Here is a 72,089-nt window from a genome sequence, read left to right on the forward strand (position 1 = left end):
TATGAGGTTAAGCCATTCTATCCAAAAACACAGAATATCTTTCCACTTGCTTAAGTTTTCTGTTTTTTGTTTTTGTGGTCGTTGTTATTTTTTTTCCAAAGAGCCGTCCGTCTCTCCCTCTCCGACCACTGATGTGGGTGGTGTTGAGTCTAATCTGATTGAGGAGAAAGAGTTGGCACATGACCCAGGCTCTGTCAATCAGAGTAACAGTGTTGGATTAAGGAATGGATGTATGTGCCAATCTGGAGCAAAGAGCATCAGCTTGAGAACTGTTTCTGGATCTATTAGGAAAGAAAGATATTCTTTCTGCTGGTGTTGCTACAGTAATAGAATATAAGCCTTCAGTTGTCTGGAAAGAGCCTAAAAATAAAGCCAACACCAAGAAAAAAACCAAGTCAAGTCATGGGTGAGTCAGGTTCCTGACAACAATCATTGCATACCAGGACCCAGCTTTGCCTGATCATATATACACTGGAGTCAATGCATTTATTTCTTCGTTTAAGCCAGTTCAAGTTGAATTGTTATTACTTACAACTGAAAGAGGCAACATGACAAGTATGTTTTATTGTTTTGGAATTCCATGTTGAGCATGATCCCACTGTGATAGAATCATTTCTGTCTTCTACCTGTCTTCACTCTCATCTCACTTTATCCAGATCAAAGTCTTGAGATATGGGACAGACTTAGTGGGAAATGTCCAATCCCTTTGCTCCCTATGGAGAGCTCAGATGAGCAGTCCACACGTATCACTTTCTCTGGAAACTCTTTTGCCTCTGTAGCTGGACAAGAGGGTCTTTGCCACGGGGCATGCAATTAATTTTACAGTAAGGATTTCAACTGAGGAGGAAATAGCCTTTCCGGATCTGTCCCTTTCCACCCACTAGACATCGTTCCATATGTATAAGACTCCAGATAACAGTGGTTCTAACATCTCCCTTTTTTTCTGAACATAAAGATCAGCCTCCTAGTTATTGCTTTACAATGCAGAGATACACTTTAGAACTGATTAAACACATACCAAGGACAGAAGGCATGAACCTGGAGCTACTGTTTTTAAGCAGTTTAAATATGTGCAACCAAAAGCTACAAGATATCTTTAATATATATGTCCTCGGTTCGCATATTCTGCGGCTTATTGCTTGAACCACAAAGCACAAAGAGCCCAGTAATACAACAAACCCTGCAAATGTGCAGTACACCATTTCCCAGCAGGGGCCTCTGCGTCTCCCAGCATGTGGCTCTGCCTCTCAATGATGTAAAAAGCCTGTCACAGACTGCATTTCCAGCTGAGGCTGCAGCCTTCTTACATACCGGAGAAGCAGTTTCTAGACTGTTATTTTCTCACGTGGATTTCAGAAATGGTTAATATGAATTTGGCTCAACCTAGCCATCTGAAATTTTTGAAGAAATGACATTTATATCCCAAGAAATATAAATTTAAGTGTATTTGAGGGTTTTGCTTTAAATAATATGTTACATATTCCAGCTACATTATGTCTCTTGGCAATTAATAGCCTTGTTTCTCTTCATTCATTGTAGAATGACGTTGTACTTATAGAACATATGCTGTCTAAAAAATGTATCAGACTCTATAAAGCTGTAAATCATTACTTACTTCTGTCCGTTCTTCCCATCTTTAATTATTAAGGATTCATTATGTACTACTTGATTTCTTGGATTCTGCACCAGAATTCATTCTTTATTCTGTTCTTCCTCCTTCATTTCCCTCCCTTTTTCATTCTGTCCCTCTTGTCCTTCCTTTTATTTTGCAAGGTCCTCCACTAGGCCCTGGATTAATTTTCTCTATGTATGTACATATGTATTTTGTGACTAGAATTGAATTAATCTATTGCAGGTGCGTCAACTTGACCCTAAGGTTTGTGTACAGAGGGATTCAGGATGTCTTCCCATATATGAAGGACTGGTGGGGCAGCAAGCCAGGACTCTATCTGCAGCAGGGAAAAAAAAAAAAGAATTTCATCACAAAAGAAAAAAAATTCATTCTAAGAAAGAAAGTCAAGTTGTACATTTTAGTTGTCGGGTGGAGAGCAGTGAGTCCTGAACAAAAGGGCTACCAAAAGAATGAAAAATGCTAGAACGGCCGTTTGCGAAGCCAGAAGAATGCAGAGTGGCTGTCATTGAAGACATCAGTCTCAACAGCATCAGAAGACAGCACCCTCAGTGCTCAGAGGCACACTCTCACAGCCCTGGCTGCCCTCTGCCCAGACTTAGGGACAGACCCAGCCGCCCCACGACTACCTTCTAGCAGGAAAGTACTTAGGTCAGTGGAGCCACCAAGAAAAACTGACCAGCACTGGTGGACGTCAACAGGCACTCCCAGAGGCATTGCCAATTGGGGCTCCAGCAGCAACAGGAACTATTATCATATCCAGAGACTAGAGGGAAATATCTCCCATTACTCATGAGAAGCTGCAAATGAATAGATTGTGCCTGGCTTATGTTGTTAGCCCAGCATCCAGCACAGTACTCAACACATAGTAGGTATACATTAAATATTTGTGGCATGAATGAATGAACAAATGAATGAACTAAAAAATACCTACATCACTAGATATACCTTGTCAACTACGGTAATAAACTCCAAAGCTGGGCTTTAAAGATGTCTGAAGGGAATATTTGTGAACGCTTAAAACTCCAAGCAAGGTGACTGAGAGCAGCTCTGTCTCAAGGAGGCAGAACTGGCATTGATTGTAAGTAGAATCCTAATCAAGTGTATCCAGCTCAAGTTTGGGAGAAAAAAAATGCATGAATAGAAGATAATCAGCCACAGACGCAGGAGAAAAACAGGATTCCCCAGAGGAAGAAAATGTTGACAAGTAATTATGCAAGAGTTGCCTAGAGGAAAAGAAATTTCGATTAAACCCTAAAATTTTAAATTTCTTGGCAACACCATCCCTAGAGTACCTTCAGCCTGTCCTAGTTGGGGGATACTTCTTCATTCAAATCACTCCTGATGTCTGGATTTCTTACTCACCAAATTTCTGCCAATCCAGGCATTCTCATTTCTTGACAGTTGTACTGCTCTCCAAAATTTGACAAATTGGTTTATAGGAGACAAGCCTCTGAGAGCTTGGTTAATGCCAGGCCACCCAAAGGGATGGCCTTTTCTCAGTGTGCTGCTGACAAAATGAAATTTGTGAGCTCCAGAGCTGAGGACTAGCTATGCCCTAAGGGCGGGGGCACTCCCAGGATGAATGCCGCAAGCTATGAAAGTGGCTGCTGGCTAGCTAGCCTTCCAGAATAGACCTCTCTGCTTTTCCCTGTGCCTTTGCCAACATCACCTGTCCCCCCAGAGAGCCAGAGGAGGAAAATAGTGAATTTCAGTTGGCCACCAGTGGTTTGTAATGAACACAAAAAAACACCCTAGAGTCCCCCAGAAATGTGTGAAGAATTTTTAAAACCCTGGATTTATCTGCAAAGCAAATACAAGCAAGGACCAGAGAAAATCCATTTTGTGTCTGTCACTGTGACTCTATGTCTCTGGGAAACTGTTTATACCATGTTTATCGCAAATCTAATAACATTCAAAGTCACTTACTGTTTGTTTCTGTACATTCCACCCAGTCACCAGTTTCCTCCAAATTACCGAGTTTATCTTGTTCATTGGTTATCTTGGTGCCTCGAAAGGATTTCACATTGTGGTTTCCCAGCCCTTTTCCCTAATTAGGCACAAGGGTGTGACGATACAATGCCTCGCTCCTGTCTCTCCGGTGGCTCCTTCGCTGCTTCCGATTTCTCCTCCTGGTGCTAACTGGAGTTTCAGTCTCTAGACCTCGCATCTGTGCCTTTTCTCCCAGCAAGTCCTGACGCACTCGGACTACACCAATCACACTCAACCAGGACGGCCGTACTGAGCAGCTCCTGTATGACATGCTACCAACTCTAATGCATCCCCGATTGGTGTCCTGAACTTTTAGATCCATGTCCATCATGGAACTACTGAACATTTGTGTGCAGCTGGCCTCCCATCGCCTCCAACAAAGCACAGTAAAACATTAGTACTTTCTATTGCAAGTAACAGGATACGCAAATAAAAATAGCCTACACTCTGATGGAAATTATCAACTCAAGCCCAGATATAGAGTGAATTTCAGGATTCTGGCTGCTTTTCTCTCTCCCTCAGCTCTGCCCTCTTCCACGGGGTGTGCTAATCCTCAGGCAGGCTTTTTTATGATCATAAAATAGTTGCAGCAGTTCCAGAATTCAAATACACAAGTCAGATTACAGAAGAAGAGAGCCTCTCTTCCATAGCCATGGAACAGAAGTTAAAGGCTTTATTCTGACTGATTAATGAGAGTCATCACCGACCTCTGTATGGTCACCGGGGCCTGAGAAATGCCATGAGCTGTTGGTTTAGGGCACAATTACAGGCTCATTTCTGAATCAGTTACTGTGGTGAGGAGATGTGATTATCATGATTAGCTGAGGCCACACAGAGCCTTTCTTTGGCGCCAGAGGTGTGCTCAATCCTACCAAAAGCATGGCTACCACATAGAAGAAGAAGGGTAAAATGAATGCTGGGAAGACAACCAGTTGGAACTCAAAGAAAAGGAAGAAGTTTGTATGGCCAAGTTTCCCAGACACCTAAGTGTTCATTTCTTATATATTTTAACTAGTTTGAATGATATAGTTCAAAAGTGTATTCTTTATATCTCTGACTTTTAACAGAAGTATACCAAATGTAATTTAACCATTTAAAGATCATTTGAGGTCATCAAGATGTGAATTTATTATTATACCAATTACAATCCAATGACTGACCCCAGGAGTTATTGAGCTGTGCCCATTGAATGACTCCAAAGAGCTATGTACTTTAAAAAATTGTATTTACTTTTTATGACTTTTTTTCCTCCTCCCTTTCTCTAAATTGCTACTTCTAATCTACAGTGTAATGGGGAACAAGATAATGAAGCCTTTAAAATTGCATATAAATTAGAAGTAAAAATGAAATTGCCCAGGAAGAAATATGCCAAAGTGTAAACTGTGGTTGCCTCTGAGTGAGGTAGGGGCATTAACACTTTTTTTGTCTTTTTTTTTGCTTTCTCATTATTTTTTTTCTACAGTGATTATGGGTAACTTTTGTGATCTCACACACACACACACACACACACACACAAATGAACAAAGTAAATGGGATTTGAGTAGTGCCTTCCTTCAAGTTTCCCAAGTGGAAGTGTCCCAGGTACTAATTCTTGCAGTCTGTGACAACTTTCCTAGCAGACTGGAGGCCTTGTTGAATTCTTGGTTGCCTGGCATGTTCTGAGTTAGGGAGGATACACACCAGAGGAGAAGAGTTCCTGGGAAAGTCAGAATGTTCCAGGGAGAAAGTCAGTTGCCCACCTACCATGAGGCCTTCCCAGGCAGCTTTGACCTGCAAAGTCACCACTAGGCAGAGACTGCAGCTTTGCCGATAGGAAAACCTAGTCTTGTCTGTGCCCCGGGGTTGGACAGATGGTGAGGATGATGACTCAACACTGTGGAAACTCAGAAGTGACAATCTAATAACAGACAATGTAAAGGGATCTGCTACTCACAAGGAATTCTCCTTCTGGCATAGAAACCAAATTAAAATTAGAAGGTTGATTTCGTGAGCATAAAATTAGAACAAACCATGAAGTGGCATAAGGTTAAAATAGACTGGTGATCCATGCATCAATACATGGGGCCATGTCAGCCAATCACACCAAGCCTAAGGCCTCATGCCAGTAAATAGTGCTTTGGGGGAACTGCCAAGCTGTGTCTGCATGACTTACTATTTAAAATATTTCATTACCAAACAACCCTTCTTGTAATGAGCTGTTTTTTCCTTAGATATGTTAATACAATCTCAGGCTATAGTAAAGGTTAAAGTCACTTTTCATGCTTCTCTTTATGAGTAAAGCTCTGGGAGAGCAGTTTTCAAGTGCCAGGGCCACCTCATGGTTACCTCCCAGTCTACATGCATTCAACTTCCAAGAGAGATGAAAGCCAGATAGAAAAAGGCTCAAATAAATATAAAACTAAACTCATTACCTTCCTCACAGCTCCTCTACCAAGCCAAACCAGCTTCCCAAACTAACTTACCTTTTTTTCCTTAATTCTATGCACCTCGTTGACTTTTCTCTCTCTGTTGGTGCCCATAATCTCCAGGAGGCCAAGTCTTATTTACTCCTCCTCCTCCATGTCTCTCCCATCCATCATTTTCTTTCCACTCCCGTTACCCTACTTCTTTATTTCAACCTGAATTATTGTAATAGACCAATAATGGATTTTTTTGACTTCTGTCTCTTCCCTTCTACTCTCATCTGCTTATTGTTGTCCTATTAATCTTCTAGGAACTTTCTCATTCAAATCATTTGAGGGCTCTCCATTACACACAGAATTAATTGTAAATGCCTTTGGTCAGAGCTCAAAACTTTCCCAAATTTGGCCTTTATGTTATGTTTTAACTTTCCCTTCTGTGACCCCTCAACATGGACGCTCTGTTTCAGCCTTTGTATACTCATCATGGATAAATTAAAAAATAGAATACAAATAATGCTTATGCTTTGTAATGCAAACCTATAGTAAAGAAGTCTTAGAAATTAATGCCAACAGATATGGTATGCAGATTTTCATTTTAACAGCTCATTTAGCTTTTTAAAAAGCTTCCTGCATCTACTTTCAAAGACACATACATGCATTCACAGAACCTACAGGCATCCACAGCTTCAATCATGGTTTAGAAGGAAACCTGAGCCTGTCCAGTGCAGGTCTTAATCCAATGACATCAGACAGGTGTCACATAACTTGTATTGACTTGAGCCTGTCATCATTCAGAAATATCCTGGAATGTAAATGTCTCTGACACTTAACTTGATGGAAACCCTGTTTATTCCTCATACAGAGTGAGACTTTGAGGAACATAATATAATTGGGCAACTTTGGCCACCTTTCAGAAAGGACCTCACACAATGTAACTTTGTTAGCATAAGAGATTAGGAAACAGGGCTGAGACTAAATACAGGGGCTTGAAGATCAGGTGCAGGTATTAAAATAAACAACTCTTAAGCAGAAGCTAATTAAAGGGGCTGATACCCACAGGCAAGAACTGGCTTGTCAGCTTTCTCTGCTACCTTACATGAACTTTGGATAATTATAAGATCATTTACATTGCAGTTTTAAAATTTCTCTGCCCTTGAAATTGCCAGGACAGTTCCGAGACAACCATACAAATTATGAAAATGGGAGAGAACTCAATTCTAGGAATTACTACCCAAATTCTTAATAAAAGCCAACCCTTGGGCTTGAATATTCCTCCCCTCAATTAATAAGAGTTCAAAAGATCTAAAACTACTTCCTTCCAGTGCAGCTGCTCTCTTTTGAGCCTGCCCGCTCTCCTCCCTGAGATTGCACTTTCATTTTCAATAAAAAGCTGTTGCTTGCCTGGCTTACATGGTGTGTCCTGAAATTCTTTTCCCAACCAACACCAAGAATTCGGAAAAACCTCCACTTGGAGGCCAGTAACAATTTGAGCAATGAAGGGAATATATTGACTCGTGTAACTCAAAATTCCAGACATGGTTGCTTCCAAGTGTTCAAACATGGTCATTGGGACATTCCTCTGTATCTCACCTCTTCATTTCTCCATGCTTCATTCCCCAGTACATTCTTTCTATACAGGAACAAAGATGGTCACCGAAAAAGGCTGGTGTCACTTTCCCAATCAATCAATAAACATCCTAGGGTGGGTTTTCATTGGCCCAGCTCAAATCCCATGCTCCTTACTGAGCCAATCACTGTGCCAGTAATCAAGGATGTTTTGGTTACCCAAGACTGTCTCATGTACTCCTGCTGCCTTCTGAGGCCAGAGGATGGGGTCAACCCCACTGAACTACATGGATGAGAATTGGGGAAGAGTGGTTCTCCAAAGGAAAATCAAGGTCCTGTTGCCAGAAGAAGAAGGGAGAATAGATATAAAACAAACTATGGATAGCTTCTTGCATTCACAGACATGCCTATTATCTCTTACTGTAATATCCTCATTAATGAGTCCCACAACTTTATATTCCAAAGTTTAAGATGAATTTTGGAGATATGCATCAACAGTTTTAATATACATACACTTAAGCCAGCAATTCTACTTTTAGAAATAAAATCATAACAGCTATGCTATTAAGTGCTTTACTCTGTGGTCAACACTTGCCTAAGCAATTTGCATATAGTATTTCATTTAATACAATGCAACCCTTGGATGCAAGTGATAGTGTCTCCATATTTGGGTTCAAGAAATTGAGCTTAGAGAGGTTAAGTGATTTACACAAGGTTGCATAGCTAATAAATGAGAGCCAGAGCCCAAATTCAGCCTTCAAAGTCTTAACCACTATTAGTTACTTCTCTCCAAAGTCTCCGTGGTAATACAGTCTTTGGGACTTATTCTAAGAAAAAAATACTACGAGTGAGAAAAGATGTATGTCCCAGGATGTTATTTATAAGTATTTGTCCACAAAATTCAAGTGTGAAATAAAGTATGAATAAATTATGACAACCTACATATGTCCCTGCATTATCAGTAAGTACATACTAAGTTCCTACTTTATAAAATGATAAAAGATTAATGACTTTTTCTGGAAGGCTGTGAAATTACAAGTTTGTTCAAACCAGCTGCCTAAGATACAAAAGCATCCACAATCAAGGTTAATCAAATACAATAGGGCCTTGTGCATCGTTTCTAATCTATCAGGATGTCAGTTTATCATTTAGGAAAAAATTGAATACTTAATCTGTATAACCACTCAAAATAAATCTTTATATGTATTTGCTGTCTACTATCAGGCCAAAGGAGCGGTTAGGCTAAATTATTCAACCTCGATGCTCAACACTAGAACATTTCATCAAATGGGAAAGTGAATGGCCTGAGAACCCAGAGAGATGATGATTTTAACCATTAGACATAACATGAGAAGCTTCTTTGGGGTCAGAAACCCACACTCTGCCATTGTCCCCAACTCAGGGCAAGAGAGACAGCAGGACAGCGGCAGGCCTAAAGCTAATTAGACATCTGGACACACAGCCCCACCAGCCCAGGCCTCTGACATGCTGCCTTGACTGGGTAGAGAGAAAGGGCCACTAAAAGTGTTTATGTCACTAATTCATTATTGTCATTTTTTTAAAAATAACAATATTAATGTAAACAGGTCAAGTTCTTACTGAACCTCAGATTTTGTTCTTTTTTTCTTTTTAACCTCTTGTAATACATAGAAAGATTGGTTAGTTTATAATCAGGCTCTATTTCATTATGCCTCCATTTCTCATTACCTCCAGGAATGTATCCTCAGCAAATACAGCCTTAAAACCCACTCCTGGAAAGCTCACGAAGGAGAAGCTCATTGCACAATCGTAATGATTTAGTCCAGTTCACTTTTAATTTGCATAATCTCCCTTCCTTTCCCCCTTCATAACAGTTTTTGATATTTTTTTCTCCAAATGACATGGGTTGGTTGGGAGAAAAAATTAAGCAAGCATCAAAGTTCTGGTTTCTGTGTTCTCAGCTATTACATTAATCTTCAAGATATTCTCTCCTGTTTATTAAAAATCAGTGACTCATCCAAATTTACACATAAATCCATATCGAAGTTAATTAGAATCTCAGTAGTCTAATGTTTGTCTCTTCGTTTATTAATTCCTGGAAGCTTGAAGCAAGGCTCTGTGTGTGATTGTGGAAGAAAGAAAAAGAGAAGCCAGGAGACATGACCTGCCGGTGATTAACCAGCAGTGTTTGCATGGCAGTTTTCAAAATTGTGCCGAAGTCCCCTTGGTGCAAGGAAGTACCAAAGCTCGAAGCAGCCCAGCTGATGGTCAAGTTGGCCTCCTCTGGAGGTGAGATTATCCCTCACCCTACCTGAAGCAGGTAGGATGGAGAATAGAGCCCAGCTTGCTGACTTCTTTTTCCGTCCTTCCTCCATAATCAGGAAAAGTAGCCAAATTATTCTTATAATTGACTTTCTCTCCTTTCTTCCTAAAAAGGTTTCCAAAAAAATATCATTTTTGCAAAACTTCTACGGGAAGCAGAAAAAAAAAGAAAAAAAAAAAAACCTTAGGAAGTAATGTGGATGCAAGGTGGAAATTATCATGCAGCAAGACATTTTTACATTTGGTTTTCCAAAGTGTACCTGGACACAAATGTAAACTAAGTACATGAGGAGGACAGGCGATTGGGTCTAATACACTTAGTAGTGAAAAACTGACACGAACAGCTCCAGCACCAAGGATTTTATTGCATATTGATTTTGCTTTAGGAGATTTGTGTGGAAATCGCATAAAACAAACTTAGAAAACTAGTTTTCTTTCCCAAATTGCTATTGAAAAGTGTTGGAGAATTTTCTAATGAATTTTCTTATTTTAAAACATTAGTTGTGGCCGGATGCGGTGGCTCACGCCTGTAATCCCAGCAGCACTCTGGGAGGCAGAGGCGGACAGATGGCTTGAGGTCAGGAATTTGAGACCAGCCTGAGCAAGAGCAAGACCCCGTCTCTACTAAAAAAATAGAAAGAAATTAGCTGGATAACTAAAAATATGTAGAAAAAATTAGCTGGACATGGTGGTGCATGCCTGTAGTCCCAGCTACTCGGGAGGCTGAGGCAGGAGGATTGCTTAAGCCCAGGAGTTTGAGGTTGCTGTGAGCTAGGCTGACACCACAGCACTCTAGCCCGGGCAACAGAGTGAGACTCTGTCTCAAAAAAAAAAAAAAAAAAAAAAAAAAAAATATTAGTTGCACTGGTAAGATTCTAAAATTAAAATAAAAAAAAAAAATGCTACAGGAAAGCCAAGAAACTCATGTTTACACCAAACAACAAGAGGCTTAAGTTACTCACCAAAAAGACTATTTAGAGTTTTAGAGCATAATAAATTTATTTTACATTAATACATTTGAAATTACCTTTATGAAGTTGCATAATTCCATGCTATGTGTAAGGAGATCATCTGAAGCCCCAGAAAAATTTAAACCAAAAACGTTAATACAGAGTTTAACCCACAGTGAAGAGCTGATTCAGGTACTCCAGCTCCCTGCAAAGTATTCCCCCACCCAAGAGTTCTGGGAGCCCCTCACAATCTAGGGGCCTCATTTCTCCTCTGCAGGTACACCCCAGTCCCCCTATGAACCCCTGAGATTAGCAGCGGCCCTGCTGTCCCCACAGACTCAGCAGTGAACATTCACCAGAGGGCAGCCCGCTGAATCCTCACATGGGTCCGGGAGTGCAGGTGGGTGAAGAATGTCTCCCTCACCTTTGGCCAGGGCAGTGTTTGAGCCTGAGCTAGAGGAATCTCAGAGCGACCTTGTACTCTACAGTGTCACATAGTTGAGTCCATCAGCCTTTTCCCTAACTCTCTGAAGCTCTCTCTTCCCCTGGGATCCAGCCAGCATGCAGGGCCAGGGATAGATTCTGGAACAGTTGTTGCATTGTACTCAATGACTCCTCTAGCCCTGTTAACTAAGGCTTTGTTCTGGGTCAATTCCCACACACCCAGATCCTTTCCTCCCAGGACATTTCTCACCCTTTCCCACCACCTTCTCTCCTCCTCAAGTCGCATGCATCGGGCAGTCTCACCAGCTGCCCTGCAAGGCCACATGCTTGAGCCCCAGCAATGGGCCCAGCTTGCCTTTTCTTCCCAGAAGGCTCCACTGCTTCCAATGGACAACAAACACAGACAAGCTTGAAACCCCAGAAGTGCTGACAATCCCAAAGAAGGATCCAGAAAAAGAACAAGGAAGGTAACAGTCAGCTTCAAGAGCACTGTCATTCCTACTGAGAAGTGGCCACAAGGTGACTTTGGATCAATCGCTTCACGGCCTTTTGGCTAAGATCAAGCGGAGATGACTTTGGATCAATGGGTGTGTCACACCATTTCACAGCATGGCTACAACGTGGGGGTGGGGGTGTGCACAGGTGGCTCAAATGTGATAAACAACTTATAACTTTCACATTGTCACATAAGATCAGATAAAACCAGACTTATGCTTCACAACTTACGTAGCCAAGTTCACGTCCTTGTGACAGCTCTGTCACATTTCTACTCCTTCCCTTCACTGTTTAGTCCCTTTGAGACACTAACAGGGGTTATTTTCCCACATCCCTTGGCCCGTCCTTCCCCAGATGTTACACTGAAGATTCATATTCACTTTTCAACGCTTTCCTCACCCTGATTTTAAGGATCTGCTTTTGTTGAAAGAAAATGATCAGCACTGAGTTTTGGCACACCCTCTGTGCAACACTGATTCACCACATTCAGATGAGGCGCTTGTTTTGATTCAATGTGTGTAATATAAATCATACAGAAGAGCCAAGTGTTTTTGCAGGGGTAGGGTCTAAAGTCAGCATATAAAATAAAACCATGTACTGCCTAAATTCATTGAAAATTCCCTTAAACTAATTTGGAATGCATAGCTTTGTTATACAGCCATATGCAATAAAATCTATCCCTTAGAAATGATTCCTTCCCCTTAATATAATGGAGACATGAAAAATACAATTTTCAAAATTTTATTTTCCTAAGAAATGAAAGTGAGAAGTTGGTATTCTTCATTGAGTTCCGGATAAAGCAGTTAAATTGAATTAAAAAATTCAACTGAATTAAAAAAAAGAAAAAAGACATGTTTTTAAGGACTAGAATCCCACAACGCAGCAAGATGTGCCACTCTGAGAACCACCTAAGAACTAAGAAAAGCACCAGTCATGGAGTCATGGTGGATGCACTATTGAAATGAATATTTTTGTCTTTTCTCTCTCACTTCTATCTTGTTTTTATTGGAATTTTTGTTGGCTTGTTTGTCTGCATATCCCGTAAATTCAGTGCGTATGAAATGCACATATACCAGGGAAAACACATACCAGGTTGATTCCTTAGCAATGTTCACTTACTCAAATATTTAATCTGAATATGAAGTTAGGCTCCTTCTCACCAGGGGATAGAGCCCTTCTGTTGCCCCTGCCGCCGCACAGCCAGCTGTGCATACACACACGCACATCTGCATGCTCGTGGTATGTACACAGTCGCACCCACACCCACACATGACCACCACCTCCCTCCAAGACCTTCAGTCAACGTTCAGCCAACTGCCTCCCACTAGCTGTTAAGCTCCTTGGTGTCTGTGACCTCCCACCTCACCCCTCCCATATGGCAAGCTGTCTCTCCGACTTCCTTCTGCCCCTGTGGGTGCCCACCCGGAGACCACAGTGCACCTGCGCACTGAGCTCCTCGGGGCTCCATTCAGGGCCCCGCTGTGCACCCCCCGCCCTCCTCGTTGACAGCATTTTACAGTTGCCACCTTCCTGTCCCCAGCGCTGCTGGCAGAGCCTCTACTGACGCTGTATGTGCTGAGAAAGCTGATCATACCACTGTCTCCTTCCCTGGGAACATGAAGAACAGAGGGGAAAACACGGCAATCTCAGGTACTAGTCAGCTCTCTGTCCTCCAAGGTCTGTCCTCCAAGGTCTGAATTCCGAGTGTATAGAGAGCCTCAATCATACCACCCCACAGGGGCAGGAGCCTCACCGGCAGCAGTGCTTGCTTTGGGTTGCTTCATCGGGAGAAATCATTAACATGAAATAACAACAAACACATACACACCACTTAGACTATTCTAGGGACTGTTTTAAGTGCTTGGCACACATTAACGTATTTAAGGCAATCCTTTGCCAGCCCCTTGCAATGTCAAAAGCATGCTTGTAACTATCCTGGCCTCCTAGCCCCAGCCCTAAACTTTCCAGTAGAAAGGAAATCCCTTTTCTCCCAAATCAGCTGAAGTGACAGTTCCATCTTCCTGGTCAAGGCACATTCGGATTGCAAGAGGTCCACACCTGACTTCTCCCAAATTCTGAGCAGCCCTAGATTCTTAGATCATGGTATAAAGCTTTAGCTTCCTTGGGAAAGATAATGTGTCAATTCAAATTTTTAAACTTTTTTATAATGAAAATGAATAGAAGAGAGAAGAATATAATGAACCCTTTTGTATCTGCCTCCCATCTTCAACGATTATCATCTTATGAATAGCCGTATTTCATCTATACCCCTACTCACAGGATTATTTTGAAGCAAATCACAGACATCCTATTATTTCATCTATAAATACTTTAGTATGCGTGCCAGTTATTAATTTATTACTCCTCAGCTCCAAATCAATCCACCCTTCTTAGCTCAGATGCGTGACACTGGAGCTTGACCCTGGAAACATTTCTTTTGCCAGCTGGCAAGATGTTCAGCTTTGTCAGTAGAGGGCACCGGAGGGACTTTGTAGGAGAAAGAGACTTTTCCTGGTTCCACTGTGTCGGTCCCTGCTTGTTCTTGCAGTGCAAAGCAGCAAGGGCTCATGAGACACGCAGTGGCACATGCCTCCTGGCGAGTTTCAGCAGCACCCAAGCTGGTGGCTTCCCAGCGAGCTCTGCTGGTGACTCTGCCAGCCTCCCCGTGAGTCTCACAGGTGCCTCCCTGGTGAAGAGCTGCCGGCACCCACCCAAGCGGCCTCCCCCTGCCTGTTCTGGCCACCTCAGTGAGCTTCTCCGCCACCTAGTGGGGCACAAATACAACCTCTCCAAGGAGACCTGGGTCTCACCCCTGAGGTGGCAGGAAGGACTGCCCTAGATGTGTCCCTTCCTTGAATGTTCTGTCTCAGTACTAGAGGTAGTGGCTGCTGCTATAGCTCCTATTCCTCTATTTAGAGTTCACTTCACCCCTTAGTAGTTAATCGCCTGTTACTAATTAATAATTCTTCATATTAAACCTTCCCTGTTCAAAATACCATGTGGTTTCTGTCTCCTAACTGGATCCTAACTGACACGGCAGGTTTTAATTGAGCATTTGATATGATTTCATTTCCTCTCCTTTCTTAGCATATCAGTTATACTTCTTTTTTTTTTACTTTTTTTTTAGTGGTTGCCGGAGAGTCTGCAATATACATTTACAACCTAATCCAAGTCCATTTTTAAATAACATTATACCACTTCATGGGTAGCACAAGTACCTTCAATAACAAAATAATCCTAATTCTCCCCTCCCATCCCTGTATCATGCTGTCATTCATTTCACTTATACATAAGCGCACACACACGCACGCGCACACACACACACACATATATACTCACACATACCTCAAAGATATCGTGGGTTCGGTTCCAGACCACCACAATAAAGTGAATATCACAAAGAAACCAAATTTTTTGGTTTCTCAGTGCTTGCAAAAGTTATGTTTACACTATACTGTAGTCTACTGAGTGTGCAATAGTATATATAAAAACAATGTACATACCTTAATTAAAATAACACATTATTGCTGAAAAATGCTGACAATCATCTGAGCCTTCAGCCAGTTGTAATCTTTTTGCTGTTGGAAGGTCTTGCCTTGATGTTGTTGGCTTCTGACTGATCAGGGTGTGTTTGCTAAAGGTTGGGGTCACTGGAAATTTCTTAAAATAAGACGACAATGAAATTTCCCACATTAACTCTTCCTTTCATGAAAGATTTCTCTGTAGCATGCCATGCTGTTTGACAGCATTTTACTCACAGACTTCTTTCAAAATTAAAGTCAATCCTCTCAACCTTGCTGCTGCTTTATCAACTAAACTTATTGAATATTCTAAATCCTTTGTTATCTTTACAACAACGTTTACGGCATCTTCACCTGGAGTGGATTCCATCTCAAGAAACCACTCTATTTGTTATTCTATAAGAAGCAACTCCTCAACCATTCAAGTTTTATCAAATAAGCAATTCAGTCACATCTTCAGGCCACTTCTAATTCTAGTTCTCTTGCTATTCCTACCACATTTGCAATTACTTCCTCCCCGAAGTCTTGAACCCCTCAAAGTCATCCATGAGGGTTGGAGTCAACTTCTTCCAAACTCTTAATATTCTGACCTTCTCTCACGTATCATGAATGTTCTTAATTGCATCTAAAATGGTAAATCTTTTTCAGAAGGTTTTCAACTTACCTTGCCAAGAACCATCAGAGGAATCACTATCTATGGCAGATGCAGCCTTACAAAATGTATTTCTTAAATACTAAGTAAGACTTGACAGTTGAAATTACTCCTCAGTCTATGGGCTGCAGAATGGATGTTGCATCATCAGGCATGAAAACAAAATTAATCAAACAAAATGTACATTTCCATCACAGCTCTTGGGTGACCAGGTGCATTGTCAATGAGCTGCACTATTTTGAGAAGAATTTTTTTTCTAAGTAGTAGATCTCAAATGTAGGCTTAAAATATTCAGTAAACCATTCTGTGAACAGATGTGCTGTCATCCAGGCTTTGTTTTTCCATTTATAGAGCACAGGCAGAGTACATTAGCATAAGTCTTAAGGGCCCTAGGATTTTCAGAATGGTAAAATAAGTGTTGGCTTCAACTTAAAGTCACCAGTGGCATTATCCACTAACAAGAGAATCAGCCTGTTCTCTGAAGTTTTGAAGCCAGGCATTGTCTTCTCTTTAGCTATAAAAATCCTAAATGGCATCCTCTTCCAATAGAAGGCTCTTTAGTCTACAGTGAAAATCTGTTGTTTCATGTAGCCACCTTCATCAATGATCTCTGCTGGATCTTCTGAATAACTTGAGCAGCTTCTACATCAGCATTTACTGCTTCACCTTGCACTTTTATGTTATAGAAATGGCTTCTTTCCTTAAACCTCACGAACCAAACTCTGCTAGTTTACAACTTTCCTTCTGTAGTTTCCTCACCGCTCTCGGCCTTCAAAGAATTGAAGAGAGTTAGGGCCTTTTTCTGGATTAGGCATTGGTTTAAGGGAATGTTATGGCTGGTTTGATATTCTATTCAGACTGCTAAAACTCTCTCCATATCAACAATAGGGCTGTTTTACTTTCTTATCTTTCTTGTCTTTGTGGAATAGCACTTTTAACTTCCTTCAAGAACTTCTTCTCTGTACTCACAACTTGGCTAACTGTTTGGTGCAAGATCTAGCTTTTGGCCTATCTCAGCTTGTGATATTTCTTCCTCACTAAGCACTAATAATTAATCATTTCTAGCTTTTGATTTAATGTAAGAGTCATGTAATTCTTCCTTTCACTTAGGAAGACACATAGAGGACATTATAGGGTTATTAACTGGCCTAATTTCAACACTGTTGTGCCTCAGTGAATAGGGAGGGCTGAGGAAAGGGAGAGAGATGGGGGAATGGCTGGTTGGTGGAGCAGTGGGAAAACACATGACATTTACAAATGCAATAATAATGAAAAAGTTTGAAATATTACAAGAATTACCAAAATGTGACACAGAGACATGAAGTAAGCACATGCTGTTGGGAAAATGGTGCAGCATTTCAGTCACTTCACTAACAAAGGGTTGCCACAAACTTTCAATTTGTAAAAAACACAATATCTGTAAAGCATAATAAAGTGAAGTCCAATAAAACAATGTATGCCTATATATATATATTTGATTATGTATGATACACATACATAATCAAATACATATCATACATAATCATATATATCATACATAATGAAATACATTGTTACTATTATTTTGAACAAATTTCCCTGTTAGATCAAAAATTAAAAAATAAAAGTTTTTATTTTACCTTCACTTTTCCTACTTTGATGCTTTTCCTTTCTTTATGTAAATCCAATTTTCTGACATATCATTTTTTTTCTCTCTAGCAAACTTCTTTTGCCATTTCTTATAAGGTAGGTCTACTGGCAACAAATTTCCTAAGTTTTGTTCATTTAAGAAAGCATTTCTCTTTCACTTTTGAAGGATAATTTTGCAGAGTACAGAATTCTAGGTTGGTGAGTTTTTCTCTCAACACTTTAAATATTTCACTCCATTATCTTCTTGCATGCATGGTTGCTTAGATGTTGGATATAATTTTTATCTCATTTCCTCTATAGATGAGATTGTTTTTTCCTCTAGCTTCTAGTAGTATTTTTTTCCTTATCTTTGATTTTCTGTAGTTTGAATATGACATTCCCAGGTATAGTTTTTTTCTGACATTTATCCTGCTTTGTGCTCTCTGAGCTTCCTGGATGTGTGGTTTGGTGTTTGACACTAATTTGGGAAAATTTTCAGTCATTTTTGTTTCAAATATTTATTCTGTTTCTTTCTCTCTTTCTTCTTCTTCTTGTATTCCCATTACATATTTATATTACACCTCTTGCAGTTGTCCCAAAGATTTTAGATATTGTGTTCTGGTTTTATTTTTTTTCAGTCTTTTTTCTCTTTGATTATTAGTTTTGGTGGTTTCTATTGACATATCTTCAAGCTCAGAGATTCTTTCCTCATCCATGTCCAATCTACTAATAAGTCTTTCTAAGGCAGCCTTTATTTCTGTTACAGTGTTTTTGATCTCAGCATTTCTTTTTGGTTTCTTCTTAGAATTTTCATCTCTTCACTTACATCGCTCATCTGTTCTTTCATACTGTCTACTTTATCCATTGACATCCTTACCACATTAATCATAGTTGTTTTAAATTCCTGGTCTGATAAATTCAACATCCCTGTCATATCTGATTCTGATTCTGATGTTTATTCTGTCTCTTCAAACTGTGCTTTTTGCCTTTTAGTATGCCTTGTAATTTTTTACTGATAGCCAGAAATGATGCCCTGGGTGAAAGAAATTGCTGTAAACAGGCCTTTAGTGATGTAGTGGTGAGGTGTTGGGAGTAGAGGCAGCATTTTATAGTCCTGTGATTGTTTAGGTCCTTTTGAGAGCTTTTGCTTCTGTACTATGAACTTTACAAGTGTTCCTTAGTTCCTCCCACCCCGCTTAAGTCAGGCAATATGACTAGAAAGGGCTGAAGTTGGGTATTTTTTTCCCCTAGGTCATTTGGGCTCTGATAAAAACCCAGTAGGTTAGGCTCTGGTTAAATAGGAAGACTTCATCAGGAAGAACAGAATACTCCAGTGAATTTTGAAGTGGCTACTTTTCCCTTCCCTCCGCTGGAAGCAGGAAGAGGATTTTTCTTTGATATTCACTGTGAGAACCTGATAGAGCTCCAGGAGATAAACCCAAATAAATGTCGTGGCCCTCCCAAAGGCTGGGTTTTCCTGGAGTTTTAATGTTTCAGACTTGTGGACTCTGAGCCTTCAGCAGGTCGTTAATTACAGTTCAGGTTTTCTTACCCTGGCACTGTTTCCACAGAGGTTTCTGCTCCTGAGTTTCTGCTCTGGTGAGTTTTCATTCTTTGTATTTGCCTAACTCTCCAATTTGGGGGGCAGCAGTTTGCCCTGTGACTTCATTCCTCTTACAGATATAAGAAGAGTTGTTGACTTTTCAGTTTGTTCAGCTTTTTACTTGTTAGGATGGAGTGGCTACTTCCAGAACTGGAAACTGGAACAGGATACAAAAGGTAACCCCCCAAAATAAGTACTCTCTTAACATAGCCGACAAGCCATGTCACACCTTAATAAAATGACTAATTTTTTAATATTATCAGTATCTAATAATCACAGTTCACATCTTCCCAAAAGTCTAATGAATACTTTTATCAATTGGATTTTTTCCAATCAAAATTTAAATAAGGTCCACTTAATTGATGTTTGTCCGAGTGCATTTTCCACAACTGTCCCCCTTTAATTTCCTTGCAACTTATTTGTTGAACAATCATGGCTGTTGGTCTTGCAGAGTTTCACACGTTGAGTCCCATGGTATTATTTAACTTGCTCTCTGTACCCTGTACTTCTTGTAAATAGGTAGTTAGATCTAGAGACCTGAATAGAATCAGCCTCAAGTTTTTAAAAAGAATATTAGTGTTCCTACTTCCTATTGCTTCATATCAGGAAGTGCATAATGTCTGGTTGTCTAGCATTTTGTTATTGATTAGGGAGGTCCTGAATTATCAATTAGATCCATTTATTAGGAATTTCTCACCAACTTTTCCAAAATGACTTCAAAGAAATTAGTGATCGTTTCTTAGATTCATTATTTCATTAGAAGTAGCAAAATGATGATACTATAATGCTTTCATTTCTCTTAATTTATTAGCTGGAATTTCTTATAAAGAAGAACATTTCTAAATCAACTATTAGATTACCCTGAGGAATGGTTTTTATAGGAAAGGTAGTATAAATGTGCTATTATTCTTTTTATTTATCTGTTTTCAAAACAATGAGTTCCCTAACATTCTATGAAGTTTTTTGTGTGTGTTTGAGTATAATTTTAAATTCATACATTTCAACATGAGTTTCAATTTATATTGCAATTATTACTTGATATACAAAATTTTCTATCTTTGGCAAGAAAGAATCCCTTCAAATTAGCTGTTAAGGTTGGGCACAGTGGCTCACACCTGTAATCCTAGCACTTTGGGAGGCTAAGGTGGGAGGATCACTTGAGGCCAAGAGTCTGAGACCAGCATGAGCAAGAGTAAGACCCCAACTCTACAAAAAATAGGGAAAAAATTAGCCAGGCATGATGGGGGGCACGTGTAGTCCCAGCTATTCAGGAGGCTGAGGCAGCAGGATCCCTTGAGCCCAGGAGTTTGAGGTTGCTGTGAGCTATGATGACGCCACTGTACTCTATCCCAGGAGACAGCACAAGACCCTATCTCAAAAAAAAGCAACAAAAACAAAAACAAATTAGCTCTTAAGTCCTTTTGAAATAATGCCATTATTCTTTAATAGCTTCTTTTCTTTCAGGCCCAGCAAGATGTTTTCAGCTCATCTCCTAAATTCCTTGCCATTTCACCTAGAAGCCCTTATTTCCTTTAGTGGGAAATTGCATTTAGAGACTATAATCTTAGTTCTAAGGGTGCTCATTACTAATCTTCAAATAATAGGGCTAGAAAATGTGCTTTTTTAAAGGAAATACATTATTATTTCATAATTATATTTCCAACTCAAAATCTGTAATTATAATTATGTTATAATTTTAACCTAGCACTTTTGATTGTATATTTGTATATCTTCTCTTGATTTCTAATGTTATTAACAAAATTGTGTATTTTATTTATTCTGCAAAATATATATAATAGATTCAGAATGACATTATTATTAAAAATATTAATATTTCTTCTTCATTTTTACCTTAAGGTATGCCCACTAAGGATATAGACAATAACTGTGTTTTAAAAATACTTGAAATAATTCTTCTCAGTGTGTGTAAGACTCCGATACAATTAGTTTCATTTATTTTGTTTTGTGTTTGCTTTGGATATATAGTCATAACACACATGGTAACGTTTCGGTCAACAATGGACCACAACGATCCACATACACATTTGTGGTTCCGTGAGATTATAATGGAGCTGAAAATGTCCTATCACCTAGTGATGTCATAGTTGTAGTGACATTGTAGCTGTTCTAAGGTCATAGCACAATGTATTACTCATGCAAATCTATGATTAAAAAAATAAGCAATCCACCATGGGTATATTTCTAAAAAGAGTGACACTTCCTCAAGGGGAGCCTCAGGCAGGTCCTTCAGGGGGTATTTCAGAAGAAGGCATTGTTATCATAGGAGATGACAGCTCCATGGAGGTTATTGCCCATGAAGACCTTCCAGTGCGCCAAGAGGTGGAGGTGGAAGACAGTGATATTGACGATCCTGACCCTGTGCAGGCCTAGGCTAATGTGGTGTTTGTGTTAGTTTAAAAAAAAAAAAAAAGTTTTAAAAGTAAAATAAATAAATAAATTTTAAAATAGAAAAAGCTTATAGAATAAGAATATAAAGAAAATATTTTTGTACAGCTGTACAATGTGTTTGTGTTTTATCCTAAGTGTTATTACAATATTACAAAAAAGTCAAAAAGTTTAAAAAATTTAAAGTTTATAAAGTAAAAAAGTTCAATAAGCTATCAGGTTATTATTGAAGAACAATATTGTTTATAAATTTAGTGTAGACTAAGTGGACAGTGCTTATAAAGTCTACACTAGTGTACAGTAGTATCCTAGGCCTTCACGTTTACTCCCCACTCACTCACTGACTCACCCAGAGCAACTTCCAGTCCTCCAAGCTCCACTTATGGTAAGTGTTCCATACAGATGTACCATTTTTTATCTTTTATACTGTATTTTTATTGTACATTTCTATGTTTAGACATGTTTAGAAACACAAATAGTTACCATTGTGTTACAGTTGCCTACAGTATTCAGTACGGTAACATGCTGTGCAGGTTTGCAGCCTGGGAGCAACAGGCTGTGCCATACAACACAGGTGTGCGGTAGACTCGCGATTTGTGTACGTACACTGTGACATTGTCACAGGGGTGAAACTACCTAGTGACATCATGTCTCAGAAAGTGTCCTGGTCATTCAGTGATGTATGACTACGCAAATATTTTTTATCTTGATTGTATGTGCGCATATAATATTTACATAGTTCTAAAGTTCTATCTGCAAAACAAGAATATATTTAGAGAAGTCTAGTTTCCATCGGCATCCCCTCCCTTTCCCTATAAGAAATCACTAGTTTCTTGTTAATTCCTCCATTTTTAAAGTAAAAGCAAAATACATGTTTATATTCTCTCTTTATTAAGTAAAAGATAGCATACTATATGTACTATTCTGTACCTTGTTTTTTTCATTTAACAATATAGGCTGAAGATTACTTCATGAGGTGTGTAAAGAGACTTTTCCACCCCTGTTGGAGCTGCTTAGTATTCTTCTGGGTGACTGCACTGTAGTTTATTCAACCATTCCTGAACTGGTGGACATCTGAGTTGTTTCCAGTCTTTAGCCATTATAGGCAACGCTTCAGTGAACATGTCTTTTCATATTTTCGCCTTTGTATCTTTAATTTTGTATCAGTTAGCTTTTGCTATGTATAGCACACTACCTCAGAACTTAGTGGCATAAAGCAACAATCATTTATTAGTTCAAGATTCTGTAGGTCAGCAATTGTGGCAGGGCACAGCCCTGTCCTTCTGCTGTTCTCACTCATGCGGCTGAAGTCAGCTGGCATCTCAGCTGGAGCTGGAGAGTTCAAGAGAGATCATTCACATGTCCGGTGGTTGGCAGGCTGTCAGCCAAGGTTTCTCAAGTGGCCTCTCATCCTCCAGTAGGCTGGCTGGTACTTGTTCATATGCTCTCAGGGCAGGCTCGGGGCCCCAAGCACATCAAGAGAGAGCAAGTCCCAATGAATGCACAAGCACTTTTCAATCTTTTGCAGGCATCAATTTTGCTACTGTCCCATGGACAAGCCCAGTGTCAGCAAAGAAGAGGAGGACGACTCAAAGACATGCACAGAGGGAGGGGTGTGCTACCAGCCATTCACAAATCCTGTATCATAGAGAGTCCTAAAAGCGGGATTGTTGGGTCAGAGGCCAAATTCAAATGTCAGATTGCTAAATCCCTCTCCATAGTTTTGTATTCCCTTTAACTATGAATGAAAATTCTGTTCCTTGATACTGTCACCAAGACAGTATGTTTTTACATTTCATATTTTTTCCAATCTAAAAGTGAAGAATAGTATCTTAGTGATATTTTAACTTTATCTCTCATTATGAGTGAGGGTGAACATATTCTGATATGCTTAAAGGGTATTTGAATTTTTTTTTTCTGTGAACCGTCCATAACACTTGTCCATTTTTCCATTAAGTGGTTGGTCTTCTCTAGCTTTATAAGCTCTTTATATGTTAGAAATATTAGTCCTTTGTCAGTGATATTACGCATATTTTCTAGTTTATCATTTTATTTTTATAAACATGTAAATGTAGTCAAATTAATCAATCTTTCCTTTAATCCTTCTGGATTTTGAGCCATTGTTAGAAAATTTTTCCCCACTTTTAAATAACATAATTTACTCATTGTTTGTTTGTTTGTTTACTATTTAAGGGTTAGGAAGAGTATCCAGTTATCCCAATAGCCAACAGTACATATTTTCCCTATTGACTTGAGATGCCAGTTTTATTGTAAACTGAATTTCTTTAACTGGGTCTGTATTAAGTTGACATTTAAAATATGACTAATCTCAGGTAAAAATGTGAATTATTCAAATTCTGTATTTTTGTTCTTCATCTTCGCCTCTGCCTACACTCTCTTTTAAAACCAACTCCAATCCTCACTCCTCTATGGAGCACTAGGCAGTGTATTAGCAGTTAAAAGCACAGGCTGTAGGCTGGGTGTGGTGGCTCACGCCTATAATCCCAGCACTTTGGGAGGCTGAGATGGGAGGATTGCTTGAGGCCAGGAGTTCGAGACCAGCCTGGGCAACATAGCAAGACCTCCCTATGCCCTACCCCTGCCCCATCTCTACAAAAAAATTAAAAAATTAGCCAGGCTTGGTGGCATATGCCTGCAGTCCCAGCTACTCAGGAGGATGAGACATGAGGATCCCTTGAGCCCAGGAATTTGAGATTACTGTGAGCTTTGATTGTGCCACTGAACTCTAGCCTGGGCAACAAAGTGAGACCCTGTCTCTAAAAATCAAAAAGTTTAGGATTTGGTATGTGGGACTTTGTCACCTACTAGTTGTAGGATCTCTGGCAAATTACTCAATCCTTGTGAGGATAACAAAACCTCCTTCGTATGGTCATTTTATAGAGCAAATGAGGTTATGTAGATAACTCACTAGCATAGTACTAGGAATATAGTTAGTGCCCGATAAAGTACAGGTAGCCCATTAAAGAAGTACAAGGAGAGGATCTTTAAACAAATGATGAAAAGGAAAAATCTGATTTGTATGTGACTGCCAAATGTGGAGCTCAATGCAGAAATGCCCTCTGTTGGCAATGGTAACATGTCATGTGTGTGTACACGTGTGCGTGTGCACTTGCTTTGGGAAAGAACACACAACTATTAATTATTTTAGTCTGTTTCATTCAGGGATGCTTCCCTGTAGACTAAGAGAGTGGTGGGGTCTTTGCTTGACAAGTAACTTATACATTCTGGGCATGACAATTCTGAAGCGCAACCTGTGAGAAGGACGAAATCCTAAATAGCAAAAGGCACTTCAGGTCAGCTCGTGCTTTAAGAAAATGAGAGCCTGAGAATTCACATCTGCCGAAGAGCCAAGAACCTGACCTCCAAACACTGAAGTTCCAGTATGCCCCTCTACCCCTGGCACTCCATCCCAAACAGAGGGCTTCAGATCACGGCCTGCCCCTGGCTCCCCCATCTTGCTTAGAGCTGCTCAGGGCAGAGGAGTGATGTGCCCTGTCCAGGTAGCCAAGTCCCTCCAGCCACAGTCCTGGGAGGGCACATTCTGCTCAGCTGGTCTTCATTTCAGCAGTTTTTGCCCCAGAAATCTAGGATGCCAGGTGTAAATCTTGAGAAAACAAAAAGGGAAGGCTGGAGCTAAGCTGAAGCAAAAGGACAGAATAAAAGATACATCTGGAATTACATTTCTGAGATTTGGTTGTATTCCAGCATAATTGGAGTTGGAGTTACAAAACTCTATACAAAACTCTAGAGATGACCTTGGCACATATGAAAGCTTCCCTTTAGTTAAGCTAAGAATGCTTTTTAAAATAGCAGAAGAGGTGATGGCTGCTGGGGCCATGGAAAGGGGGATTAGTTTGGGAAGGCACATGAGGGATGTTTCTAGAGTGATGGCAATGTTCTGTACCTTAATAGGTGACGTAGGCTTAGTTATGCATTTGTTAAAACTCACAAATGTACACCTATGATTTGTACATTTCTTTGTAAATTTTACAATAAAAACTGCAAAATATTGAATTCTAATGAATAGGGATGTTGAAATATTAAGGGAAAATTGTACTCATGTCTGCAGTTTACTTGAAATGTATTTAAAATGGATTAATGATTAAATGGAATGGATAGATTGATATGTGATTAAGTAGAGTCAAATGTTAATGGCAAAATCTAGGTGGTGAGTAAACAGGGGTTTACACTAAAATTCTTTCAACATCTCTGTATGTTTGAAAATTTTCATAAAATGTTGGAAAAAGTTACCCAACGCTTCAGTTATTAGAAGTCAACAAATTACTCGGCACTTCTGGGTATACAGCAATCCTAAGGCTGTCACTAGAAACAGAGAATTCCTCCCATTGTGATAGTGCCCTCTGCCAGCGCTTAGGCCACTGACGTCCTCTCTCGCAGAAACCTTGGCCCAAAAGCCCTCCCTTTTCTCTGCACTTTCATCATCAGGCCCCCGCCCTCTGGGCAGAGGTGAACAGAAAAACAGCACAGGGAACTCAGCTAGCCCCGCAGATCTTTGAAGACTCAACCCTACATGCTGCCCTGGCAAAATGTCAGCATAAGTCCTTTTCTGTGCCCAGAGAAGACTGTAAAAACTTGAGTTTGTTGAAAAAAAAAAAAAAAAGGTAAATTGTAATAATTCATATAAATTGTTTAATTTTAAATTATAGAAGATTGTTTTCTAATAGTGACATTGGAGAAATGACCAGTATTTGTCTTATTTCCACTGTGGATGGAGAAAAGGCTTGATGTTTGTTGAGTCTTAGATATGGAGCAGGTATTTTACACACATTAGCTCAGAGTCCTAACACTGCCAGCAGGTAACCCCATTAGCTTTGTTTTATAATGAGGCTCATGGCCACGAAGCCAGTAAAGAGCAGATCCAGGACTCAAACCAAGATCTTAGCTCAACACCATGCTCTTTTCACCAAAGCTCATGTAACTGCAAGAACAGCAGCAGTCACTTGCTCAGGACTTTATAAAATACCACTGAGTAGAGGAATGAAAGTTTTAAGTGCAGCATCATGTTCTACTTCAATTGTTCTCACCAAAACACCAGCCATCAAAAGGCATTTTTAACACTTCTCACCAGTAATATTGACAAATATGAGAACACAAACCTTGGCAACCTTTCCCATATTTTCTATAGCTTTAGGGGCAGTTCGGGACTTAATCTGCTTAAACTGAAATTTACTTTTGATGTCAGAGTGTTGCTTGTTCATAAACTAAACAAATGACCCAATTACTCCTTAATGATTTTCCATATCATGCTTAAAACACCAGGCAAAAATTGTTATTCAATACGATCATAGAATTTTTTCACCATGTCTCACTAAGCCAAATTCCTAAATTACAGAAACTATGCCGTAATCACCCAGTAGATGGCACTAGCTGCGCCGACTACCCAGTTTTATTCATTGAAGTAGTCCAGCAACTGAGGTCAGAGGTTTGCCTCCCACTAGGGCTACAAATATTTGAAACTGAAGATTAGCCCCACATGGCAATCGAGTTATGTCTTATTACTTGTGGAAAATACTGTAGCTGCCTCTCAGTGCAGAACAGGATTGAAATCTGAGTGGAAGCTGAAGGGTGAGTCCTATAGGCATTTTCAGGAGTTTATCAATCCTCCAACCCTACTACTTTTCAATGAGACCAGCCTTCCTCCACATTGTAAAGTAGGGGATCGAGGGACAGGCGTGAGGTAGAAGATGCTGTAAACATGTATTTGCTGAGATAAGCAATGATAAAATGAATTTCAAATTTTTTAAACAAAAACTTATGGCACTAAAGTTTACGTTTATCTAGACAGTGACCCTCCCCATAGAGCTGATCTTAGCATTGATGTCATTTGAATAATTCTCTTTGAAACTAATCCAAAATTTGCAGCACCCTCACCCAGAAGCCATAGTGAACCTGTTATTCTGCTCAGGACTATGTGGTTTACCCATCCATTCTGCCCTTTGGAGATACATCCTTCCAAAGATAATTCTTTTTTCCATTTTATAATCCAAAATTTTAGCATATTTTAGTCTCACAAAGGCAGAAGAAACCGAGAATACATATGTAATTTCAAAAGTTATCTCATTTTTAAACGGAGAGCTCAAGGGACGAAGACAAGATGTTCAGGGTGTTTAAAGTGCAGGTCTCCCAAATCTACACTGATAAATTCTCCTAGTGGAGCAGAGGCACAATCTGTAGGTCTGACAAGTTCCTGGGGAGTCTCACATATATAGGTTGCTTACAAACCACTGTTTGAGAATTCTATCAATGTATTTAATATATTGATCAATAGATTATCCTATGCACAGAAGCATAAATTTTGATGGGATATAAAATTTACTTGAATTTCTCCATTTAGAAATGGAAAAAAAAAAAAAACAGGTTTCTAAAAACATGTCAGTAGCCCTTCAGTAGAAGTTATGTGAGACAATAGATACCGTGTGATGGTGTGAACAGGGGTACGTCAATGAACCGAGACCTGGGCTCTAGTATAGGTCAACATTGATCATCCAAACCTTGGTTGGCATTTCTCAAAGCTTGGGGAGCCACAGTAAAATTGTGGGTTGTCTACCACGACCTTTCAAAAGGCCCAAATGAAATGTCTACTAGTCAAACTTGTTAAAATGTCCATTCCCTTTACATCAAGTCGGTTATCTCACAGTAGTAAAAAAAAGCTCTTGGATATGTTAGCATAGAAAAAGTGCTAAATGACTTGTCCACTGGACTGATTTCCTTCAGTTTGTTCTGTGTGTTGAGAAACATCAACAGACCCTTGTAGTTCAGAGATCTGGAGTGATCTGTTTATAGTATTTGAACCCAAATTCTGGTGGTTCCCAATAAAGCAAACTTGGAGGCACTTGAAGGGAATTTAAATATACCTGGAAAGTAAAATGTTTTTCTAGCTTCTCCCTCGGGGCATCCCACCACCGCATTCACGACAGTGCTATTTTCCAAAGGTCACAATTAGATTTCCTCAGTATACCTAAACTGTTAATCATTACAAATACTTTGTGAAATGTGGGGCTGTTTAATTACTCAAACATTTAATCATTGGCTGGAACCTCAGCACACAGGCTTTCACCATGGTAGAGTCAGGTTTGCCTATTCTAGAGAACTGTGACCATCTTTTTCCACAAAAAATGTCCAGACTCTCATCAGATCAGGGATAAAACAAACAAAAAGTAAATCAAAAAAAAACAAAAAACAAAAAACCTAGTAGCTATAGGGCAACTAATCTCAAGAACAAGATTAGAAGTTAAGAACAGACTCCTCTGGGGGTGTATTCCATGTTGACACTGCCAGGCACCCTTTTCAGTTGTCGTCTCTAGAACCCTTTCAAATACATTAAAGGAGCTCAAAAATCACAGGCAGCCTAAAGTGCCTTGCAACAAACCATTATGTTAATGACACCAGAAAAGGGAAGTCATTTCAGTAACTAAGCTGGAATGTTAGATCTGTATAAAATGTAAGCTAACAACTGCCATTGTATCTTTAGACAGATGTAAAACTTATACCGTCTGAGAAAACATTTTAGGGCCAGTTAACTACCTTCCTATACTTTAAAAAAAGTTCTCATACTTTATAATTTTTTACTAACCTCACATCTGTTTGTTTTCAGCATCATTCCTTTGGCATTACTCAACCCAGCAAATTAAACATTTAAAATGTTAAATGATAAAAATATAAGCAACAAATACAAAGTGCTACACATATTTGGGGTAGTCTCAAGTTAAACTATCCTCCAATTTAAACCAAAATTACTAAGATTATTATAGGGACAAAGCAAAAAGAGTTGGTACACTACAGAGAAAGCTAGATGTTGAACTGCCTATGGGAAAGCATGCTGGAGCCCTCACTGCTAAATATCATCACCTGGCCTTGTGGATTTTATCTTTCAGTTTTTGTATCGTAGCAACTCTCCCCAGAACCCACCCACACAGGAGGGACAAGCTGGTCTCATCAGACTTCGATCTACTTCAGAACTGTTTTGATGAAACAATATGGGGGACCCAATCCTGGTAGAGTGTTTCTGTACTAAATGGTTTTTGTTTTCAGTAGGTGTTGTTTAAACTTATTTCAAAGTTGATAGCTGAAAGCACCAAGGAGGAGGAAGGTAGGTAACTTTCTTCCTCTTCTTGATGAGTGAAGTCCAAGCAGACTGGTAAGGCAAATATTCATTATGGATTGTGACTCACTTTGCTTTGGTTTTGGAGGCTTCCCTTAAGAAAAAAGAAATTTGTTAATAAATGATAAAAAAAAAAAAAACACAGAAAAGGTTAAATTATCAAGGCAAGTGTCAATCACAAAAGTAAAAGCTTAGGTCTTTCTCTATTTTAATCTCAACATGGTGAAGGGTGACAATACTTTCACACCTAATGCTGCATTTTTTTTCCTGCATGAGGTATATGATTAGACAACAAACATTTGACTGCTTATTATGTGCCAGAAGTCATTCCAATTACTTACATAGAAATCTTAAAAACAGCTCTAGGGAGAAGTACTATTACTTACTTGTTTTCATAGTTGTAGAACATAAGGCTTAGAGAGGTTTCAAGTGTCAATAACTTGCCCAACATCACAAGTGAGGAGTATTAAGGCCAGGACCAGAAGGCCAGCATTCCATACCTGAGAGTATTTTAATTTTCTAAAACTCCAAAATTCCTTCTTTTAAAATCTTCTTTATGCTATAGTCTCCCACAAATAATTTAAAGTATTGTTGCTCCTTAGATTTAAAAATCATATACTATTAATAATTTGCTGCATTTTTTTTAAGTTCTGAACATCTACAATCTGATGAAATATACTCTATCCCAACTCTTAGACAACTTCTTTAGAGATATTTTGAAATGTGAAAATCTTAACAAAATATTAGTCACAAAGCCAAATTAATAATAATCACTAATATATGAATAAAGGAAAAACTTTTTTCTATAATATATATACAAACCTCAGTTACAAAAGTACTATGGACCATAAGTAAACTCCTTTATTTAATGTTTTGTCTACCCCTTAACACTATCTACACAGTGCCTAATACATAGCATGTACTGAATTATTTGTGAAACATACTAGATTAGAGCAAACAATCTGGCACAACGTTTTTTATTCAAATGCTATGGAGATTTCAGAAAACAAAGTCTACTTAAATTATTTTGTGATTTGAAGTGGGGAAAAAAACTAAGTGATAAGCGCAGAGCTAAGCAGCCGCCAGGCTGACGTCCCACTACAACTGTAGTGAGACACACGGGCTCTCCATCTCAATCATTGAAAGACAGCAAATTTAAGTAGGTGGGTTAACATTAATGCAAGTTTTATTCAAGAGATAATATTTAAGAAGAGTTGAATTCTAACAAAGGAAAAATTTACCAGTTATCCACCCTACAGTAAAAAGTGGAAATAGGTATCATTTATGACAAATAATTCGACCTTTACACTTCTGAATAAAGCTGTAATTGCTTCTTTGAGAGAGCCATTTCTTAACTTTTGCTAATAAGGCTACGTGAATTGTGTTCAGAAACTTTGACCACACACATATACACACCCCTCAAATAAAGTAAGTACCTAGGATTTTTCACTCCAGGCTGAGTACCTGTAAGTACCTAGGACCTATATATAACTTAAGACTTCATATTACTACATGAATTCAATTTGAATCACCTTCATTGTGTTTATCCACCATAATTATTTTTAAAAATAATTAGATCAATGTTCATTATGACTTTACAACTCTCTCAGATTATAATATTTTAACATGGTAGTTTCAAAAAATAAATAATCAAGGCCTCCGTCCTTCAATGTAATACACAAAGTTTAAGAAATGTTAAGAGCACTACCCTAAAATAAATGTGGCTTTCTTCTAAAAACTACTAGTTACAAGATAGATCACATTCCATTCCATAATTCTGATAAAGAATCTGGTTTTCTGATAATAAAACAAGAATTTAGGATGATTCAGTCCTTGGAAAATCTTAACGGCAGTCACTCAGTGAAGTCACTCATTCCTAGAGCCACAAACACTCAAAAATTGCTGTTATCATTAATCAAATTTTTGTGTTTTTTGGTGGTTATTGCTTTAGTTGACAATATCTGAATTCAAGACAAAACAGTATCTTTCCACTAAGCCTTATGTTAAATATTACAAAATTTATATAGAAGATAGACTCATAGAGGCCATAATGCTGATGTCTTAAGTAACTCACCCATGAAATGGGTGCAGGGTTTTTAGAGGCTATCCAACAATTTTTTTGCTCTAAAAATAAATGCTCCTACTTTTCAGAGTGTTCCCATTCTTCAGTAGGAGATTTGAGCAGCTTAATAGTTTTGCTATAAAAAAACAAACCACTCTTCTTAACAAATCAAAAACATAAAAAGAAACCACAAAGGACATACTTTTCACAGTTAACAATAAATAAAAGTGCAGTAAGTGTTCAAGTAGGGCATGTAGTTCAAAAACTACATGTGAGTATTTGGCATAGGTCATCTTTTAAAGGCTCTCCGAGGGTCCCTGCCATTACTTATTGTGGTCATGACCATTTGATTATTAGCTGTTCCTGGTAGTTGTGGATTTATAGGTCCTCGGCCATTGCTTCTACCATATGAAAACTGGCATCCCCTTGATTCAGGGCCACTTTGAACACCATTTCCTAAAAAAGAATACAAAAATTCATCACTATTTTCACAAGTGGTCTATTGTGATCTATAGAACTACACCTATTTAAAGTTCCAACACATGCTATTAAATAATGCTTATAAATAATATTAAGGGAAACATACACCTTTATTTTTATACTGGGAAAAAATAAATACTCAATGGGGGTTCTAGATAATACACAAATGTATGATTACTGCAAATACATTAACTTGATGCTGCATTAATGGAGAGAAAAAAATCAACTTGGGCAACAAAATTAGAAAGAATAGAAACAAAACAGACATGTACTACCTACATTATAAGAGTAAAAAAAAAATCGTGTTTGAGTATTGGCATTTGGCTGAAATATGATTAATATCTCAAAACAATGTTAATTCTAACTTTTTCAAGACAAAGACAGTAAAGCTTTCCCAGGATGTGATGATCAGTTATGCCAAAACACGTAGCTATCAGGTCAAATAAAACATCAGCCACCTTAATGAATTCTAATCACAAAAGACTTTTCCTCAGGTATTTAAGAAAAAGACTTCAAAAGACCTTCAACAGGGTTGCAAGGACCATTAGTACATCTGAGGGTCATGATTAGACTTTAAAAGGCTCATCATTTAAAGAGGTAGCTACCAGTATATGAAAAATTAAGCTGAGCTATTACTCTGAAGATAAAAGACTTTCAGTGCACCAAAATAACCAGTCATTCTCCATCCACTCTAAGTAATCACTAGATTACAGAAATTTTATAGAAATCAATGGAAAAAATATGAAACCTCTTCACAGACATCACCAAAACTTAGAATTCTCATCATCAGTAAATGTTCACCACTGTATTCCCAGTTACTGGCCCAAATGTTTAAATATAGAATGTGCCAAATACATTGGCTCAAGAGTGTATCTAGAAAATCAGTTCTTTGGGAATTCCCTGTTTACTGGTAGTTTACTTTTAATACTAATTTATGCTTAAAGACATCATTTCCTCTAAATCTTTCATAACTCTTAATTCTTATATCTGATCACAAATACTCAGAAAAAAAAAAATCTTACCCACTGGTCCAAATGTACCTGTACCCATATTACCATTCATGGAATTATTCTTCTGTTCACTCTGTGCCTAAAAAAAAGTTTTTAATTTAACCAAATGAACATAACACATTTATATTATTATAACAGTACTATACCCATTGTTTTTTTCAATTTAAGGTTTGGTTTTTTAATTTTTAAAAAATGTGTCCAAGTCCATTCAAGGTTGAAATATTCATAAATGTTTCCCAAACCTTTCAGACCTTGGTTACATCCTATTATATTTCCTGATATTACTCCCTACTCTGCAAAGTGCTAGATGACACATTTAGTATATGCTGCTACAGGCTCATATACAGACTCACAAAACATATATAATAAAATTACTATAAAGATCTTTTTAAAAATTCTCTTCATTACACTCTGACAGTCAAAATTAGCCTAATCATAAAGACATACTATACATTTTAATTAATTACCCCTTTGTTCTGCTGTCCTCGATAATCAGGGTTGGGTTCACTGAAATTTGGCACTTCTGAATAAACCATACAAAATCTGAAAGAAAATAAAGGACAAGTTAAATGACTTCTGCAATAAAGTAAGTAATCAACCTTTCTTTATATAACATCCCTAACTTACAGGAATGAAGACCTTAGGTGTCAAATTAACAGCAACATGTTAACTCCATTTATAAAAGAAACTTCCTAAATGATTATGTCTCATAAAAACATCAAATATTTGACTGTCTATAAGACATAAAACATTCTATTTTATATTTAAATTCTTGTTTTGTACTGCAAAAAATAAATCATGTCAGAGATCAAGGACACAGAAACACTTCTTTGTCCTGTTTTTCCACACAGGCTGATGCCAGTGAACCATGCTTAGGGTTCCAGAGTGGTTTCTCCGGCAGTGGTGATGGATTTGCATGATCCATTCACACACTCATCCAGTCCCTCTTTTGACCAATCACTGTGTATCTGCAAAGACAATCATTCAAGGTTAAGAGTGGTTTCTAGGCGATAAAGAAAGAAAACTGACTATCAAACCACCAGTTTACCCTGGTGTTGCTTATAAATTGACATATGGTATGAATTAACATTACACATAAGTATTTTCTTAGCTCCTCACCCCACAAAAAATAAATTAGAATCAGTATTGGTCAATCCTAGACTGACCCTGACAAAGAGCAGTCATTAAGAATTGAGTGACCTCCAGTGGTTCTTCACGCTGACCTCCATTATTACACCTCTTTATGTATACAAGGCCAGGGCAGAATCTTGAACATTTTGGTTATAGACACTAAGACCTTTCATAACACATAACTCTAATATTACTACTCTAATCTTCCTTTTAGCAAAAAAATAGTGTTAAATCAGTTACTGATCTTTAAAAGCTACTGTGATTGCTCTTTTTTTCCCCTTTCAGTATAAACAGATCCTCCAAACAAAATATGTCATGCCCTTAGTGTAGAAGAGCTTTCCTTATTTATTTATTTATTTATTTTGGTGCCATTTGTGGCTTCTCTCTTTAAATATCCTCCAATTCAATGGGCATTAAGTAGCTATCTGAGCATTAACCAAGAAGAATGGACTAAACGATTTAGCTCATTGCCTTCACCATACTTTAATACAACCCAAATGTCTAGGCTAGCATGGAGGCTGAATTACCTTTACACCCTTAGAGAGGATGGTTCCTCCAGGTCAGGGTGGAGATCATTACCAGGGTGGTAGAGTACGGAAGCTCGCATTGCGGCTGCCTGCACCGTACCTAGACTGTGGATAAATAGAGGACTTCAGTTTTCATTGCTGCAAGTCCTTTTAACGTGAGTACATTCACCCATAACCAGAGAAAAAGAAAATTTAAACTCATGGCCTGAAACTCATACCTAGCTTCTTATTTGGCAAATTACTAGAAGAGAGACTGTACTTTCAAATGGCACTTGTGACATCTGAAAAATGTACATTTCTAAAGCCTACAGAAATGGTCCCACTGGGGTTGGTCTCTACTGCAGCTTCTTACTGCTCTTTGCCAGGAAAATGACATTTACAACCACAGGAAACAGTATTGATAGCTGTTAGCCAGTACATGCAAAGTTATTTTTTCAGTTAAGCTGTCAAAGACATTCAGTTTACTGGTCAAAAAAAGCCAAGTAAGAGATTTATAGTTTAAACCTACCAATAAAGACATTATTTGTAATTAATTATACAAAATGCATTTTAATACTTACTCCCCAATTTTCTGAAGTTCGCCACCTCTTCCAGTATAAAGTGTCAGACATCCTTTCCACATGGATGCATACCTAAAAAGAAAAGAAATGTTAGTTCTTTGGAAATATGTATGTTTTCTTCTATTTAAATCAAGTAAATCTTCATACCATATATTTTTGTACTGAGGTAGAACTGAGAATCAAGCCCTCTCTCTACCACAGTAAATCAAATACAATAAATCTAACTTTGATTAACTTGCTACTTACAAAGGAATAATAAAGAAATTCTACTGCCAAGTTTTGACATAATTAACTATGACAAACCCTAGAAAATAAGTCTTTTTGAAAAGCAAGATTATACACTAGATGATCATATCTTTAGTCAATTAACAAAGGAAAAACTTTTAATTGTAGAAATTTAAGCAAAAATTATTTTGCAGCCATACAATATATAAAATCAACACTCCCGTGTTTACTTTTATATTCATTTACACAGTCTAGTCACATACTGATATGCTGTCTTTTCTTCTGCCTCCATAAAAGACACAGGATTCCCAAGCTATGGAAGATTTGGCAGAATTTAATCAAGGTGACAAAATTAAGTCACAAACCATTCACCAATCTGCCTTTCCAAATTTGCAATTTTTGATACCAACCTGGCTGAACAACTGTTTACTCTGAACAATTTTGAATGCAGACATCTTTAAAATAATCCCTTGCAAAAGACAATTCCTCCAAGCAAAAAAATAATTCTAGATACAAATCTAAGAAAAAGGTAAATTAATCAATATTAATCAGTCTTGAATCAGTCCAAGGTTTGGTTTTCAAAAGTTCTCTGTGCAACTACTATGGTAACTGCATAACTTTTAAAATGACTTGTACAGTTCATTTTAATAAGGGTTATTAAGGACTCCATTCACCACTCTTAAGTTATACAAAGTGACACAGGAGACGGTGCAGTAACATTTTATCATACTAAAGTAAAATTAATGCAAATTTTGAGAAAAAATTTCAATAGTTAAAATTAAAGCATTTAACTTCCACTTGTTAAAGAAATGAGAACACTGAAACCAAGTTTTTAGGGTTTTCTTAACCATTATTTAGATGTTAGGTATATCTTTCTTCAAAAGCTACTTTTCTTAGATACAACCAGAATTTAAGGGCCTTACGATGACCCAGACTCCAAGCTGAGTGTGTTATTTTAGTAAGGTATAATCATTCCCATTTTACAGAAGAGGAAGCTGAAGTATGAGGTGTAATAACTTCCCAAGGTCACATTGAAGTAGTAAACAAAGCTTCTTTAGTTTTGAATTTTCCTTTAAACTGTACTCCTAGGTAATTGTTCTCCTTAACATTCTATAGACACCATAGCTACTGAGTTTAATTTTTTGACCAGTTTTTTAATGGAAGCATCTATGACTGTGACTACAGAATATGAAATATTTGAAATGAGATGCTGTTTTCAGTGTATAAAATAGCTTTATTCATTGGATGAAAGATATTTTGAGTCAAGAAACTTCAATTATGCTAATCCGCACCACACCCTCTCATGTAGGAATTCTCTTTTAAGATGTGAAAATTTAAGATATAATTAGTGTCATAATGAGTCAGTGTATGAGAATAAAATGTCTAAGTCCTGATTCTCATTTCCTGCTGTGATAACCTCACTTCCTGAAGATGTTGTAAGACCTATAAGATAATATCAAAGAGCTCTAAGCTGCTACACTCAGGGCTCCACAATACTTCTCTGAGATTATATTTATTAGGCCAGGATCAATCTCCACCTACTCTTCCTATAGTTATGATTGATAAATTATACTTCTATTGATCACCAAATTTTATTTTCTTTCTTTTTTTTTTTTTTTTTCTTTGAGACAGAGTCATATTCTGTCACCCAGGCTAGAGTGCCCTGGCATCAGCCTAGCTCACAGCAACCTCAAACTCCTGGGCTCAAGGGATCCTCCTGCCTCACCCTCCTGAGTAGCTGGGGCTACAGGCACGTGCCACCACATCTGGCTAATTTTTTTTTTCTATTTTTAGTTGTCCATCTAATTTATTTTTATTCTTAGTAGAGACAGGGTCTCGCTCTCGTTCGGGCTAGTCTCAAACTTCCGAGTTCAAGCCATCCTCCTTCCTCGGCCTCCCAGAGTTCTAGGATTACAGGCCACCATGCCCCCCACCCCAAATTCTATTTTCAAGATCCTGTTCTGACCTTTTATCTTCCTGAAATAAAGTTTTGGTAAATTTTTAAAAACATCCTACCAAAAAAAAAAAAAAAAAAAGTTGTGCTAAATACAGAAGGCAAAGAAATTTTCAAGAATGAGTCTTCCAGATATCATAAACTTCCCCTCTTAAATTTTTCCAGTGCAAATTTTACATACTACAGAAAATGATAAATTCCCCAACTACAATTTTAATTTATGTCCACGCCGTCTAAATAACATAGGTAAAATATTGGCCAGTATTTCAAGTCATTAAAAAGTGACAACTACACTGAATTAAATAACTTAGGAAAAGAGAAAATGTGGACTGTATCAATCTACTAAGACTCAGTGACTCCCAGAATAGCATTTAAAACTACACTCGACCTGTGAACTTGGTGGCGGTGGTGGCGAGAGGGCGTGGAGGATATAAAAGCCTTAAACCTACGGCCTTTATAACTGTAAAGGTGTGTTACATCCTAACGCTGCCCACCATTCACATTTAACACCAAAGAAGCTCAAAACTCCTCGGAGTGGCCCACAGGAGGGACACGGAACTCCAGAACTTGACAAGATCCCGGGAGTCAGCCAATCCCGATTCTGCAGACTGTTCTGACATTCTCTTCCCACACACTTTTATGCACACCTACCCTCTGGTCAACCGAATAATATCCCCTGGCTGTATAAGACCTCCGATCTCATCCCACACGGAAATAGTGATGCTGCCCGTTTTATCTGCTACTTTGCACGATCTCACTTCATGGCCGTCTTTGGTTTTGGTCACGCGTCCTGTGAGGATTTAAAAATCAAAGGGGGGGCTGTGTTAGAATGAGGACGTCCAGGAAAGCTCCCTAACTCCTCCTCCGGTATTTTAACACATCTGGAAGATGGGAAGAGGCCAAGCCGGGAGTTCTTGCCGCAGGAGGATCTGAGCCCAGGAGGGAGCCACTGGAGCCACGTGGGTGGGGGAGGGGAAAAAGAAGAGGGGAGGGAGAGGGGGAGGGGGAGGGCGAGGGAGAGGGGAGGGAAAGGGGGAGGGGAGGGGGAGGGAAGAGGGAAGCCCCCGGCTCGCGGCCGCGGCACCCCTCTCTCGCGTGCCGGAGCGCACACGGAGCGGTGGAGTGAGCTGCGGACCACCACTTACCTATCTCCAGGACAATAAAGACGACATTTAAGTTTTTCAGTCCGGGCTTAATGTCTTTTATAAAAAGAGGCGGGTCGTTGACCCCATTCATATTGAGGCAGGTGCGGCTACGGCAGCGGAGACACACGGGTGGGCAGGGCGGGGACAAAGCTTCCCACCCTCTCGGGCCAGGGGTGAGGGCGGAGGGGCGACCTTGGGCGGGGGTGGCGAGAGAAGGGGCAGAAAGCGGTTACTCAGGGACCGGGGAAACCAGCCCGGACGGCACTGAGCCTAAAAAACAAAAAGGAAAAAAAAAGCGCTCACAAGTTCAAAAGAATAAAAAAGACGAACCACTCCGCACACCAACCCCGCTCCCAACTGGACTACAGGATGGCAAGCGTGCGAACTGCCCCGTTCTTTGGAGAAAAGAAGAAAAAAAGAAAAGGCAACGAGTAGACAGCTCTGCCCTCAGTCCCGCTCACACACACGGGCACGCGCCCAGCCTCTCCCGGGCTGCGGGGAAGGACAGGCTGAGACAGCGAAACGAGAGCAGAGAGACCACAACCGCGCACCCAGCGTCCCAAACAGCGACTGGCGAATGCGCCCGCACGTCGGCTGGAACCCTGGGCCGCCCCGCCCCTTATGACATCGCACGGCGTCTGCACGCCCGCTGCCACGCCCTCCTTGCGCGGGGGAGGAGAGAGAAGGGGCCGGAACGCACCAACGACGCCGCGCTGCCGCCCTCGCTCCTCCCCCGGGGCTGTCAGCGCGGGCCCCGCCCCCTCGTCCTTCCAATCCGCTCTCAGCCCCGCCCACCCCGCCCGTTCTCCTCCCACTCCGGGCGCCGCGGCGCAGCGTCGCTCCTCCGCTGCCTCGCCTGCTTGCTACCGCTTTTTACTGTTGAGTGCCCAGTTTTGGGTTTGCTTGTCTTTTTTACCCCTACAGCGTTCAGTCGCCCACTCTTTCCCTTTAGTCATGCGGTCAGGGGGAATGGTGCGGTTTAGGACCCAGTCGATACGTTAGAAAGTGTGTAATCGAGTAAGACCAGGGTTCTACCCGGGGTGGTTGGTCCCGGGCCAAGGAAAAACACGGTGGGATGGTGAAGGGGTCTGTGGTTGCAAGGTTGGAGTTTTAGCAGAAAAGGGAACTGGGAGATTTAGCTGCCTCATTTTAGGCATACTTAAATTGAGATCCAGAAAGTTGAAGTAGTTTGCTGAAGGTCACCTGGCAACTTATGAGTAGGCAGAACTGCAACACAAGTCGTCCCACCTGGTCTTCCACTTTTCACTTGAATACAAGCAGATAGACAAGTTAATTAAATTCCTTTGCAGATCTCATTTTTCCTTACCCCTTCCCTCTCAGATTACACCCTTTCCTCGTTTTGCTTTTCTTTTTTCACTTGGCACTCGTTTTTATACATCCAAAAGAAAATATACAACAGCTGTGGGACCACCTGACCCATAACTAAAAAAAAGATGAATAAAGTTTTTTTAATTTCATGTAGTGAAAAGAGCATGTGCTTTAGAGACAAACCTGGGCTCAAACTATTTGCTAGTTATGTGACCTTTAGGACAAGTGGTTAAGCTGTCTAGCTAGCCCTAATTTAATCATCTGAAAAATAAAATGATCCCTGTCTCACCGAGGATTAAATGGGATCATAAATAAATTGTACAACTAGTGCCTAGCAAATATTAATGTAGATACTCGATATTTTCCCCTTGCCAATATTCTATTATTAAAGAGAAGAAAAACAATAATAGCCTGTGATTACTTAATCCTTTCATTGACTTTATGGAGTGAGTGCTAATTTTACAGAGGATGAAACTCACCAAAGGCTACATGGCTAGAGAATGGCCAAACTGGGTTTGAATCGAGGGGCAATCTTGGTCCCAGAGCTCTCTAGCCTAAAGTTAACTTTTAGACTTAAATTGCAGTGGTGGAATTATAAGAGTCGAAAAACAGGCTGAAGAAATAAAATGGTAGCAGCAAGATAAAGCAGTAGGGCTTTAAAGAATCATCTAGTTGACTATTCGTGATGGTAACAGAAATGTTGGAAAGTGTCAGAGAATCTGTGTGTCAGGAGCATTAATTTTTCCCCCTTATTTCCTGAACATTTTTAGATCAACCACCACTTCCCAAACATCTGCACAGATATATTACAGATCTTGAAAAAGAGTTTTGAAAATAATCACAGCATTAGCAAGACAGTCAAGGCATTCTTAAGGAAGCAGAAGTTTCCATTTCATGGATTAATAAAGCCCAGCGTGCTAAATATGTTGACATAATGGAAAGTGGTATAAAATAATATAAGCATGATTTCAACATCAAATAAAACAAATGATGAAACATGGCAGTTAATGGGAGAACCAGCATCCAACTTCAGGGCTCCCAAAGACTCCAAACCAGATCAGAAGCTTTGATTACCACGATTGTGTGATGGAACTTGACACTTCAAATGGACTGCCCTCAAAGCTGTATTTTCTAATGCTGGCAAAACATTCTCACAGAAACAATATTTAAATCAGTCTCTTTTTTTTTTTAAGGTTTGACAAGATCTTCAACAGATTAAGAATAAGTAGGAAACCAATTAAGAACTTTGAACAGAGTTGTGGCCAAGCATTTGGGCAAAGAAAGTGGCCACTCGCTAAACTCTCAGTCATTTGTCCCCACAAAGGGGATTAGGTGGGGCTCCTCGGACTAGTTATATTGACATTTTACAAAGAGGAACAAGACACTTAGGAAACAAAGCCCCACAGAAGCAGATACGGGTCCTCAGAACAGTGGCCCAGCCCTTCCCTTCCCCCACAGGACATAACTCAGCTGAACATCTATTTCCTTCCCTCCTCACTCAGTAGTTCTCAGAAAGGAAATGGCAACCATATGCTTTCTCATTAACCAAAACCAAAGACAGCCTTGAGAAACAAGATGGTGTGGGCAACACAGGCGCTCTTCAACTCAGGCTAGTTGGTTTCAACTACTCCTAAATCACCCCCAAAGGTGGTAATTAATAAAAAGAGAAAGGGGATATCAAGAAGAACAAGTATTGCTAAGCAGATAATCTTTCCTGAAATTACCATTCAGTGAAATAAACAAAGAGATCTGTCATTCAGCCCGTCCAGTTAGGTCATAATGATTATATTGCTGACTCTTTAGTATATTCATAAGATTACTTTATGGCCTTCTCCCTTCTAAGGCTGTTGTTTCTCAGGCCTTCCTCATTTTTCACAGCCTAAACATAAACTTATGCTTAGTGCGATCCAGTGTAATACAGAAGGACGCCCAGTGGAGTCCTGCACATATAAGGCTCTGGTTACCTGGGTCCTCATTGATAAAGGTTTTTCTGTAAACTTTCCCCAGCGCTCAGTGCCCACGCTCAGTCCCAGGTTTTGGTTTCTGGTATCACCAGGATCATTTTCACTTTGTTTGCACTATCCATCTATTTAAAACAATTAACACACCAATAAAACCTATCACCAAGTACTGTTGAATGTCTAGTAAGACATCTTGTACGGTGAAACAAACAATTTTAAAACTTAACAAGAACTACAGTGTTCTCACATAATCCACTTTGTAACATAATTGACAAGGTCAAAAACAAAAAAACAATCTTCTTAAAAAGATTTAAACAAAAGACTCAGAAGTAATGAATGTTTAGTAATGACTGCAACAATAGCCACACAAATCATCCCTAATGATAAATGCCAACACATTATTGAGCATTTTCTATAAGCCAGGCATTTTATACTTACAAGCACTTTATACTTTTTGATATATTACTTAAAAATTAATGTATATGAGGTGATTGCTCTCATTTTACGGTAAGTTATAGAACTGGGATTTAAAAACAACCGTGTGTTATATGTAATAACTTTTTCTACAAAACAGTTTATTTGCCCTAGAAAGTATATTTCTTTGGTCATCTAAATGTGTAATTGGATCTTTCAAAGGCTTTGTAATTCACAGTGATAAGTGCAGTAAAATGTGATCTGATTCCCCAATGTCTGATTGTGTGGGGACAGTGAAATCTGCTTGTAAGGAATAACTCTGTAGCTTCCCTTGGGCAGAAATTCATCCCTAAATGGGTTAATTCAACTCAGCTATATTATCGTTTAATGATAGAGTGAACAAGTTTGGCTTCTGTGCTCTAAAAAACTTCTTTCAAATGTACCATACCTCTAAATAGCTGCCTGGATTTATTGTTTATTCAGATAAAAAAACAAAATATTATTGGATACTGAACTAATTGGAGACTGATAAAACAACATACAGTATCTAGCTGCTTCAAAAAGAGTTACTCACTACAGTTTGCTGATGTTTCCCAATGTTCTATGTAATTAATAAATAAATAAAATAATATATAACAGGTTTGAAACCCCCAGCTATGCCAGGCGCCATGGCTCACACCTGTAATCCTAGCATTCTGGGAGGCCAAGGTGGGAGGATCACTTGAGGTCAGGAGTTTGAGACCAGCCTCAGCAAGAGTGAGACTCCCATCTCTACTGAAAATAGAAAAATTAGCCAGGCGTCATGACGAGCACCTGTAGTCCCACCTACTCAGGAGGCTGAGGCAGGAGGATCACTTGAGCCCAGGAGTTTGAGGTTGTTGTGAGCTAGGCTGATGCCACATCACTCTAGCCCAGACGACAGAGCAAGATTCTGTCTCAAAAAAAAAAAATAAAAAGAGAAAGAAAAAGAAAACCCCAGCTCACCTGGTTTCAGAGCCCTCTTCCTCAATAGGCGTTGCAAGAAGTATGTGACAGTTTCTCCTACCATCATGCCTGACACATGTTGGAGTGGAGGGCTTGATGAATCTTTGTAGAAGTCTGATTTATTGTCATGGTTTCTCTATAATAAAAATGAACGCCTTTTCTTATGTTGGAGATTATCAAGCATCACACATATATGCACATACTCACACACCAGTAAATCACCAGGAAGAAACAGTAGATGTTTCCAAACATACCCCTAACCTAGTGTTTCCCATAATAGCATAGGGTGTCCCAGTTGGAAGGATGCTTACAGATAAGGTAGTCTTTTTTTTTTTTTTTTTTTTTTTGAGACAGAGTCTCACTCTGTTGCCCAGGCTAGAGTGAGTGCCGTGGCGTTAGCCTAGCTCACAGCAACCTCAAACTCCTGAGCTCAAGGGATCCTCCTGTCTCAGCCTCCCGAGTAGCTGGGACTACAGGCATGCACCACCATGCCCGGCTAATTTTTTCTATGTATATTTTTAGCTGTCCATATAATTTCTTTCTATTTTTAGTAGAGATGGGGTCTCGCTCTTGCTCAGGCTGGTCTCGAACTCCTGAGCTCAAACGATCCGCCCACCTCGGCCTCCCAGAGTGCTAGGATTACAGGCGTGAGCCACCGCGCCGGCCCAGATAATGTAGTCTAACCCCTTCATATTGTGTATGAAAAAATACAAGCTCAGAGATGTTAACAGGATTACCACCTGCAGTCCCTAATGAATTAATGGATCTCAGCAATCATTACCGGAGACTGCTAATATCACACAAAGAGAGACAACCAATCCAAACCAATTAAATAAGAATCTCCCAAGGTGGGACTTAGGCATCAACATATTTTAAATCTCCTCAGGTAATGACAACATGCAAGTAAGTCTGAGAATCACAGCAGGTTAAGAGATTTTTTTTTTTTCCAAGATAAATTTTCTTTGTTTTCCATATACCTATTAATACCCTGGAGCAGTGTTTCTTTTATACTAGGTTAGGGAAAGCCTGCATTGATAAATTTCTGGGACTGAAATAACTAATTATATATTTAAGACTTCTAATATGTATTATCAAATTGCATTTTAGGAATTTTTGAAGAGATTTATACTCCATTTGCCCTTTGTATATACATTAAACATAATTCATTTAGTCAACAAATTTTTATTGAACAACTACTATTTGCCAGCACTGGGACTGCATCAGTGAAAAATAATACAAAAATCCCTGACTTCATGGAGTTTACATTCTAAGGGGGTAGACAGACAATAAAATAAATAAGTAAATTGTATAGTATATACTAGAGGAGATGAGTGCTAAGGTGAAAAATAAAGCCAGGGAGGGCATAGGGATTTAGCAGATAGGGGTACAGAGTGGTCAGAGAAGGTGATATGAGAGTAAAGTTACAAGGGAGAAGAGGGAGCAAGCCAGGTGGCATGTGTAAGACACTCCAGACAGAGGGAAAGCCATCGAAAAGGTCCAAGCATTTCTGGCTTTTTCCAAGAACAGCAAGAAGGTTGCTGCAGCTGAAGCAGTGAGTAAGGAGAGAGTCTAGAAGATGAAGAGGAAGAAGGGGCATATGAGGACTTTGTGCTGACTTGGGCTTTTACTTTGAGACAGGAATCTATTGGAGTATTTTGAGCAAACATGCTACCTGACTTAGCAGGGTCACTCTGACTTGGTCAGAGAGCAAAAGGAGCAAGGGTGGAACCAGGAAGATCAGTTAGAAGGTCATCGTGTTAATCCACTTGAGATGCATGGTGGCTTGCACCAGGGTGGTAGCAGTGACAATGGTCAATGTGATCAGCATCTGGATCTATGTGGAAGGTAGAGCCAACAGATCTCCCATCTGGCTGGAGTGGACTATGAGAGAATGAGATGAATCCATTATGACTTCCAGATTTTTGGTCTAAGCAACTGTGGAAGGAGGGAGTTGTCAGTAAGTGAAATGGGGAAGACTACAAGGGGAGCAGTTTTTGGGGACAAGGAAACATCAGCAGGGCCATTTTGGCAAGAAAAACACAGCAATAAGAGTGGTTTGTTGAATCCCACATGAATCAAATGTTTCTGGGAAGAGGGCATGATAGTTGTGTCAAATCTTGGTGATAGATCAGGTGAGATAAAACTGAGGATTGATCATGGGGTTTAGCAAAAATGAAGGTCATTGGTGACTTTGGCAAGAGCAGTTGCAATGAAGTTGGCAGGGGAAGAAAGCCTGAACCGGTCAAATTCAAGAGAAAACAGAAATCCAGAAATTGGAAATGTCGAAGTAAGTGTACATGGTTCCTTCTAGGAGGCTTGCTGTAAAGGAGATCAGAGAAATGGGGTAATAACTTGCAGGGAAAATGGGACAAAAGAGATTTTTTTTTTTAATATGTGAAAAATAATGTCATGATTTTAGGCTGACAGGCGTGACTCAGTAGACAGGGCAAAATCAAATCGCTGGAGACACGTCCTTGTCCTTGAGCAGGTGAGAGAGGATGGAGCTAGAGCCTCTGTGGAAGGGTTGATGGGAGACAGAGGGATCTTCTGGAACAGGAGGCTGGGTTGCCATGGTGGTAGCAGTGAGTGGGAGTTCTCTTCTGATTGCTACTATTCCGAGAGAAATAGGCAAGATCATCAGATAGAGTGAGAACAGGGAGGAGATGCTGGAAGTTTGAAGTGTGAGAAGAGGTTACAAAATAGTTGTCAGGGAACATGGGAGAGTGAATGAACTAGAAAAATATATCACAATTTCAGAAGTGCACTAAAGTCTCACTTGAAGGCAGTTAATAGCCAATTTAAAGTTCAACAGTGGACATGGTTTTGTATGTTTCATCAGACACGTCCATCTGTGAGGGTTTAGGCACAGACTAGGCGGAGAGTTGGATTTAACCACCATTGGAGTTTTGACTAGTGACTGTAACCCTGTTTTTTGCAATGTATATTGTATAAATCTTTCCCAGTTTTTAATCTGTCTTTTCCTTTTATCTGTATTTTTAAGGACAGAAATTTTATATTTTTATATGGTCAAACCTGTTATCTTTTCCTATGGTTTCTTCCATTGCTTCTTTGCTTTAGGAAATCCTTCCTCATAAAGGGATGATATAAACTTTTTTCTATATACCTTCTTCAATTTTTTTGTGGTTGAATTTTTAACTTTTTAATCTATCTATATGTATGCTGTGATACAAAGCTCTAATAAAATATTCGTCAGAGTTACTGTATTTTGCCCATGTTATTTATTAAAGAAATAATTCCTTATCCTTGCATCCTTGTGATTTTTTTAAAATATATTATCTTATCCTTTCTAGTTTAAAAACTCTGGTTCCAGATCATCACTACTAGGTCACTGGTTTATCTGTCTATCCTCAGTATGTAACATGCTTTAACCAGTTTCTAGTTATAATTTTTCAGCATCTGATAAGGCCCAACCTCCAGCACCTTTTATGAACATTATTTAACCATTCTTGCTTACTTTATTTTCCTAGAAAATTTTATCATGATTCAAAAACAGACCCCTCTCGGGGTTGGTTTGGAATTGAAAGGGTTGGTTTGGAATTGAAAGAAGTCTAAACATTAATTTGGGACATATCAATTTTTTTATAATATTCAAGTACCCCATTCAAGAACCACTCTCTGATGCCGTATTCTTCTTTTTTATATTTTACTTAGATTGATCATTCATTCATGTTTTCCATACACTTTAAATCCTCTTGAGATCATAGTTTTTGTTGTTTTTTTTTGTTGTTTTTAAATAGAGACGGGGTCTCGCTCTTGCTCAGGCTGGTCTCAAACCCCTGACCTTGAGCTATCCACCCGCCTCGGCCTCCCAGAGTGCTGGAATTACAGGCGTGAGCCACCTCGCCCAGCCTCCATAGTTTTGTTTTGATTTTGATATTGCTAGAGTGGTGATTCCTCAAGCAAATTCCCCAGAAAGAAAAGAGGAAGGTACCTTCTGATACTTTACATATGCAAAAATGTCTGATTTTTTTCTCACATATTTTGGGCAGGTATAGGATTTTTAGAAGTTCTTTTGCCTTAGTATTTATCATTAATTCCGATGCATAGAATGTTCCTTGCAACACTGATTTTAGAAAGGAAAAAATGCAAAAAAAAAAAAAAAAAGGGAGATTTATTAAATAAGTTGGTATCATTAGTAGGAATATCTACATAACTATTTTTGAAATGAGGTCAATATACATGTACTGATAAAGAAACAAGTCCCTGTCGAAAAAGGAAGCTGCATAATAATATTACCCAATAATTATATTTTTACAAAATAAAAACCAATATGGATATATATTGATATATCTTTTTTTAAACCATATATCTGAAAAAACATACACCAAATATTAACAAAATCACTCTGGTTGGATTAAGAAGTGGGAAAGGAAGAACTTTTATTTTTTATTTAATATACTCTAAATTGTTTGAAGTTTTAAAATTGTGTTAGTAGTTGTACAGGTTTTTTTTGCAGCCAATGTGTGCATTTATTTCATCTTTTTCATGCCTTTATTTAGCTTGGCACTGTTGACCACACTCCCTTTGTACAAACACTGTGTCAGGAACCTCTCCTAAGCATTCCCCTAACACACTGTACATATTCCAATTATAGGAATTTTCCCTTTAATGTATAATTTTCTCTTTATTTATCAATTTCTACCAAGTGGACTAAAAGTCAGGTACTTTTCCTATTTCATCATTTTATCTTATACCTTCCAAAGTACATGTTCAATAACTCTTTGTTAAAAGTGTCTATATGATTTGAAAGGGAGTGTGTGTTATCTTGTCTGGAAAGTAAAAGAGTCAGTGTTCAGAAGGCAGAAGAGGGAAGTCAGACAGGCAGGGTAGAGAGCCCTGAGGGTGAGCTGTGTCCCTTGGTTGAGCACCCAAACCACCAAGGGAGGGTTCCTTCAACTGCAGTACAAGTAGGGCAAAGGAACAAGCAGAGAACTATGTGGGAAACTGTGCAAGAGCAGTAAGAAGGTAACTGACCTTCTCCATTTAGGGGAATTCCACATTTAGGTAAGAGAATATTATGTAAATGTCCTTCTCTGGTGACCTAGCAACTCAGCTATCTCATGTGGGTGAGAAAAATAAAAGTAGCATGGAACCTTTGAAGGGAAGTTGGTAGGCAAATATCACTTCGAAAGCAAGAGAAAGGCTAAGTCTTACTTACAAGGGTAAAGGTTTAGCTGTCCCCCAAAAGAAACACCAAACATTATACATCTATATGCAGAGGCTTAAATAAGATGGATGTTCATTTCTTCCTCATGTTATAGTCCCAAGGTGAGCAGTGCAGGTTTGCGGCGAGACTTGACTCCATGATGTCACTCAAGGACCCAGACTCCTTCCATTTCCCAGATCACCACTCCCTGTGGTGATACCATCATCCTCATCATCAAAGTTGGGTTGTGGTCCCATTCAGTGTTCCAACCCATGGAAAGGGGAAAGAGAGAAAAACCAAGGCAAATGGCTTATATTTAAAGGTAGAGATGGCACAGAGATTACACAAAACTTCAATCTACATCACATTATCTGAAACTTTGGCACATAATCACACTTAGCTGTGAAAGAGGCTAAAGATGTAGTCACTAGCTGAGTAGTCAGGTACCTAGTATAATCTCTATTTCTATGGAAAAAGGGAAGTGTGGAGGAAAATCAGAAGTCTTTGCCATATGAAGAAACCAAATCTTGTGTCTGTAACCTAACTGGTAAAAGTCTAATGGCCACCAAATTCTGGTCTAAGACTGTTGATGCATGGACAGTGCAAAACCAAGGACAATGGAAGAAATTTAAAGCTAAATGGATTCAAGTTAAGAGATTGGTCATTATTATGAGATAATATTCTTCCTATTTTTTATGTTAAAATATCTTTAATGAGAGGCATATGATGGTAGACAACATTTTAAGTGTCGTTTTTTTTAAAAAAAAAAGTAAAATAGAATATTGGCAACACTCTATCAGTATACCAATTCCCCAATTTATTTGTATGTGTTTGTTGCTGAGATTTTACTGATTCTTGAAATCCTTATCTGGGAACCAATGCTCCATATGACAACCAAGCAAAAAGGGTCAGTAGAGAGCCCAGTAGTTAGGACTATTATCCCTACTCCTCCTTCAACATAGAAGGTGGCATCTCACCCCCACGATAGATTTTCTAAACTCTGCTCACTTGACCCACCGTCATCTTCCTCTCCGTAGCCGGTTAAGTCCCCCCATCTCTGGACTCCCAAAGTATTCTTTAAATGATCCCACCATAGTATTTGTCATAGTATATATTGCCTTGTATTAAAAGTTAATATCCTACTTCAACATGAACACTTCAAGAATAAGGACCATTTAGCCATTGAAGTCATGAGTTCTTTTCCAATATGCAAACATCTTTATTAGTTCACTACGACTGCCACAGTAAAATGCCAAGGACTAGGTGGCTTAAACAACAGAAATATATTTTCCTATAGTTCTAGAGACTAGAAGTCCCAGATCAAGGTGTTGGTAAATTTGAGTTGCTTGCTGATGGCTGCCTTCTTGTTTTTGTCCTCACATGATCTTTTCTCTGTGCACATGGATCCCCGGCGTCTCTTTGTGTGTCCAAACATCCTCTTTTTATAAGGAAATCCACTAGGCATATTGAATTAGCACTCACCCTAATAGCCTCATTTTAACTTAATCACCCTTTAAAGACCATATCTACAAATACAGACACATTCTGAGGTATTAGGGGTTAGAGCTTCAGTGTAAGAATTCTGGAGTGACATTTCAGCCCATAACAACTTTAATATTTTTGTTAATTATAAAATTCAGACATGTTTTTTAAAAGCAAATTATGCAGGAATGTACAAGTAGAAAGTTAAAGTCTCCTATCATCTCGCCCTTCAAGACAAAAGTTCCCAACAATTAGGGGTAAATCAATGTTTCTTGAATGAATGAATGATGGAGTGGGCCCCATATAACACCTGAATAAATGGGACACCAAGAGGCTGGCAACTTTTTAAGGTCATAAAACTAGTTAATGAAAGGTGGACCATAGCCCAGTTCTATCAACTTACATTCCACCTTCCTTCTGCTATCCTATGCTATCCCCTTTTTATATTTATTATAATTATTGAACATTTATGTTTATGTTCCTAATTTTTAATGTTAAAGGGGGTAAGATGAAGATTTTATATTTTTCTTTAAAAGTTACCAAACCTAATTAAGTTTCTGTTGACCTACATTTTCCCTTTTCTTAGCTCTTTCTGCAGCAAGAAACAGATATTCACTCCAATTCATTTTCTGATATGTATTGCTGCATAACAAACCTTGTCAAAACTTAGTAGCTTAAAACAGCAACTGTTTATTTTCATGATTTGGTTGGCTGGCTACCTGGGAGTGACTTTTGGTGGTCTTACTTGCAAGTGCTTATGTGGCTCAAGTCAGCTGATGGCTGTCCTGGGGCTGAAGGGTCTTAGGAGGCCTCACTCTCATGTCTGGCGGTGGGTGCTGGCTCTGCACTGGGGCACCTCCATTATCCTCCAGTGGTTTCCCATCCTCTGGTAAGCTACACCAGGCTTCATAAGGTAGTGATCTTGGGGTTCCAAGAGGGTGAGTGGAAGCTGCAAGATCCAAGTCCTAGGCTCCGGAACTAGCATATCACTTTTGTCACATGCCATTGGTTGAAACCAGTCATAAACCCGAGCCAGAGTCAAGGGGTTGGAGAGATAAGCTCTGCCCTTTGATAGGAGAGTAACAACACCACATTGCAAAGAAGCATGTGGATACAGGGAGGTGTGATTCATTGGGCAAGTTGGGGGAGGGCATGATTTTTTTTCACAGCTGACATTTCCCACAGGATAACATTCTACCTTCCAGTTTCTGTCATGCCCATGGCTTCTTTTGAACACAGTGAAGTTCACAGGGTAGCATCCTGTGTATTGTGTCATTCTGCTTCCTGGCTTCAAGGAGTCAGACTGGAGATCAGTGCTTGTTTTAGTTAGGATTAGGGCCAACTTCAAGTGAGAGAAAATCCAAAATGGCTGGGCTTAAACAAAATAAGAGGCTTATTTATGGCTCTTGTCAAAGTCCAGAAATAGATTTTAGAAGATTGATATTGGCTTCCACATTAACAAGCCTCTTCTCTCTTGTTGCTCCCTTCACTGTACCTACCATTTCTAAGGTTGCCACATGGTCCAAGATGACTGCCAATGCTCCAAGCTTTACATTCCATTTCATTCAGCAGGAAGGAAAAAGGGGAGGGGAGATAAAAGCAACTCTAATCAGGGATACCTCCTAGCAGTTGCACATCCAACTTCCACTTACATCCCACTGGCTTGCACTTAGTCACACAGCCACATCTTTCAACAAGGGGGGATTGGGAAGTATACTTTTTTTGCTAATGGCCATATGCCCTGCCAAATATCAGTGGTTCTATTACTACAAAAGTAGAAGAGAGTGGATGTGAATGGAAATATGAATGAGAGGAGGGGATAAACCATGCAGATATCTGAGGGGTAAAGCACAGGCAGACGGAGTGCAAGTGCAAAGGCCTTGAAGGAAGATTCTCGGGATGTCTGAAGACCAGCAAGGAATCCAGCATAACTAGAACGGGAGCAGGGAGTGATAATAGACAGGATGAAGAGATAGCCAGAGATCAGAGCATGGTAAGAGCTAGGTAGTGTATTGTGAATAAGATATTTTTTCCTGAGGAGTCCAAAAGCAAAGTTCTGCGGGAATTCCACAAGACCACTCCCCAGGTTCAATGATTTGCTAAGAGGAATCACAGGACTCAACGTTTAGTCCGACTGATGGCTATGATATCTACAGGATACAGAACTAAATCAGCAAAGTTGGAAAAGGCATATAATGCAAAGCCTGGAGGAAACCAGGTACAAGCTTTCAAAAGTCCTCTCCCAGTGGAGTCACACAAGAGGCACTTTATTCCTCTAGCAACAACTTGTGACAATAGGTTTGAAATGCTGCCTACCAGGGAAGCTCATGACAGACTCAGTGCCCAGGGTTTTTACTGAAGGCTGATCAGCTAGGCACCCTTTTCCTGGCACATACCAAAATCCCTGGCTGCCAGAAGGAAAGCAGGTGTTTAGCATAAACTACACTGTTTTGTACAAACAGTTTAGACACAGTGGGCTCCTCATTTAGGGAATGGCCAGAACTCTTCCGAAACCTAAGTTCTGAGACACCAGTCAATAATCATCTTTACAAGCAGATCTTCCTAAGAATGGCCGTGTTGGGCCTGCTCTTTACTCTTTTCTGCACAAAAGTACACAGAGAGTGATGAAAAAAGCAAAGTGGAGTAGGAGCCAAAAAACTAAGCAGGCTCCATGAGTCAGTGGGAGCAATGAGTAAGCAGAAACCATGAGGCAGATAAACTGAGAAGTAGCAGGAGGAAGATGCAGAGAAGAGAGAAGTTGATGGGACACCAACCGTAGTATTGCTCTTAGGACATCAGAGTTGCTATATCATCCTGGAGACCAATGAACAACACTCTGGTTCTACATGAGACTTGAGGGTTCCACTGAAATGTTTCCTGTACTTGCCTCCTTTTTTACTCTCATATCCTTATAATCAATTCCAATCACCCAAGGTCAGTGGTATGTTTGTGCTCCTTGAAAACTGAAAACACTTCACTAATTCTGGGTTTTAGCCAATGACAAGATAGACTTTATAGAGAAAAACTATTAATAGAATGATAGCCAAGGGATCACTGGCCAACTGGATAAAGGACCAAGATTTGTAGTATGGCATGAAATCTTCCCCCGTCCACCACCATAATAAAGTCCTCCTCAGGCCACATTGAACTACTCACAAATATGTTCAAAGGACACTTTTGTGTTTCTTTGACTTTGATCATGTCGTTTACTCTGTCTGTAATCTCTCGTCTTGTCATCCTCAAAAAACCCTGAAGAGCTTCAATACCCAGCTCAAGTGTCGTTTGCATTCTCTGACCATTTCTTCCCCCATACTTCCGTCTGGTCTCCTTAAGGATTTATTATTTATTGTTTATTATTCCCCCCGTACTGTTCTCTCAGCTCTTGGTACATATTTCTGTAGTAGCACTTATAAAACATGCTGTAATCAATAATTTGTGCATCTGTCTCTGAATAAATTATGTTCCTAGCACTTAGCATAGTGTTTTACAAATGGTAATCCTGTAATAAACATGTATCAAGGAAATGAATGAATGAATGAACCAAGAAACAAATGTAATGAGTCACAAATTGAAGAGTTCTGATACAAGGAATCAAGAACAAGGCTCCTTGACCAAACACCCAATTTTCAATTCTCATGCTTGAAACAATAATATCTTTCAGGTATTGAGGTACTTATTATTTCTCCAGATTATATTACATTTGCACTACCCTGGTTCTTTGAAGATATTACTACTTTACCTATGTTAAATAGCCATGTTAGCATTGATTGTAATAAGTTCCCTAGTGAGGCAGCAAATTTTTTTTTAATTATGGCAGAACTTAAATATTCCCCAACTAAAAAAGTCTGATGCTAAATATACTCAATTCTACAATATCTGAGTGTGTTTATGCAAGTAAGTGAACACACAAAGTCACTCTCCTGCTATGAAAGTAGTTCCTGCCACTAGTACCTCATGTGTGTATGTATATTTTTTAATTAAACTTTTCAAAGAGAAATAATTTCAAGTAGTATTGATGTCCCAACCCACTACAATGGCACTGAAAGTGAATTTCCAAAGCAATTTTACAATAAAACCAATTCTAACAAGCTTAGACCTGATGATAGCAAACATCAAATAAAATCTAAATTTGTTACTTTTTCCATAAGATCTCTTTTGAGTAGTGGCCCTTTAAAATCCAGTAGTATATTTTATAGGTTTCCTTTACTTCCCTGAGAGTTATCAGAATCGAGACCTTTGGTTAAATGCTTTGATGACATGTGGTTGTGGTGGCTATTGCTGTTAACATGCAAGAGGTTGCAAGAACTACACAAAATGGGTTCCCAGAAGCTGAGGACAGATTTTTAAACATAGCATTGTCTGAAATTAAAGCTAATTAGAATTAATTTTGGATTTCCCAGATCAGTCATCTGAGAGGGTTTGCAAATGTGTGTTGATGAGGTTAGCCATTGCCCAATTTTCACATGTGTAAAGAAGAGGATATTGCAGAATCAGAGAAGGAAACTAACATTTTTGAAACATTTCTTAGAGCCAGGGACTTAACATACACTCTCATTTAATCATTACAACACTCTCTAAGGTAAGATTCACAATCCACATTTCACAGATGGGAAAATAAAGCTTGGAGAGGGAGGCTCCAGGCCACACAACTACAACTACTGCTAAGCAGAACCAAAATTCCAACCATGTCTTTCTGGCTCCAAAGTTTGTGTCCCTACCGTCTAACATAAAAGACCATGTGATCACATCGCAAGCTACGAATAGCTGTAATCAAATGTAAGCTATCCTGGATATCATCCCCAAACTGGAGTGATCTGCTTGGAGATTAAATTTAAAAAAAGAAAAGAATTAAACAGGAGTCAGCAAATTTTGGCCCCAAACTTGTGTGTTTGCCATATAACCTTAGGCCGCTTCCTAGCCAAAAGGGCAGAGTTGAGTAGTTGTGACAGAAACCACATGGTCCACAGAGTTCAAAATATTTACCATCTGACCCTTTACAGAAAGAACATGCCAACCTCTGGAATAGAACCTTTGTCAATCAATAGCCGCTGCTGTCCCAGGAAGAGAGACCAGTGTCTGGCAGACACTGGAAAGCCGTACTTTTGCATAGGTCCAAGGGGACCTGCTGACTCTGCCCGGTCTGGAAGTATTAATAGTATCTTATAAAATGAGTCAATTCCCCTTGCCCTGGCCTATTATCCATCACAGAATCTCATCACAAATACCATTCTCTAAGCACCGCGATAACTGAAAATAGGTATGAGGAAAAACAGATAATATAGTCACTGTGAAAATGGAGCCAAATTATAAATGAGTAGTTTGATATTCTGGATTCAAAATCACCACATTATGAATTTAATTTGTGTGAAACTCTTATATAGGTTTGATCATATTTGAAAGGCATGATAAAACTGAGTTTTTAAACTTTGCATGAACCAAAGATTAGGATTTCCATTGACCCAAAAGGATAGATGAATGAAAAATATTCATCTTGAGAAATTAGGTAGCCAGGCTCTCAGTCTATATCATTTTATTAGTATCATTGATGCATTAAATTAGTTCAAGGACTAAATGAACTTAACTGATGAAAAAGGTTTATATACTTTTTATCAATTATATTCTCACCAAGTGAATGTTCCTTACTTGTTTGTGTATCAAGATAGCAAAATACGATGGAAAACATGAAAGTCTACACTAAAATTCTGAATAATTCACAAGAAATTTTGGAACAGAAGGTAGTCAGTTCAAGTTGATTAGATTGGCCCTATGAACCAATCATTTAATTTCCAAAGTAACAAGGAAAAAGCAAATCTGGGTAAACAGCAAAAAATTAAAATAAGGAGCAAAGCCAAAAATAGCTTAATTATAAAGAGAGACAAAATAAAAAAACTGAATAGCTTTTAAAAAGTAAAGAATTTCTTCTTAATTTGAAAATAAGACAAATTGGTGACAATAAATACCCCTGATTTACTCTTTTTCATATAAATTTTTATTTTAAAACAGTTTTAGATTTACAGAAAAATTACAAAGATAATACAGGGTTCTCAATATACTCACCTCACACCGTTTCCCCTACTATTAGTATCCTACATTAGTATGGAACATTTGTATAGCTAATGAACCAATATATTATTAACTAAAGGATTTCCTTAGTTTTTACTTAATGTCCTTTTAGATAGACTTAGGCTGCCCATCCCTGAGCCAATTAAACATTGGCAAGTGATATAGGATTACTGTGATTGGTTTAATTAATCTGAGCAACCACTGGCAACCCAACCTCAACTAATCTTAAGGGTAGAGGCCGGGCGCGGTGGCTCATGCCTGTAATCCTAGCACTCTGGGAGGCCGAGGCGGGTGGATCACTCAAGATCAGGAGTTCGAGACCAGCCTGAACAAGAGCGAGACCCTGTCTCTACTAAAAATAGAAAGAAATTATCTGGCCAACTAAAATATATATAGAAAAAATTAGCTGGGCATGGTGGTGCATGCCTGTAGTCCCAGCTACTTGGGAGGCTGAGGCGGTAGGATCGCTTAAGCCCAGGAGTTTGAGGTTGCTGTGAGCTAGGCTGATGCCACGGCACTCACTTTAACCCGGGCAACAAAGCGAGACTGTTTCAAAAAAAAAAAGGGTAGAGTTGAATGGATGTTGACAAGTCAATCCCCATGTTCACTACAATGAACCTGATTTCCTGATGAAGGATCTACATAACATGAAAAAAAATCCCAGTTAAACAGCTTGTCATTATTAAATAGGACAATCACAGGCTCAACTAACCATTAATGGCCAGAGATGTTCATGACACAATAATTTTTTGACATTTTTAGAAATGTCATTTCTAGAAACTTTTAAAATTCCCAAGATTCAGAAAAAAGGAAAAATTTTATATGGTTTCTTGGTTTTCTCTCCATTCCATTGGCAGACATGTTGTTTCCTACGCACAAACTCATACCCTACAGATTATCTTTATTTCCTTCTTTTAAGTTAAAAAAAATTAATCTTTTTTTTAGAGAAGAAAATGCATTCCCACGATTAAAAGTTCGAAACGTACAAAGTGTATATAGTGATACTTCTCTCTCCTACCTCTGTTCCCCAGGCACCCAGGTCCCCATTCCTCTCTGCCACCAGTTACCATTTTCCTCTGTATCATTTCAGAGATAATCTGTGTCTTTTTAAGTACCTCTTTGTGCAATACTCTTCCGCATCGTGCTTTTTTTCCCTTTATGTCCTGTAGATCTTTCCACAGTGATACATAGTTTGCTCATTCTTTTTTATGTCTTCATAATATTTAGTGGATTTACTGTAATTTATTTGATTAATCCCCTGTTAATGAACATTTGAGTTATTTACAATCTTTTGATATTACAAACAATGCTGTAGTGGATAAATGGAGGCATATGTCATTTCACACATGTTCCCAGAAGGATATCAGTAGAATAAATTATTGCCTTCTCGTCTTTCACCAAAATTTCACTCCAAGAACAATTTTTTGCTGGGTGGGGAATACTCACTAAAACACTTTAATCTTTTGTTTGTTTAATATAAAAGACTCATTCATTCATGTCACAGACGGAAACCACCTCCAAAGTATATATTCCACACACTAATTTACACCAAAATTCATTTGCTTCACTAAGAACAACCAGTTTCTTAGAGCTTTGCTTGGATTACCAGAACTAGCAACAGGGGGACACGTATAATAATAATACCATTGATTGTATGCAAAACAAGTTGAGAACAATACCAGGAAGATGAGACATGCCAGGAAGTTGCTGGGCCTGGCTTGGTAGCATAGCAATGTACTCACTAATCTCAGAATCCTTTCAGTTCAACTGGACATCTCAGCAAAGTCTCTAGGTTCATAGCCCTTCTGGTGAAGGTCATATATGTCCAAAATTTTGTAAACATTTCTTGTCAGAGTTCTTAAAATTGTAATCCCCAAGATATTTCAGCTGGCTCTCATTCAGTCAGGAAAGCTTAATGCATTCTTTCCTAGTTACCAGTCCGGAGCAGAAGCCAATGAGTAAGTTCCAGTTGAAGAACTGAAACTGAATATGGATTATACCATTGCCTGAGACTTACCCATGAATGTTCAGTCCGTGCTCTCAGGAGCCAAGTAATGGGATCCGTGATAAAGTTACAATAAACATACTCACATTTATTGAGCATTCACTAGGTGGCATGCATTCTGCTAACAGCTTCACACGCATTCTTTTTTCAGATTTCAGTCATTTGCAGATTTACTACTAGGGTCTGCAGGAAGCTTACCCCTTCCCCTTCCACTCAGCGCCCCCAGGTAAACCTTGATATCAGACTCTCTCATTTGTCCTAAGAGTGACTAAAGTGAAAATATCCCTGCAAGAGGCAGCACAGTAAACTGAACCAGTCTTTATACAGTGTTTGGGCTGAATTTATCATATTAATTACAGGATAAAATTTTCAAGAGGAGAGGGCAGAAATTGCTGTGTAGATGTGGTGCAGGGTGGGGACAGAGTGCTGCTGAGAAGGGGACATGAAAAGGCAAGGTTCTTAAAGAGTAAAAGCTTAGTTTGCCTCAGAGCACCACCCCGCATATACTCATCACCATTACCCCTTTCCAAGTTTAAATCTCCCCTAGGAGCATGTGAAAAAAACAAAGGCCAGGATGGTTTGGGGTTTTTTTTTACTCTGCATTGTATTGATGATAATGAACTTTATTTAATGGTTTATTAAGTAGCAGCGTGCTGTGCTCAAGGATCAGGAACTGCGAATCGGTGAGTCAGTCTTTAGAAGTTGCGTATAGGTACTTATGAAGGGTGTTTGAGATCATGCCTTCTAACATATAATCAGCTGTAAGACCAGTTTCATAGAGATTTGGTTTTCAAAAGAATATTTTTGAGGTTTGAGCCTTAGTCTTTAAGCACAGAATAAGAGTTACTATTTATCAAGGCCTAAAACCACTCAGACCAAAGAAGACCTCTGACCCATTGCCGTGAGGAGTCGGCAAGGGGCATGGAATGCCTGAAAACAATGGGTCACACAGTTAATTACACACAGGTTAGCCAAGAAGTAAGCAGAAGGCAATCTCACTCTATTGGATGTGTACCCAGTTTGAAACTCTATCATTGGCAGCAATTTGGTTTTTGTACCTTCTGAGCCCCCCCAGGGTGCAGGGTTGGACTGTTTCATTTATGGTCTTTCCTGGCTGGCTGAGTACAGCTTGCTGAGTGACTGTCCAGGGCTGAGGGGGAAGAAAATTCTGTGGGATGTCCCACAGTAGCCACTGAGTACAGGCCCTAACCAGAAGCACATGACTGGACTGCAATTACCGTGTCCTCTCCTTTGTCTCCAGAGAATTGCCCAGTCACATTCCTGGAAATGAGCTGTCTTGTAGAGTCAGCGTCCGTTCTCTCAGGAAGGTTAGAGCCACATGAATTTCACAACCTTTGCAGCTTCTTGGGAAATGCACTATGAGTTTCCAAATCTCTGGCTCAGCTTCGATAAGATTCGCAAGTAATTGCAAAAGTGAAAATAAAATCCCAAGCCATTTTGTACCTTGGTATTTATAAGACAGGGAGTGAAAATTACATGCAAGTAAACTGGACTTCATAAACATGTGGTCTTTTGGCACTTAGTAGAAAGTAGAATCCGCAGTCCCTATATGGAAGGAAAAAATATATTGGTAATGATATAGAATTAATCTTATCCTATACCTCCTAATATTATCCTATACCTCAGTAACTCATGGCATATTAGGGTTGACAGGAATTTAAAGATCATCTACCCCATACCTTCATATCACAAATTTGATACCAGAGATATTGTCACTCACTTATGGGCACTTAGCTCATATGGTCCAAAGAACCCTAGGCTTACAATGAGGAAACTTGAACTTGAACCCTAACCCTGCCACTTTCTGGTTGTGACTTTCAGACAAGCTGGTGAGCCTCGATCTCTATATTGGCAAATTAGAGTAATTTATTTATACCTCAAACAGGCTATGAATGTTGTTCTGCTGGGGGAAGAACAGTGAGGTGTCCCCAGAAACTTGGAAATATATTGGCTCTTAGAGAGTCAAACTAGTAAAATTCACACATAGTAGATAAGAAAGAGACCTTTAGAAATAAATCATAAATTGTAAATTTATGATGTAAGAGTTGTTTTTAAAATGTCTTTTTTCCCTGATCAAAGAGTACTACATGTTCATTGTACTAAAAAAAAAAAAAAAAAAATCCAGACCATAAAGAAGACAGTGAGGATTGGATTACTCACAATTGCTAATGAATATAATTCCAAATATGTCTGGAAGAATTCACCATATCCATAAAGATAGGATCCTACCATAGCTGCTTCTGACACCTAACAAGATATTGGTATAATCTTTCAATACATTTGAGAGCTTTCAGAATCTTTTTTTTTTAATTTTTTTTCTTCTTTTTTAATTTTTTTTTTTTTTTTTCTGAGATAGAGTCTCAGTCTGTTGGCCAGGCTAAATTTTTCTATTTTTTGTAGAGACAAGGTCTTGCTCTTGCTCAGGCTGGTCTCAAACTCCTGAGCTTAAGCAATCTTCCCACCTTGGGCTCCCAGAGTGCTAGGATTATAGGCATGAGCCACTGCTCATGTGGCACCGGCCACATAGACACTATTATATCTAATAGTGAGTGTTTACATAATTATGAAGAGGCAAATGCTATTCACAGCTAATACCTGTAGATCACAGCGACCACTTTTTCTTTCCTATACAACCTCCTACTTTCCCTGGAATCACTGTCTTGATTATTTTATTGTTTTTTACTTAGTTTTCTTTGTATTTATTACTAATTCAAACTCTACCTTAATTGTGTAAATCTCCTTTCAATATATTCAAATGTATCAGGGACTCTAACAACTTCATCTTCTGGAGGAGATCTGACTTGCTTCCATCTGGATTGGATGCTCTCTAGCATGAGCTCTAGGATACTGGGGCTGCCTTCATCATCCTTCTAAGGATTCTATTCATCTCTCTCTAATCTTAGATCTTTTCTTCTTATTCCTATGTCTTTCTCTTTCCTGGTTTATCGCCCAGAAAATACTTCTAGCCTTTTGCTAAGAAAACATAGGCCTGGCTAACAGTATTCTGGGAGCCAAATGGAGAAAGAAGATTGAGGAAGTCTCAATACACAGTTTATAAACATACCCATAATCCCCAGCCATCAATAGTGTAACCACATCCTTTCCCAGTAACCCCAATCAGAGTCCCTTTGCTTGTTCTTGTCACCAGACTAAGAGGCAGTCTCCCACCTGAAAAGAACAGGAGTGGGGAATTAGGGACCCACCAGCTTCTTACAAAGACTTCCCACCAAGTCCCCTGTTTAAGCACCACTCTCATTTCCAGTTCCTAAGGAACCTGTTGCTCCAGTTATTTAGGGACATGTGTTCCAAGTTGGCCTCTTATCATCAAGCTTAAGATTTGGCTTTCTTGGTGTCCTAATTCGATTACTACTTCTCTATCTTCTTCCCAGTTTCTAAAGTTTATTCCTGTTGTCTCTTATCCCATTCTCTTTGTCCTTGTGAATTTATGCTTTGTTACAAATAGTTTTATTGTTCTCTCAGCTGGGTTCTGGAGGGAAGAGATCTGAATGCTTATGTTCAATCTGACATCTTTAATCAGACTGTCCCAGACCCTGAGCTATTATTATCATTCTCTATATTTTAGGGAAGTTTGTAATGTTTGTTCTAACTGTTCTAGAAAGATAGATACTAAATCTAGTAAACACTATTTATTTATTTATTTGTTTATTTATTTTAGTGATAAGGTCTTACCCTGTCACCCAGGCTGGAGTGCAGTGGCATGATCATGGCTCACTGTAGCCTCAAACTCCTGGGCTTAAGTGATCCTCTTGCTTCAGCCTCCCAGGTAGCTAGGACTACAGGTATGTGACACCACATGCCTTGCTAATTTTTCTTATTTTTGCTTTTTGTAGAGATGGAGTCACGCTTTGTTTTCCAGCCTGGTCTCAAACTTCCAGCCTCAAGCAATCCTCCTCCTGCCTTGGCCTCCTAAATAGCTGGGACCATAAGCATGAGCCACTATGCCCAGCCCCAAAAATCTTCTAATTATGTGAAACTCAACATGTCCAAAGTAAAATTCATAATCCTGCTTCTAAACTCTGGGTGCTACAATGTTCTCTTACAATGGTCACCATCTTAGTAAATGGTACCTTATCTTTTCAATGCTCATGTCAGAAACTTAGGAGTCATTCCAACACCTTCTTCTTCCTCAGTCCCCACACCTACCTATCGCCAAGTCTTGCTTATGGATATTTATAAATATTTATGGATATTTATAAATATTTATGAATATTTATGACATGAGTCCACATCTTTCCAGCTCTATTGTAAAGACCCTAGATCAAGTTACCAGCATGTCTCTCCTAGATTAGCACCTCACCTGTCCATTCCACACATTGCAGTCATAGTCACCTTTGCAAAATGCAAGCCAGATCACGATCTACACAATCTGCTTAAAATCTTCAACGGCTTCCCATTAATAAGGATGACAATCCTTAACAAGGCCTGCAAGAACCTGTCGGGACTGGTCTGGCTCCTTCTCTGACCTTATCTACTGGAACTCCTTCCTGAGGTCAGCTCCCCAGCCTGGCCACCTTTCTTTCTGATCCTCTTTCTTTCTGATGCTCTTTTCCCCCAAAGGCCCCTTCAGGCAGAACAGCTCCCTCCTGCAGCTGCTCCCAACAGCCCAGCTTCCCCCTTCACTTGGCTCTCGTCATTGCTTACTCATCCCTTAGGTCTCCATTCAAGTGTCATTTCCTCAGAGAAGCCTGGTGAGCTCAGGCTTCTTTTTAATATACTCATATAGAAACATTTTTTACAGCATTTATTTTACTTATTAATTAGGCCTTCATTTTTCACGACAATTTGATTAATATCTGCCTCTCCCGCCAGACTGTAATACCATGAGAGCAAAGAATACATTTATTATTTCTCACCAGTGTATCCTCAGGACCTGATTAATTGCTGATTATCCCTTTTGGAGTTGGTTTAAAAAAGAAAAAATAATATCTTGGCTGAATCTTTCCTCAAATTTGGAATAATTTCAGCATACCATAATGCAACCTTTCCTTTAATGGTTCAAGGTCATTGTTGTTAATATTAAAAAAACATGCTGTTAATAAATTTCTTAGTTTTTTGAATGTATGGGAATATCAATCACTAAGTTAAATAACCTCAGACCAATTAATTGGCCAGGAAAAAAAAGTGAGATAATTTTGAAGTTTTCAAAGGGAAATTTGGAATTTTTAATGCTCAGCAGAAGACCAAGTGACTGGTTATCACCTTCAAATAGAGGAAGCATTTTATAACAATCATTATTGTTGCTATTGCCATTATTGAGCGCTTATCATGCATAAGTAATAAACAAGAGCTTTAAATACATTAGCCTATTTAATCCTCACAGCAGCTCCTTGAGGTAGCTAAACTGGTAGCATTTCCGTTTCACCAATGAGGAAACTCAGGCAGGTTAAGAAAGTGATTAAGAAACTGTGGGTCCCAGTGGTTGAGTTGGGGATCATACCGTGGGCAGTCTGGCTGCAGCACCTGTAAGCTTAATTCTTTGAATGAGAAAAGCGGTAAGCAATTCTTTTCAAGAAGCCAAATAGTTTCACTAAAGAAAAATGATCTTTAGTTTGGGAGAACCTTCATCGGGACACAAGAAAGAACGACTTGGAAGCATTAAACACTGGAGTAGGCTACTTTAAAAGTTGCATGTTTATTTTGATTAACTTTGAAAACTATAATGGAGAGGCCTATAGTCCAGAAGGGTCTGTCAAGTCTTTAAAGGCAGGGCTTGGACCTGATAATCTTTTGACATCCCCTGTGTGTCCCTAACTCTGAAAGGCTGAAAGGCTGAGTTATCTTTTATCTCTAACATTTTCCCTGGTTGAAAGTTTGCCAAATGTAATCAACTTTGTATTATCCCAGGGTAGCTTATCCAGGGCAGATCTTGCTTTATTGAGTTTGGTAGTCACTTTGCTTAATGACTTGCTGCATTAACAACTTGGCATACTCTTCATCCAGTCAGCACCTACTCAGTTTAATTACTTGCTTTGTTGACATTATGTGGTCTTCAGGGAAACACTTTAAAATCCAAAAGTTAATGCCTTAATCCTTCTGTGCCACTACAACAGAATACTTGAGACTGGGTAATATTATATAATGAACAGAAATTTATTGGTTTACAATTCTGGAGGATGGGAAGCCCAAGTTCAAGGGGCCAGCCTCTGGCAAGTGCCTTTTGCTGTGTCATCCCATAGTGGAAGGGCAAAGACAGGTGACAGCAAGACAAAAGTGGGCCAAACTTGTCCTTTTATAAAGCACTCACTCCTGTGATAACGGCATTAATCCATTCATGAGGACAGAGCCCTCGAGGCCTAATCGCTTCTCATTAGGTCCCCTCTTCCAACACTGTTGTGTTGAGGATTAAGTTTTCAACTCATACATTTTAGGGAAAACATTTAAACCAACAGCACTTAACCACCCCCCATTCTTAGTGCCACTCCTCCCCTCCCCTATAAAAAAGTATAGGATCATAAATGATACCACAGAGGAAGACACAGAGGAAGAAATTAAAGAAATTAATGTAACTGTCATGAGGATTTTGATGACCTCAAAAAACATGAAAAAAGACACCATGACTCAATTCACCAAGACAAGAGCCTATAAGAATAGTGTTAGCAAAACTAGATTATTGCTTAGAATTATGTTGAAGCTTGCTTAAAATATGCTCAGGATACTTTAGAGAAACAGATTATATTTTTAAACTCAAAAAGAACCAAACTTTATGGGGCAAATGGTACATGTGTTGGTAGTGGTGTGGAGAGAAAAGCATGCTAAGATTGGGGTCATCACATCTCTTCCCTGAACTCATTCACCTTGGAACTGCCGCTGACTCAGTCCCTGTTTCAGGGAAGCCTTTATGCTCCAATCTCCATGCAAGAGACATTGTTCTCACCATGGAAAGGGCTGCAGGACTTGGCTCACACTTGCTTTTGGAGAATGATTGTCCAAAGGCCTTAAAACCTTAACGCTTGTGTGCTCAACCTTACCAAACACCATTATGTCTGCCTGTGTTATATATTAAAAAAAATTTCCCCAGTCCTCTACTGAATCATTGAAAGAAGATGGGAAATAAAGGATAAATTTTGTATCTATTTAGACTCTAGGCAAGTTCTCTGCATGATTGTCTTTGGTTTCAATAACTATAAAAAAAACCCACTCTAAGAAGTTTAATCAGATTTGTGGAATTAGAGACCAATGGGTGAGGAATACCTCTGTACATCAGCCTACCCATGCCTGGGCTTCTGTAATGTTTTAATATAAGGGAGTACTTGATATATATAACCAGTTAGCAGTTCTGGTTATATGGTTCTGGTTATATTCAGGACAATGCCAGTGGCCCAGAATGACCAACGAATGTCCAATATGTGAAGATGTGAAGATGATTGACATTTTCATTCTCAAAATAAATTGCAAATTAGTTTTATAGGGTTTAATTATTTTCCAAATTATTAGTTCAGTGTCTGTTTCATCCCCAAGTTCACTTCAGGCTTTGTCTGCCCACCAACATGAATGGTGTCCTGAGAAAGGTACAATGCGATACCCTGCTCCTCTCACGTTAGACCCCTAATCCTAATCCTTTCCTCCGACTATAATCTTTTATGAGGCTAAGGGGATTTTGACTGTCTTTTCACCGTTGCATTTTCAGTCTTTGGCAGAATCCTTGTTACAGAGTAAATGCTCAATAAGGAGGTGGATGAAGGAAAAAATAAGTTATGCCTTAGTAATAAGTGTTTTCCTACTTTCCTTAGGATCCTGGGAACATCACTTCATCCCTCTGCTCCCAGATCTGGCTGTACTTCAGGATCACCTTGGGAGCTTTTTAAAAAACAGGGATTGGTCCCACCTCCAAGCACTACAAATAGCAGTTTATAAAACTCCTGCAAGTGATTGTGATATGCTGCTAAATTTGAGAAGCAATGATTTAAACTATCTGGCCTCAGTTTCCTCATCTGGAAAACAGTTGGTCCTGGTCCCTCAACAGGATATCACGTATGACTCTGCAAGATAGGACAAGAATAGAGGGCGACTATGTGGGCCTGCGGAGAGAACAAACACATGATTTCACAACCCAAGTACTTCTCTGTGGCACATGTATAACTCATCAAATTCTAAGATTTGAATAGGATCTGAATGTTTTCTGAATAAATCAACTGGTCACCTCTTTGCCTATAAATCTCCCATATCTCTCTTCTGGTTAAACTTGGAAAGAAAGCACCTATCTTGTATAAAAAGTATGGGAAAGTTATAGGAAAGACCAAATAGTTTAGGGAAAGACCACTCATTCATTCCTGACTTTATTTCTCCACCTACTCAACTAACATAATTGGTCATTGCAAATCTCATACACGGTGTTACTGCAGGTTATTCATCTCCAACTTTGCATCAACACAACCGTTGCAGACACTATCAGTGCTCTGACAAGGTTCCTTGCATCCCCTCTATTGCTTCTGTGTGCCCATGGCCCAGCTTCTGCACACTCAGCTCCTAACCTAAGGGGCCAGGCTCCTTCTTCAGAGAACTACCTTTGGGCTACAGGAAAGCATTAGGCAGGATGCACTGAGAGCCAGAAATGGGTGGGAGAGAGTCGATGTGCCAGCTCTCCACCCCAGGGTGGCAGGTAGTTACCCCTGGAGTATTAGAGCACTATGAAAACCCAGATTATTTGCCTTGAGACAGAACAAACTATACAGTGTCAATTACACTCCAGCTGCCATGGGAATAGGCTGAGAATGAAACTTCCCCTGTAATTGCACCCTTGCTCAGCTGCTTCCTCCTACAACTTTACCTCCCCCCAACTCCCTTACTGGTTTTTTACTGAAGAACTTACTAGAAAGCCATTTATTTGCCCCCAAATCTTTTTTTTTTTTTTTTTTTTGGAGACAGGATCTTGCTGTCTCCCCGGGGGAAAGTGCCGTGGCATCATCGTAGCTCACTGCAACCTCAAACTCCTGGACTCAAGGGTCCTCCTGCCTCAACCTCCCAAGTAGCTGGGACCACAGGCTTCCACCACACCACCTATCTAATTTTCCTATTTTTTTTTAGTAGAGACAGGGTCTCGCTCTTGCTCAGGATGGTCTTCAACTCCTGGCCTCAAGTGATCCCCCTGCCTCTACCTCCCAGAATGCTAGGATTACAGGCGTGAGCCACCACATCCAGCCCTGCCCACAAATCTTCATCTCAAAGTCTTCCTCATGACCTCTTCAACTTCCTCAACTATAGATATTATAATTTTTTTTAAACTTCATTTGCATTTGTTTGATGGCTGAGATGGCTTATGTGTCCATGTAACTTCAATAGTTAAGTCAGTTGATATCTTCTTTTGTGATCTCAAGTCCTTTCTTGGTCTTACTAATTCAGATTAGGTCCATTTTTTTTAATGTGTAATTTACATACAGGAAAGTAAACAAATTTTAAATATATAACTCAACAAATTTTCACATATGTTTACACCCATATAACCAACACCCAGATCAAGATATAGAGCATTTCCAGCACCAGAAGGCTCCCCCATGTCTCCTTCCATTTAGCAGAAACCACTCCCAAGTAACTACCATTCTAACTGCCATCTTTATAGGTAAGTGTAGCCTGTTTTGTACTTCTTATAAATGAAAACATCCTGTATGTACTCTTCTGCGTCAAGCTTCTCTCATTCAACATTATGTTTGGGAAATTCATCCATTTTTCATATACAGTTCATTCTTTTTCGTTTCTGTGTGGTTTTCCATTGGATAAATATACCACAATTTATTTACGCATTCTATTGTTGGTGGAAACTTGGTTTGTTTGCGATATGGAGTTATTATAAATAAGGCAGCTATGAACATCCTCCTTAAGTCTTTTGGCAGGTACACGTTCATTTCTAGGTATATACCCAGGACTGGAATTGCTGGATCATAGGTTATATGATTGTCTAGCTCTCACTGGTGCTGTAGAAAATATATTAACTCTGTCAAATTTGTGTAAATGTCTCCCTAATTGATTGCTTACCTTTTTAATTATAGTTATCTTCTTTTTTTCCATGTTTTATTGCAGTATGATTTTTACACATAAAATTCATCCTTTTTTAAAGTAAAGTTTTAAGCATTTTGGCTAGGATTACAGTCATTTAACCACCACCACAATCAAGACAAGAAACATTGCCATCACCCTAATTATCTTTTATTTTGACATAGAAATGTTTGAATGTTTAGTGCAATTATGTATGATTTCCCTCCCTTGATTCTTCTATTTTGAAAAAACTACCTAGAGTTTCAGATAAACTCTAGAATGACTCTACAAAGTGTCGAAATGAAGACCATTGCCTTCTTCTCTAAAAATACAAACATGTAATAAATTATAAATCCTAGCTCTTAAGTTGGACAGGTGAGCCTAGGAAGCCCAGTCACTAACGTGCTGGATGATGCTAGGCAAGCCACTAGCATCTCTGATTATCAGTTTCCTCTTGTATAATGTGATTATAATAATGGTGCCTATGTCATGGGGCTGTTGTAAGAAATGGGTAAACATAAGTAATATATAGCAAGGGCTTGCTATTTGTGAGGCACTGTTCTAAGCACTTTGCAGTGACTTATTTAAATCTCCCACCAATCCTTTGAAGTATGTATCATCCCTGTCCTGGTTTATTTTATTTTATTTTATTTTTTGTAGAGATCGGGTCTTGCTATGTTCCTCAGTCTGGTCTCGAATACCTGGCCTCACCAATCCTCCCACCTCAGCCTCCCAAAGTGCTGGGATTACAGGTGTGAGCTATTGTACCCGGCCCCTGTCCTGATTTTATAGATGCAGAAACTGAAGCACAGAGAAGTTAAGTAAACTGCCTGAGTCCCGAGTCAGCTCAAGAGCATCGTGCTGGCTACTACACGGCTTCTCTCCTTCATAGGTAAGGAGGCAACACAGGGAAACATGGAGCACAGAGCCTAGCACGAAGGACACAGAAAGGCTAACTTCTATTATCATTCATCTTCTTTATACTTTCAATAAAGTTATATAATTGTCTTCATTTTAGGTCACGCACATTTCTTGTTAAGGCTACTCATAAATATTTTATGCCCTTTTGCACTACTGTGAATGGGGTGTCTCTTTTTCACATTATGTTTTCTCATTGGTTATTTGGGGATGTAGCAAAGGCTGTTGACTTGCTTATACTGTGTAGTACTGTGTAGTACTGTGTAGCTAAAAGAACCTTAGTAGCATATCAGTGCCATTTAAAATATGCCGCCAAACAGCAATTTTAATTATGTATGCTCTTTTAATATCAAATAAAGTCAGTGGATAGCTAATGAGAAAAAAAGGGAGATGAGAAATAACATTTTAGATTCTTTCACCCTTAGTCAAAGAAGAAAAAAGAAGGAAAGATTAGAAAGAAATCATACACTCATCTGAGAGTAATACACAGAGAGCCATAGCATGTTAAACTTCTCCCTTCCCAAAAAAATTTCTCTCAAGCTCCGTTTTTATGTGATACTTTAAAATAATATTTACAGTTTAAATTGACTAAATAAGTTTTTTAATGTCTTCTCATCACTTGAAATCTGGGATGAGCCAATACTTTCTATCTAGATACTCATGTTTTATTGTTCTTATTAATCTGATAGGGAAAAAATGGTATTTCTTGTGAAAAATTGATATCTCTTAAATAGAAAGCCACATGTACTTGTTGGGGGGAAAAAAAACTCTTGGGAAAAATATTCAAAGGTTTTGACCTTTGTATAGTGGGTATATTTAGAAGTGATTATGTCAATACTGTTGAGAACATTTTCATGCCAGTGAAGATATGACTGTGTCCGTGTACTATAATGACTGATCTGCTATCAGTCAGGAGACCAGTGACAAAAGATGCTACATTCAAAGTTTAAAAGTAGAATCATTTGAGGACAGTTAAGCAAAGGACTATTTATAAAAGGTACGGGCAGGTGTAGGAACTACACGGGATGGTGCAACACACTGGGACCAGTATCAGTGAAGCCTGCCATGCCAGGCAGAAGGCAGGGGTGAAGGAGCAGTGGAGCGCCTGTAGACAAGGCCATGGTATGAAGATCCCCAAGGAACAATCAGATCTACATCGTACATATTAAGCCTCTATGCCCTCAAAGGAGGCCCACTGACAGCACAAGAAGGGATGATATTTCCTTATACCTACTAAAGACATGATTCTTGAAATTAATTTTATTAAACACAGGAAACCTAGCCAATGCATTAATCAAGACTTTGGGTTTGTAAATGACAAAAACCTAAGTAAAACTGGCTTAAACAAAGAAAGAAAATGTATTTGATCACCACTGGGAAATTCAGGAGTGCAGCTGGCTTCATATTTCACTGGATCCAGGGGCTAGAACAATTTTAAGTGGAGAACACTTATTCCCTATTTTCTTTGTCAGGATGAGCAAGTTTGAGGAAAACGCTTGCACCCGCTCTCGGTCTCCTTGTTCATTCCTCCCCAGGGCAGGAGGAGTGATCTGGGGCTGCAGGTGCACTGGCACAGAGGGGACAAGAGGGGGGCTAAAGTCTAGCAGAAGCTCAGCTCACCAAACCAGGAGCCATGGCTTGGGAATGGAATTGACACCTGGGCATGGTTCACCTTCTCCAGCGCCCTTCATTCTGTCTGCTCAGATTGTTTCCCAGCCTGCCCTCCTGCCATGCACTAAGCAGTCTGCAATGGAGGTCAAGGTCCAGAGATTCCAGCCGTGCCAGTGACTTCTTGTAAATCAGATGAACTAAGGAGTAGAGGGTTAGGAAGTTCTTTTGGGCAGCAATCCAAAGCCATGAGCTCAATCACCTTATAATAAATAATAGTAATAAAACTATTTCTCCTCCAATGACCTAACCTCTGTATCTCTAAATTTGTTCTGAATTTAGGTAGAAAGAGGTATTACATTCTGGACCCCTAAAAACCCCATCAACAATGTTATCAAGATGCTTTCTTACTCTCTCCATCTCTCAACAATGCTTTCCTGACTAAATTTCATTCTCAGGCAGATTCTCCTGGTTTGGGGTAAAGATGGCAAAAGGAAGTTCTAGTTTACACTGATCTTGAAGCTTGCAATTTCTGTAAAAAGAGAGTGATTTTTATGGTAACTCTAGCAAATACCACGCGGCAAGTTTTTATGGGTCCTGCTTGGGTCACGTGTCTACTCGTGGACAGGAATGGAGCACGCTGACTGGCCATGGCTGTGTGCCTTGACACTGGAGAATGAGTCAGCCTCACCGGAGCCACGTGAGACAGGGATGAGGGAAGGGGCTACACTCACGTGCAGACTGAGCAGTCACTGGCTTAGTCTCAGTAGATCGCTAAGGACTTGGAAATGCTTTAAAAATTTTTATTTTCTTTATATTAGTTGTTATCAACCATTGGAATCACCTGGGAGCACACCAGCCCAAACTAATTAAATCGGAGGCTCTTGGGGGAGGGGGACCCAGGCACCAGCATGTTTACAGTCCTGAGGTGTTGCTGATGTACAGCCAAGGTTGACAAACACTATCTTACGTAGACCATTATTTCTTAGTCTTGGGCCAATTAAAGATGACAATGAGCTTGTTCTGTAATTAGATTTAAGTTATTTTTCAAAGTAGGAAGCCTGAGATCAGAGGGGGATTCTGGAAAGATGGAAGTAACAGTGGCATCGTTTTTGAATCTTTCTGTATTTCTACATCAAAACAGACAGAACAACTACATAGAAAAACCAAAAACCCACAGACAACATACGCAAGCAAACAGGGTGTAAGTTATGCCCCCAAACCATAAAGTAAAAGCAGGTGACAGCAAACCACAGATGCTGTCTGTTAGGTGGATGCAGAGGGAAGCGAGTGGGTGTCCGCAGCCTGTGAGACAAGGTGACCCACGAAACGCTGGGTTT

General features: G+C 39.2%; 1 protein-coding gene across 2 annotated transcripts; it reads right to left on the reverse strand.

Moving 5' to 3' along the window:
* Positions 1-30,873: 30,873 nt before the first annotated feature.
* Positions 30,874-39,379, reverse strand: NABP1 (nucleic acid binding protein 1). Of its 2 annotated transcripts, none has more exons than XM_069469170.1 (6): positions 39,273-39,379; positions 38,314-38,452; positions 35,484-35,555; positions 33,733-33,808; positions 33,278-33,344; positions 30,874-32,231 (listed from the first exon to the last, which is right to left on the reverse strand). In XM_069469170.1, exons 3-6 carry the CDS (start codon positions 35,543-35,545, stop codon positions 32,065-32,067), a joined length of 372 nt encoding a protein of 123 aa, XP_069325271.1. In that variant the 5' UTR covers positions 35,546-35,555; positions 38,314-38,452; positions 39,273-39,379; the 3' UTR covers positions 30,874-32,064. The 2 variants fall into 2 exon arrangements, with proteins under 2 accessions (XP_069325271.1, XP_069325260.1); XM_069469159.1 differs by having other exon boundaries at positions 38,808-39,379.
* Positions 39,380-72,089: the final 32,710 nt, after the last annotated feature.

Source organism: Eulemur rufifrons, chromosome 1, assembly GCF_041146395.1.
Source record: "Eulemur rufifrons isolate Redbay chromosome 1, OSU_ERuf_1, whole genome shotgun sequence".
NCBI lineage: Eukaryota > Metazoa > Chordata > Mammalia > Primates > Lemuridae > Eulemur > Eulemur rufifrons.

Bases quoted from the DNA above. Each gene is read 5' to 3' on its own strand.
- NABP1 (XM_069469159.1), bottom strand. From the start codon at position 38,898: ATGAATGGGGTCAACGACCCGCCTCTTTTTATAAAAGACATTAAGCCC. The intron at 38,453-38,807 runs GTAAGTGGTGGT...AAATCCTCACAG, and splicing joins CTTTATTGTCCTGGAGATAG to GACGCGTGACCAAAACCAAA. The intron at 32,232-33,277 runs GTAAGATTTTTT...ATTCTTTTTTAG, and splicing joins AGGTACATTTGGACCAGTGG to GAAATGGTGTTCAAAGTGGC.